The sequence below is a fragment of the Lycium barbarum genome, chromosome 3 (genome assembly GCF_019175385.1).
Source record: "Lycium barbarum isolate Lr01 chromosome 3, ASM1917538v2, whole genome shotgun sequence".
Classification (NCBI taxonomy): domain Eukaryota; kingdom Viridiplantae; phylum Streptophyta; class Magnoliopsida; order Solanales; family Solanaceae; genus Lycium; species Lycium barbarum.
The window spans coordinates 7,522,902-7,594,990 of record NC_083339.1 but is presented as its reverse complement, the minus strand read 5'-3'; the positions used below and the strand labels follow the sequence as shown (position 1 = coordinate 7,594,990).

The 72,089-nt window shown below is 36.8% G+C and overlaps 4 protein-coding genes, 1 long non-coding RNA gene and 1 pseudogene across 6 annotated transcripts in view; 5 read left to right on the top strand and 1 right to left on the bottom strand.

Annotated features, from left to right (window-relative positions):
* LOC132630105 (uncharacterized) overlaps positions 1-1,167 on the top strand; it is a 3,044-nt gene extending 1,877 nt beyond the window's left edge. Inside the window, exon 2 of the long non-coding RNA XR_009578479.1 lies at positions 1-1,167. This exon is cut by the window's left edge and continues 1,280 nt beyond it. This is a non-coding gene — a long non-coding RNA (uncharacterized LOC132630105).
* An 8,545-nt stretch (positions 1,168-9,712) lies between these two features.
* Positions 9,713-10,473, top strand: LOC132633695 (uncharacterized; annotated as a pseudogene).
* Positions 10,474-34,380: 23,907 nt separating this feature from the next.
* Positions 34,381-45,338, top strand: LOC132630104 (E3 ubiquitin-protein ligase UPL4). Of its 2 annotated transcripts, none has more exons than XM_060345646.1 (18): positions 34,381-34,638; positions 36,003-36,637; positions 37,138-37,248; positions 37,349-37,465; positions 37,560-37,718; positions 37,814-37,975; positions 38,297-38,449; positions 38,538-38,656; positions 38,745-39,861; positions 39,976-40,071; positions 40,254-41,462; positions 42,706-42,936; positions 43,017-43,121; positions 43,642-43,722; positions 43,832-43,900; positions 44,301-44,429; positions 44,711-44,794; positions 44,887-45,338. In XM_060345646.1, exons 2-18 carry the CDS (start codon positions 36,035-36,037, stop codon positions 44,950-44,952), a joined length of 4,611 nt encoding a protein of 1,536 aa, XP_060201629.1. In that variant the 5' UTR covers positions 34,381-34,638; positions 36,003-36,034; the 3' UTR covers positions 44,953-45,338. The 2 variants fall into 2 exon arrangements, with proteins under 2 accessions (XP_060201629.1, XP_060201630.1); XM_060345647.1 differs by lacking the exon at positions 34,381-34,638 and adding an exon at positions 34,792-34,810.
* Positions 45,339-48,253: 2,915 nt separating this feature from the next.
* LOC132630102 (pentatricopeptide repeat-containing protein At3g09650, chloroplastic) lies at positions 48,254-51,915 on the top strand. Its single transcript, XM_060345643.1, has 2 exons — positions 48,254-48,901; positions 49,888-51,915. Exons 1-2 carry the CDS (start codon positions 48,454-48,456, stop codon positions 51,651-51,653), a joined length of 2,214 nt encoding a protein of 737 aa, XP_060201626.1. The 5' UTR covers positions 48,254-48,453; the 3' UTR covers positions 51,654-51,915.
* A 223-nt stretch (positions 51,916-52,138) lies between these two features.
* On the bottom strand, positions 52,139-64,864 carry LOC132630103 (probable DNA helicase MCM8). The gene is made up of 17 exons (XM_060345644.1): positions 64,609-64,864; positions 63,433-63,573; positions 63,225-63,342; positions 62,911-63,133; positions 62,564-62,727; positions 60,873-61,133; positions 60,598-60,693; positions 60,263-60,415; positions 59,597-59,667; positions 59,395-59,513; positions 57,746-57,875; positions 54,501-54,552; positions 54,272-54,428; positions 54,013-54,187; positions 53,550-53,720; positions 53,346-53,459; positions 52,139-52,483 (listed from the first exon to the last, which is right to left on the bottom strand). The coding sequence occupies exons 1-17, from the start codon at positions 64,801-64,803 to the stop codon at positions 52,439-52,441; spliced, it is 2,385 nt and encodes a 794-aa protein (XP_060201627.1). The 5' UTR covers positions 64,804-64,864; the 3' UTR covers positions 52,139-52,438.
* A 1,240-nt stretch (positions 64,865-66,104) lies between these two features.
* On the top strand, positions 66,105-70,179 carry LOC132630101 (PWWP domain-containing protein 5-like). The gene is made up of 2 exons (XM_060345642.1): positions 66,105-66,204; positions 67,544-70,179. The coding sequence occupies exon 2, from the start codon at positions 67,553-67,555 to the stop codon at positions 69,899-69,901; it is 2,349 nt and encodes a 782-aa protein (XP_060201625.1). The 5' UTR covers positions 66,105-66,204; positions 67,544-67,552; the 3' UTR covers positions 69,902-70,179.
* The last annotated feature ends 1,910 nt before the right edge of the window (positions 70,180-72,089 follow it).

The following is a 72,089-nucleotide window of genomic DNA, read 5'->3' as shown; positions in this document are numbered from 1 at the left end:
GATAAATACTCATGTAGCACACATTTAGGAGAATTAAATGGGTTGTTAACTTTGAGTAAGCGAAAGTCTGTCATTTGCCTTATGATTGGTTCTTAGAAGAGAACATTTTTGTCCCTGTGGATTGGCTGGAATTGAGCTTCTTGTCTGGTTGTCATGAACCGAGCCTCTTGCCTGGTTGTTTTGAATCCTACATATCATCTTCAGTTGACTCAAATATTTAACTTCCATGCTATGTAATATAGATTTCCGCATGATAATTAGTGAACTCAATCCACGTCCCTTGTTAGTTAATTGTAAGAAGTATTACATGTATGAGAGTCCTAAGGTAATGGGTCAAGTCTAGTATAGGTATCTTAAGTTTCTATGTTGATGGCTTAAGGCTAAGATGTCTAGCTGCATATTGATACTCCTCTGCTTCCCTGTATCTGAGCTTGTTTCTCTTGTCTGCATTTTACATGTTTGTCTCATAAATATCGCATGAATTGACAATGCATATTCTTCCTTAGAAGTACAGTTTGAACCTGAGAAACGTGGGTAGTTGTTAGTCTCTTATGAAAACACTCTTGCTTTATTTTCTTGCGATCCTATAAGACTGTCGTTAAGGGTAAAATCATCTGATATACATAGTCTATACACAATCCGCTGGTCTATTTTTGAGTTTGCAATTTATATGTTTGACCTTATTCATTGATCATATACTAATCTTTTTCCTTTCATTTTATGCATGACCATCGCATACGAGTCCGAGGGACTCGTTCTTCTTCCGCATTCGATGTTGGGCTAAAAGCCCAACGTAATCTCTCTCGTGTCCAGCCCACCCGCAGCAATCTATATCCATATAAAAAAAGATTTTTGGGCCAAAGCCCAACAGCAGCACTGATCGCAGCAGTCTAAAAAATGGTCTGAGCCATTTCCCAACAGCAGCACCGATCGCAGTGGTCTTAAAAAATGGGCTGAGCTCATTTAATTTTATTTACGCCTCTACTTGTTTTTGTGCATTTAATTTGTATTATTCGACTAACCCTTTGCTTTGTTTTTGTTTTCTTAACTTAGATGAATGCTAGTAAAATTAGTGGGTTAGTCTTAGTATAATGGGTAGTTAATGTAAAGGGGAAACTAATAGTTAATTCCATAGGTTTCATTTTTATATTAACATCATTTACATTATCTATAATTTTTATCTTAAAATTATTTACGTATCTATAATATTTATCTTAAAATTATTGACGTTATCTATAATATTTATCTTAAAATTATTTACGTTATTTATAATATTTATCTTTACTAGAATCATTGATTTTCAATAACGAGAACACGTGCTTTGAATTAGAGAATTACTTTTTCGTTTCTTTATCATCTTAAAGATTTGAAATACCGTGGATATGCAAAATATATATTTAAGTATTGCAAATTTGATTTAATCACACAATTTTTTAATTAAGAATAGTCAATAAAAGATAATAAAAGGGAGAAAGAAAATTCACATTCGGTCTATATCCCTCAACTGCAAAAAATCAATTAGTATCTCACCTTTGGAGTTATTTCAAACATTTATAAAAAACGTTGCACAAACCTGCATTTGTTATAAAATAAAGCTATGAAGTAAACACACAGAAGAAATATGTAGAGAGAATATGTAGAGAGATATCAGTTTATATTACTTCTGCTCTTTCAACATTGCATTTGTGCATCCTATTTATAGAGAAACAGGACATGAGATATTTTGAGATATTTTGGGATATTTTGGGATATTTTGGATATCAACTATTTGGGATATTTTTGACACTCCCCCTTGGATATCCATTAATAGATGATGTGTCTCGTTAAAACCTTATTAGAAAAAAACCCTGTGGGAAAAAGTCCTAATGAAGGAAAAAGAGTGCGCATATCTAATAATACGCTTTGAGAGTTGCCTCATTAAAAACCTTACCAAGAAAACCCAATGGGACAAAACTTGGTTAAGGGAAAAAGAGTACAACACGTATTTCACTCCCCCTGACGAATACCAAGATTCAGATGTCGGAGTCTTCGCATTCCAATCTTGAATATCATCTTCTCAAGAGTTGAAGTTGGCAAAGATTTAGTGAACAAATCTGCAGGATTGTCACTTGAACGGATTTGTTGCACATCAATATCACCATTCTTCTGGAGATCATGTGTGAAAAATAACTTTGGTGAAATGTGCTTTGTTCTATCTCCTTTTATGAAACCTCCTTTTAATTGAGCTATGCATGCAGCATTATCTTCATATAATACTGTGGGTATTTTTGTATCACACTTCAAGCCACATCTTTCTCTGATGAAATGTATTACTGATCTCAACCACACACATTCTCTACTTGCTTCATGAATAGCGATTATCTCAGCATGATTTGAAGAAGTAGCAACAATGGACTGCTTGGTCGATCGCCATGATATAGCAGTACCTCCGCATGTAAACAGATAGCCCGTTTGAGATCGAGCTTTATGTGGATCAGATAAATAACCTGCATCTGCATAACCAACAAGATCTGTACTACCTTTGTTAGTATAAAACAGACCCATATCGCTAGTTCCCTTCAGATATCGCAATATATGCTTAATCCCGTTCCAATGCCTCCGTGTAGGAGAAGAGCTATATCTTGCTAGCAAATTAACAGAAAATGCTATGTCAGGTCTTGTAGCATTAGCAAGATACATAAGTGCACCTATTGCACTAAGATATGGTACTTCAGGACCAAGTAGCTCTTCGTTTTCTTCCTGAGGTCGGAACGGATCTTTGCTCACTTCAAGTGAGCGAACAACCATAGGAGTACTTAAAGGATGCGAATTGTCCATGTAAAACCGATTTAAAACTTTCTCAGTATAGGCAGATTGATGGATAAAGATCCCTTTTGCGAAATGTTCAATTTGCAGACCAAGACAGAGTTTTGTCTTTCCGAGATCTTTCATCTCAAATTCTTTCTTCAAATATTCAATCGCCTTTTGGAGCTCTTCTGGAGTTCCAATGAGGTTTATGTCATCAACATAAACAGCAAGTATAATGAACCCTGATTTTGTTTTCTTAATAAAAACACATGGACAAATGGCATCATTTATATATCCTTCATTTATCAAGTATTCACTTAGGCGATTATACCACATACGCCCTGATTGTTTTAAACCATATAATGATCTTTGTAATCTGATTGAATACATTTCCCGAGACTTTAAACCAAATGCTTCAGGCATTTTATATCCTTCAGGAATTTTCATATAAATTTCATTATCAAGTGAACCATAAAGATAAGCTGTAACCACATCCATAAGATGTATTTCAAGGGTTTCATAGACAGCTAAACCCATGAGGTATCGAAATGTTATAGCATCCATAACTGGTGAATATGTTTCTTCATAGTCGACGCCGGGTCTTTGAGAGAATCCTTGTGCAACAAGGCGTGCTTTGTATCGCACAATTTCATTTCTCTCATTTCTTTTCCGTACAAAGACCCATTTGTGACCAACTGGTTTTACACCATTAGGCGTTTGGACTACAGGTCCAAAAACCTCACGTTTAGCAAGTGAATTCAATTCTGATTGAATTGCTTCTTGCCATTTTGGCCAATCATATCTTCGTCGACATTCTCCGACAGATTGAGGTTCCTGATCCTCACTGCCCTTTATAATATTTAGTGCAACATTATATGCAAAAACACTATTCACCACAATTTTCGAACGATATAGTTCTTCACTTACTGAAGTCTCGGGTTTGCTGATTTCTTCAGGAATATCAGAATTAATCAGATCTTGAATCTCTTCATGAGATCCTTTCATAGTGTCATTCTGATCATTGTTTGTATTTCTTTTTCTTGGATTTTTATCCTTGGAGCCCAATGGCCTACCACGCTTCAGGCGTGGATGAGATTCAGAGGCTATGACACTAGTAGATTGTCCCTTTGGAACATCAATTCGAATAGGCACATTCTCTGCAGGGATATGCGACTTAGTTATTCTTTTCAAATCAGTAAATCCGTCTGGCATTTGATTTGCTATTTTCTGTAAGTGGATGATCTTCTGGATCTCCTGCTCACATATAGGGGTACGTGGATCAAAATGAGATAGTGATGGAACTCTCCACGCAATTTCTCTTTTGATTTCTTTTCTCTCTCCCCCTAATTGTGGAAAATTTGTTTCATCAAATCGACAATCTGCAAATCGGGCAGTGAATAAATCTCCCGTCAATGGCTCAAGATAGCGAATAATGGAGGGTGATTCAAACCCAACATATATTCCTAACCTTCTTTGGGGGCCCATCTTAGTGCGTTGTGGTGGTGCTACAGGCACATATACAGCACAGCCAAAGATTCGGAGATGAGCAATATTTGGTTCATGACCAAACACTAATTGTGACGGGGAGTATTTATTATAATGAGTCGGTCTAAGACGAACAAGAGATGCTGCATGTAAAATAGCATGACCCCAGACGGTTGTAGGCAACCGTGTTTTCATAAGTAATGGTCTTGCTATCAATTGCACACGCTTAATAAATGACTCAGCAAGGCCATTTTGGGTATGAACATGTGCTACAGGATGTTCAACCTTTATCCCAACTGATAAACAATAATCATCAAAAGCTTGGGATGTAAATTCTCCAGCATTATCAAGACGTATAGCCTTTATAGGATAATCTGGAAAGTGTGCCCTTAAGCGTATTATTTGTGCCAATAATTTCGCAAACGCCAGGTTGCGAGACGATATGAGGCACACATGAGACCATCTCGAAGACGCATCTATTATAACCATAAAATATCTGAATGACCCACAAGATGGGTGAATAGGTCCACATATATCCCCATGTATACGATCTAGAAAAGCAGGGGATTCAATGTCAACTTTCATTGGTGATGGCCTGGTTATCAATTTGCCCTGATGACAAGCGACACATGAAAACTCACTACTTTCAAGAATCTTCAGGTTCTTAAGTGGATGCCCTTTTGAATTTTCAATAATTCGTCTCATCATTATTGATCCAGGATGACCCATTCGGTCATGCCAAAGCACAAAAGTTCCTGAATCGTTAAACTTCTGGTTTACGATTGAGTGTGCTTCCATTGTACTAATTTCTGCATAGTACAGGCCAGAAGACAAAGTTGGTAATTTCTCCAAAACACATTTCTGGCCGGAGACATTCTTTGTAATGATAAGATATTCATCATTTGTTTCATTTAATGTCTCAACGTGATACCCATTACGGCGGATATCTTTGAAACTCAACAAGTTTCTTGGGGATCTAGAAGAGAATAGTGCATCTTCTATAACAAGTTTCGTCCCCTTAGGTAGAAATATAGTAGCTCTTCCGGAGCCTTCAATTAATTTCGAATTGCCAGAAATTGTATTAATATTTCCCCTTTTTCTACGCAATTGAGAAAAGTATTTCTCATCTTTGAATATAGCATGCGTTGTTCCACTATCAATCACACAAATATCTTCATGATTTGTCATTGATCCAAATAATATTTGAGGATTTTCCATATATTCTTCAAAACGAAAAAATAGGCAAAGTAAACATCGAAGTAGATATTTTGATTAGACAAAGTATTACACACACTTTATTACTTATATATGGAAACATAACCACATTAGCTAATACAAATGACATGTATGAAATATCTAAGTTAATACAGATCCATCACCGATCAGATGATCTATTTTTCCTTCAGGGATTTCAAAGAAATCTGCCACATCTAAATGCATAGGCTCAACATTATCTTCAGAAATAAAATTTGCTTCGGCATCATTTTCTGCCCTTTTGAGGGAGGCTTGATATAGATCAACAAGGTGCTTTGGCGTACGACAGGTACGTGCCCAGTGCCCTTTTCCTCCACATCGAAAGCAATTATTTTCTGAATTTTTCTTTTGCACAACATCATGCTTTTCATCCTTCCTTTTACACTGCTGGTGGTGAAGGGTATTATATGGTGCATAACGAGAATCATGATTAAAATTCCTTCCTCGACCACGACCATGACCACGACTGGGGCCACGACCTCTTCCACGCCTAGAATGACGAAAATTTGCCTCATTCACTTCAGGGAATGGGGCAGTACCAGTGGGTCGGCTTTCATGGTTTTTCATCAGTAATTCATTATGTTGTTCAGCCACTAAAAGATGTGAGATTAGTTCAGCATATTTCTTGAACTTCATCTCTCGGTATTGCTGCTGCAGGAGCATACTCGAGGCAGGAAAAGTGGAGAATGTTTTCTCCAGCATATCATCATCAGTAATATTTTCACCACATAATTTCAATTGAGAAATAATTTTAAACATTGCAGAATTATATGCCTTAACAGATTTAAAGTCTTGGAACCTTAAATGGAGCCAATCAAAACGTGCTTGTGGAAGTATGACCATCTTCAGGTGATCATATCTATCTTTCAGATCATTCCACAGCGTAAGAGGATCTTTAACCGTGAGATATTCCATTTTCAAATTCTCATCAAGATGACGGCGGAGGAATATCATTGCCTTAGCACGGTTTTGGTTTGATGCCTCATTTTTATCTTTGATGGTGTCTTCCAGACCCATCGCATTAAGGTGAATCTCGGCATCAAGAATCCAAGACATATATCTATTACCGGATATATCTAAGGCTACAAATTCACATTTAGTAAGATTTGCCATTAGTAAAGGAAAACGAAGAAATCAATACCTTCGAGGTTTTGAAGTATTTGCTCGAGATAACAGAGTCTCGTGCTGATAACGTTGTTATAAAATAAAGCTATGAAGTAAACACACATAAGAAATATGTAGAGAGAATATGTAGAGAGATATCAGTTTATATTACTTCTGCTCTTTCAACATTGCATTTGTGCATCCTATTTATAGAGAAACAGGACATGAGATATTTTGAGATATTTTGGGATATTTTGGGATATTTTGGATATCCACTATTTGGGATATTTTTGACAGCATTCTCTTTCACTCATATGCAAAATTATTATATTTTCTGTAAGTCTTATTTTAAATAACATTGTTGTATTTTCATGTAAAGCCTTAACAACATTCATAAGTCTTATTTTAGAATAGCATTTAAAGTCTCTTTTTATGTAAATTATTATATTTTCTGTAAGTCTTATTTTAAATGGCATTATTATATTTTCCTTTAAAACCTTAGCAACATTTACAAATTGTATTCTTAAAATTTAAATGCCATATTTGCATCTTCCACCTTAATTAATTAACCTATGTTTGACCGGATAACCGTAGTTAACGGATTCTAAAGGATGCCTAACCCCTTCCCTTTAGGATAATCTAGAACCCTTACCTAGAATCACGCTGATTAAGCAGACCATTAATAGAGGTTTAGTTTGACTTTGCCTTAGTTAATGTTTAGGTGTCCTAATTCACAATTAAACTAATTAGGTGGCGACTCCTTAAAATAAATAAAAAATAGAAATCACCAATATGTTGTACTCCTACTTTAACCCGTTTAAATGGGGTACAACACATATAATTCCATAGCATATGATTTCATGTTCAGTATAATTAGTGGTCCATGAACTATTTTCTAATATCCGGTGAACTCTTTTATTTTCATTCATAGGATCAGCGTTCTTTCTTTCCTTCAAAAATTTCCAAACTACCAATCGTTGTTCCTTTTATTACAATTGTCATTGTCATCCCAAGTGTCCTCTGGGTTCGTCATCCTCTCTAACACCCTTTGTAAATTTAGCTTGGAGACCTTTCTTGTTCTTTTCATTACCCTTTGGGGCATGTCACTGCATACTTAAGTACGACGCATTTTTTGCCCTATACGAGGGATTCAAATCATGGTCTAAAAATATCGTAGTTCATCTTGGCGTAAAGTGCTCTCTTGAGTTATCTTCCATACTTTCTCTCTATGTCTGCCTCATGGTACATTTATTGTCAATTCGTTTCTACTTCTTTCCGTTACCTTCCCGATATGCCAATACGCCTCGAACTCTAGCCCCGAGCTAATAAATCTCCTTTTTTGGAGCTTGAAACGTCATAGTTCCTTTCAAGTCTAGTATGTTCTTCCCTCCTTATTAAGGAGGTCCTTATACGCCCATAGCTTTCGAGTAACCGTCGTCTTCGATAATTATCTGTCGCCCTTCACGATCTTCTTAGGGCCGGGGTTCCGTCATCGTATGGTCTGACTTGTCTATCTTCTTGCTAGTTACAGTCTTGTATCCAATGGGAATACTTATAAGAGTTAAATCCAATTCAGATGCCTTCTTTTCCATCTTTTCACAACTCTGTCTTTTATGACTAACGGTTTTCCAAACCCGCAAGTTAATGGGGACATCAAGATTCACCACGTCTATGAAGTCTTCGATTATACCTTACTCCTCGTTTTTCTCCCCGACTTTGCTTATAACATATCTAAAACTCTTTCCCTGAGTTCTTCTTCCATTTATGTCTATATCATCATTTTTTTTCAACATTTCCATACCCTTCCATCCACTACTAGTCCTTTCGCCCGCTTAGCTCACTTACTCATATTCCCTCTTAAATACACGTTTGTGTTGCAGCTGTGCGTCTAAGTTTTCTGAGTGTCCTGCTACTTTTGCTCTTAGCACAGAATTCTTACAGTTTACACTCTCTCTATCCTCGTTCATCGAACCTTTATATATCTTTCTAATTCTACGGCCGGGTGGTCTTTCATGCACGTTCCTTACATTTCATTCCATTTCCTCTATGATCGAATTTCTCAATCTTCACATGAATTCTTATTCCATGTCATTAATTTTCTAATCAATTGTGTCGACTCATCATCCTCGCTCTTTCCTCGATGAGTAATCGGTTTCCTACCGCCAACTCGTTAAAGTATCCTTCTTACTCCCATGGTTAAAGATTTCCAGTTACTTTACTCCTAAATGCTCTTCTCTTCCTTCGACCAACCCATTAGTATACCTTTCCTACTTTCATCCTTAACCTTCCTTGGGTTTCTTCCTCCTCGAGCACTAGGGCTGGGCATAAAATACCGAAAACTGAAGTACCGAACCGAACTGGCTATTTCGGTATTTCGATATTCGGTAATTCGGTTCGGTATTCGGTACTAAAATATAGAATTCGGTATTTCGGTTTCGGTATTCGGTATTTACAATTATACCATTCGGTATTCGGTAAATACCGAATACCAAAATTAAATTACCAATACTATACGTCTGTAGGGCCTAAAGGAGTAAAGGGCTAAAGGCCCATTGTAAAAATATTTTAACTCCAGCCCAAATCCGTAAAAATCAAGAGTTAAGAGCCCAAATCCGTTAAATTACCAATACCAATATTTTAGGCTAAGAGGCTTAAGAGTTAAGACCTAACACTTCACTACTTCAGTACTTCACCAATCACCACCTTCATCTCATTTCCCTTTCTATTCATCCCTGTCGTCTTCATCCAAATTTCTCATCCAAAGCCTGTGATTTCTCCATCTTAATTTCTGATTCTGCTCCATCTTCGTACCTCCTCCTTCTTCTTCTTCTTCTTCCGTGAGGTAACTGTTGAATATTTTTATCTGCTGTTCTCTGTCTACTTACTTGGGTCCTTTCTTGATTTTTTTTTTTTGAATCTTGTGGTTCATGTTGGGAGCTTGGCTATTTATTGTAATTTTATTAGAAAAATTCAATAAAAATATCATCTTTTTACAGTTTTTGGAAGTTTTTTGCTGCTAAAGAAGAAGAAGAATAATAAGAAAAAGAAGAAGAAGAAGAAGAAGAAGAAGAAGAAGAAGAAGAAGAAGAAGAAGAAGAAAAGCTTATCTCTTTAGTTTTTTGACATAATCTGGTGGAGTATTTAAGCATAGATCTTGAGTGTTTTTTTTTTTTTGACATAATCTGGTGGAGTATCTAAGCATAGATCTGAGATAAAAAAAGATATGGATAAGTTACAGTGGGGAAACAGAAAAAGACTAAGGTGTTGCAAGGTTAAAGATTCGATTTCAAATGGGAAATCTGATGGAGTTGTGAAGAAGAAAATAACATCTAGAGTTGTTGATAATAACAAGGAATCTAGTCTTCTTCCTCCTATGTCTTCTCCTCATCGTCTTAACAGGGATTTGGGTGTGAATAGATCTAACACAAACAAGCATCGTAAGACATCAACTTCGTCCCCCGAAAAGGAGGACAGATATTATACGACAAGAGGGTCGGTAGGCGTCGACGATAGTAGCAAGTTATTCATTGATTCAAAGGAGGAAAAGAAAAGATGGTTTGGCCAAAATTGCTTGTTACATTGTCCAGTAAAGAGAAAGAAGAAGATTTTATGGCCATGAAAGGTTGCAAGCTTCCTCAAAGGCCCAAGAAAAGGGCTAAGTTGATACAAAGAACCATACTTACTGCTGTGGTGGGGAACCAAGCCATCATCACTGGAACCTTTTCAATTATTAAACAATGCTCCTCTTTGGGTTGCTTTCCTAAAGTTAAAATAGTGAATATGTCATCAAAAATACATGGACAGATTTATATTCCAGAGATCAATTAGACCTTAATGTTACTGTGCTTGGCTGTTACTATTGGCTTCAGAGATACCAAAAGGATGGGCAATGCTTCACGTATGGATGTAATCATATGAATAAGGGAGAGTAAAAGTTTGATTTGTCGAAATCATTTAACCTTCTTAGATCAACTGTTAAAGTTTATAGTCTCTGTCACAACTCTCTTTAGTCTTTACACTTCTGTCCTAAAACAAAATTACTTATTGGATCTATTCGGTTATATATACTAACAAATATTTCCCTTCCAAACGTTTCAAATATGGTATTACCGAATACCGTACCGAACCGAAATTTGATTTACCGATTCCCGAATTACCGAACCGAAGTTTGAAAGTTCGGTATTTGGTATATACTTTGAATTACCGATTACCGAATTACCGAACCCGAACTTTGAAAATACCGAACCGAATACCGAACGCCCAGCCCTATCGAGCACCTTTCTTCTCTTGTTATTTGTAGTATCATCTCTGAAGTTCGTGAAATATTCCTTTAAACTCGCAAATCCGTTCTATTCTTAAGTCATCTTTTTGGAAAGCTTCTCCATGTTCGAGGCAACCGTGTTAATTTGAATACACACTTATCCCTTAATATACCTTTCAAGGGCTGGAAATCTCTTAACATCGTCGCAAGGCGTAACCATTCTTTCTCTTACTTCCCATTCCTCGTCGTGGTCACTATCCTTTTAGCCCCACTTTTCGAAGCCTATTCTCTGACCCCACACATTCCTCGTTTGTTCCATATGCCACACTTTATCCAATTCGCATTCCTACCTTCAAATTTTTACCCAAATAGTCCCGTGCTTGCCCGTCGTCCCTCTTGGAGGCTTCACTCACTTATGTTTCTTACTTTTCACTTTTTCCGACATTCTGATCTCCTTATCTTCCATCTACTCACTTTCTTTCCTTTCCAGATATTATTACATTAAAACTCTCCAAGCCTAACCTGTAGTGAAAATAGCATCAGCTTACCTTGTAACATTTGTACCATTTATTTTTTGTCACTTGAACTTTGTTACCCTGTTCGATTAATGCCTTCCATATACCGCAACGTTGGTTGCCGGGATACACATACCCGCTGATATAACTACGTATGGGATATCATATGCATACGTATATATATAATTACTACCATCTCGCTTACAAAATATTTCCAAACGCTATTCAAACTCACCCTAATTCTAGAGCTGTGATGCACCTTCTTTCTCTTCACCGGTCTAGTCCGCCTCGTCCTACGCGACCTCTTAAGGTGTCCAACCACTCCGCATACTCCAATCTCCCTTAGGCTGCTCTAGCTTCTCATTTGCCTCTTATATCTAAATATATAGGACTTTTTGTACACTTCCCAGGGGGTCACCCATCCTAGAATTTCTCTCACCCCAGCACGCTTAACCTCGAAACTCTGATGAAATTCGGTGCGTTAATGCTGTTATAATCGTATCCACCTCACCGCATGACCTTCACCACATAATCGAAAGTAAGTTGAAGTCTTGATAGATTCCAAAACGTTCTCGTAACGCATCTCCCTCCGAATTAGAAAGGGTCTCTCACTCTTCCGACTACACAATTACTATTTTGGCCTTTTTAATTCTTAATATTCACCTTCATCTGTATATATATAACTACTTTCCGTCCTAGATTTCCAGATTCCCAATGGTAGCGAATACCTTGGTCGCCGTTACTTATAAATACTCGGTGATCGGCCTCTTTGCGTTTCCGCTCGCCACTATTAAATAATAATCTACAGCAAATCCACATACATAGAAAATTCCAAGAAGGACTCATATACCTGTAGCCGATCGGTCTCTAGTCTAATCTGGTGGACTATAAGGTGAAGTGTACCCCTCGTCATCGTCTACCCACCATCCGCTCGTCTGGCCTTCATCATCTCTCTCATCTGAGTCCGAGGGATATAAATAACCGGGCAACTCCTGGTTCACCGACGGCCAGGATAGAGGGCTAGAGTAATCCGTAACACTCACCGGGGAGACTGGTCTGATGTAGTGCTCTACCATAGGAGCAGCTGGTACGGCCTCGGGACTCTCCTCCTCCGGTGTCCCAGACGAATACTCAGACGGATCTGTGTCATAACTGTTCTCTGGGGGTCCTCCTCCCTGGGAGTCAAGAACTCTGGAGGAATCATCACTGGGTCCTCTGAGGGATCAGTCTCCATGGAATAACTAAGGCTCGTCCTACTCGATCCTGGAGCTTGGGGTCCTGGATCTACTCTCGGGGCCTTCTTAGCACCCCCACTGTCTGAAGCTGATCTCTTCATCTAAGTCTGCACTTACCTGCAGGAAAAATGATCAAAAGTGGTCTTTCCTAGACTCTGGCTCTATCGCACGATCTAAGACAGAAGGAAGCTCAATGATTCCTAAATGCCCTGCAGCTTCCTGTTTATAAGTGTGGCCGGCTTCACACCCATAAACAGGACTCTACCGGACACGGTCTGTAGACAATCCCTAGGACGAACTGCTCTGATACCAATTTTGTTACGGCCCATCAGTTTGGGTCGTGACAATTGGATTCGGATTGACTTATTCAGACTTGGCATATTGGGATGAGATACTTTACATAGGTAATGATGAACACTTGGCTGTGATCTTATTATCTTGTACTTGTTGGATTCCTTGCGATCTACTTATTTTCTGAATTTTGTTATCTATGCTTGGTCGGCCGATGATGCCTACCAGTACTGTTGTTTGAACTGACCTGCACTTGCTGCATTCTTTTATGAATGTAGATTACCAGGTCGGATCTACTTCTTTGACTTATGGTTGATCGACTCTTCAGCTTCCACTTGAGTTTTTCAGGGTGAGCATGGCGTCCGCTGATCTCGAAGACTCTTCTATTACTTATATCTTCGTTTCATCCAAAAACATGATTGAGACTATTTATGTACTATTATTCAGACCTTAGTATTCGGATTAGATGCTCTTGTATGACCAGACTAGATACTAGGTTGGATTTCATTTACTTCCACACTTGTTAGCATTATATCACAATGTGAGACTTACGTTATGTTACTTTCTTCCGCTATCTTATATTATCGGGAATGTTGAGCATAAAGGTTCGCCTAACGAGGTCGAAAGGTAGGTGCCCGCATGACTCAGACTAAAATGGGTTGTGAAAAGTTGGTATCAGAGCCCTAGGTTACCCGGTCTAAATTACAAGAGCATGTCTAGTAGAGTCTTGTGGATCGGTATGATGAACTTCGTACTTATCCGCGAGAGGCTATATGATATTTAGGAAACTTCAAATTTTTTCTTTCCATCATGCTACTTTATTCAAATTAGTATCTAGAAAGACCAAATTAGTATCTGACTCTTACCTCTTCTCTCACAGATGGTAAGGACTCGAGCTACTATGGACCGAGGTCAGGTGCCAGAGCCCACTGCTACGGCTGACACCTGAGGGCGAGTGACAGCCAGAGGGCGCGGTAGAGCGAGAGGCTGCGGAACTTCCCCAGCCAGGGGTAGAGCTATGACAGTAGGCCAGCAATGAAAGAGGTCTCCATCTCCCGAGCCCGAGTATCAGCCGGGTAGAGACCAGACCGTAGAGGATGGTGTGGCCCAAGCACGGACACAGCCTGAGGTTACTTCTAATCAGGCCATGCATGATATTATGGCCAGAGTATTACTTCATCTCGAGGCCCAACAGGCGGCAGCCGGTGTTACTACACCCGGCGGTGGTTCCCAGACTAGAGATAGGGTACAGACCCGTGAGCATAAACCTACGAGGATAGTATATCCCGCTACAGCTATGGCTCCTCGTATGGATGCGATACCTACTTCCGGTGATGAGATTAGGCCCATGGAGGGCGCTATGATGACTGCTGCTGACCAGGATCTGGTGGGGAGGTTCTGAAAGTTAGATCCGCCGATGTTTGCTGGTATCTCGTCTGAGTATGCCTATGATTTCATTCTTGATATTCACGAGCTGCTACAACGTATGGGGATAGTAGAGACCCATGGCATGGATTATGTGTCCTACCAGTTTCGCGGCAACGCGAAGATGTGGTGGAGGTATTTTGTGGCGTGCAAACCTGAGGGTTCTCCTCCTTTGACTTGGACTCAGTTCTACCAGGCCTTCCTTGAGAAGTATGTGCCCCGGCCATTAAGAGAGACTTGTAGGGAGCAGTTTTTACACCTTGAGCAGGGGGGCATGTCCTTGAAGTCATATGTGACCCGTTTCCTCTACTTCGCCCGATAATCTACTCCGTTGATTCCTACTAAGGCCGATAGGATCAGACGCTTTGTGGGAGGATTAGTAGGCTCTCTACAGATTCCTTGCCTTCAGATGAAGTCTATGGGGGCTTTCTTCCAGTCCATTATTGACCATGCTTCTATGGTTGAGGGCGGTAAGGCCCGTGCTTTTAGTAGTGGTGACAAGAGGCCACGTCAGACTGGCAGTTTTGGGGGTTCTGGTACGAGGGGTGTCGGTCAGTTTTCGAGGCCACCTCAGCCTTATTCTGGTCGTCCCGTACATTCAGCATTACCGGCTTCCCCTAGTGAGCCACCTAGGCAGAGAACTCTTGAGAGTTCGTTTTCTAGACCAGGGGACAGGACTGCTTCATCAGGGTCTTCAGCTTCCGTGTTTCAGCACTCGACTCTTCTTACCTGTTTCTCTTATGAAGAGGTTGGCCATGTTTCTCTTATGAAGAGGTTGACCATGTTTCCAGGAGATGTCCTCGACCTAGGCGGGATTATCAGCCGCCGAGGACTCCCGTATCATCCGGTGGTCGAGGAGGGGTTTCTTAGAGAGGCGGTGCTCAGTCAGGTCGCGGTACTTTACATTGTTCTAGAGGTGGGTCCCAAACAGCTAGAGGTGGTACTCGGGGTGTGAGAGGAGGATCCTAGACTGGGCATAGTGGAGCCTATTGTTACTCATTCCCTAGTAGGCCCGAGGCTGAGGCCTCAATGCTGTGATCTCAGGTACCATTTCTGTCCGTCATAGAGCAACATCTGTGTTATTTGATCCTGGATCCACTTATTCGTGTGTATCTTCATTTCATGTTGTTGGTTGGGATTTACCCTGTGATAGCATAGATATACCTATTCATGTGTCTACTCCAGTAGGAGATTCTGTGGTTGTTGATCGAGTATACCGTCTTGCTAGTTACTTTCATGGGGAATGACACTTGGGTAGATTTAATGATTCTTGATATGGTGGACTTCGATATTATATTGGGTATGTCCTGGCTTTCTCCTTATCATGCGATCTTAGACTGTCACGCCAAGATAGTCACTTTAGCCATACTGGGCATTCCTAGGCTAGAGTGGAAAGACACTCCTAGTTCCGCTCTAAGAAGATCATTTCCTTCATTCGGGCGGAGAAGTTAGTATGAAATGGGTGTTGGCATATTTGGCATACGTTCGTGATACGACCGTTGCATCTCCACCCCTTGAGTCTATCCATGTTGTGATCGAGTTAGCAAAGTTTTTCCCGACATACTTACCGGGTATGCCACCCGATCGCGATATTGATTTTTGCATCGACATGAAACCGGGCACTCGTCCCATTTCCATCCCACCATTTCGGATGGAACCTGCCTTAGTTATGAGAGCTTAAGGAACAATTGCAGGATATATTGGGCAAGGGGTTCATTAGACCGAGTGTCTCCCCTTGGGGTGCTCCAGTGTTATTTGTGAAGAAGAAAGATGGGACTATGAGGATGTGCATTGATTACCGCCAGTTGAATAAGGTCACTATTCAGAACAATTTCCCTATGCCTCGTATTGATGATCTGTTTAACCATCTTCAGGGTGCTTCGATGTTTTCAAAGATAGATTTGCATTCTGGCTATCACCAGTTGAAGATCAGGGCAGAGGATATTCTGAAGATAGCATTTCGGACAATATATGGCCACTATGAGTTTCTAGTGATGTCTTTTAGGCTAACCAATGCCCCGACTGCATTTATGACTTTGATGAATGGTATACTTAGGCCGTTCCTTAATTCTTTTGTGATTGTGTTTATTGATGACATCTTGGTGTATTCCAAGAGTAGAATGGAGCATGAGAGTCATCTTCGTACCGTCCTTGGGTTGTTGAAAAAACATAACCTATTTGCAAAAAATTTGAAGTGTGAGTTCTGGTTAGAGTTTGTGGCATTCTTGAGTCATGTGGTGTCCAAGGAGGGGATTATGGTTGATCCAGAGAAGATTGAGGCTGTGAGAGGTTGGGCGAGGCCCACTACTGTTATCGAGATCCGTAGTTTTATGGGTTGGCCAGTTACTACCGTTGCTTTATGAAGGGTTTTGTTGTCATTGCTTCATCCTTGGCCAGATTAACTCAAAAGGATGTTCCCTTCCAGTGGACGAATGATTGTGAAGAGAGCTTCCAAAAGCTCGAGCTTTTTTTGACTACAGCCTCGATCCTAGCCCTGCCTGTAGAAGGCAAGGACTTCGTCGTCTATTGTGATGCTTCCCATATGGGTTTAGGTGCGGCGTTGATGCAGGAGGGTAGAGTGATAGTTTATGCTTCCCATCAGTTAAAGGTTCACGAGAAGAATTACCCTACCCATAACTTGGAGTTGTTGGCCATAGTCTTCGCCTTAAAGCTTTGGAGGCATTACTTGTACGGTGTCCATTGCGAGGTTTTTACCGATCATCGTAGCCTTCAACATGTGTTTAACTAGAGATATCTAAAATCCAGGCAGCGCCGATGGATGGAACTCCTAAAGAACTATGACATCTCTATTCTGTATCACCCGGTAAAGCCAATGTGGTGGCTAATTCCTTGAGTCGCAATACAGTGAGTATGGAGATTTTAGCTCGATTGATTGTTTCCGAGCGTCCGTTGGCCATGGGGGTTCACACTCTGGCCAATAGCTTCGTCCGTCTCGACATCTCGGCCCCGGGCAGGATTTTGGCTTATATAGAGGCGAGGTCATCGTTATTGGATCAGATCAAGGCTCATCAGTTTGATGATCCTCAGTTAAGCAAGATCCGAGATAGGGTGTCGAGAGGGGAGGCCAAGGAGGCCGTGATTGATTCTGAGGGCATCCTGAGGATTAGAGGACGCGTATGTATTCCTCATGTTGGTGATCTGATACAGTTGATCTTACCTGAGGCCCATAACTCTCACTATTTAATTTATCCGGGAGCAACTAAGATGTACTGTGACTTGAGGCAGCACTATTGGTGGCGCCATATGAAGAGGGATATAGTTGATTTTGTGGCAAAGTGTGTTAATTATCAACAGGTAAAGTATGAGGACCAGCAATCCGGTGGAGTGTTTAAGAGGATGCCCATTCCCGAGTGGAAATGGGAGAGGATTACCATGGATTTTGTCACGGGCCTTCCGAAAACCCTTGGCAAGTTTAATTCTATTTGGGTGATAGTGGATCGATTGACTAAGTCCATTCACTTTGTTCATGTTTAGGTTTCTTATACCGCGAAAAAGATAGATAAGATGTATATTCGGAATATTGTGAGATTACATGGGATCCCTATTTCTGTTGTATCTGATCGGATTACTATCTTCATTTCCCGATTCTGGAGAATATTTCATGACGAGTTGGGTACCTGATTGGACTTTGGTATAACTTTACATCCCCAGACCGATGGCCAGTCCGAGCGGACCATACAGGTGCTCGAGAACATGTTGAGAGTGTGTGTTATTGATTTTAGTGGTCATTGGGATCAGCACTTTCCCTTGGTGGAGTTTGCATATAACAACAGTTATCATTCGAGTATTGGTATGACGCCTTTTGAGGCCTTATATGGTAGGAGGTGTAGATCTCCGATTGGTTGGTTCGATGGTTTCGAGGCTCGACATGGGAGCACGAATCTATTGAGAGAGTCCCTTGATAGAGTGAGAGTTATTCATGCCAGGCTTGTGGCAGCTCAGAGTCGGAAAAAGATGTATACGGACCGGAAGGTCCGGAATTTGAAGTTTGCTATTGCTGATCAGGTTCTATTGAAGGTTTCACCCATGAAGGGTGTTAAGAGGTTTGGTAAGAGGGGCAAGTTGAGCCCTAGATACATTGGGTCATTTGAGATCGTGGATTGTATCAGTGATGTAGCTTATGAGTTAGCATTGCCGCCATGTTTGGCGAGAGTTTACCCAGTTTTTCATGTTTCGATGCTGAAAAGATACCATGCCGATGGTAGCTACATTGTCCGTTGGGATTCTATATTACTTGATGAGAATTTGACTTATAAGGAGAAGCCTATCGTGATCTTGGATAGGCAAGTTCGGAAATTGAGGTCCAAGGAGATTGCGTCTGTGAAAGTGTAATGAAAGCACCATTCGATGGAGGAGACTACTTGGGAGACTGAGTCTGATATGCGTAGCCGATATCCCCAGTTGTTCTCTGATTCAGGTATTTTCCTACTTCCCTTCTTTCTTGCTCGAGGACAAGCAACGGTTCAATTGGAATCTGATGTAACGACCTGTTTGGTCATTATAGTTCTTTTGGCACTTTCGCCTGTTCCTGAGCATTGATTGGCTCACTTTTGACCCAAGGGGACCGTTGACACACTTCCTGAGGTGTCCAGGCCGGATTCAGGCAACTTTGGGAAAATATAGGCTTAAGGTGAAAAAGAGTCGACCCGAGGTTGGCTTTTGGGCAGACGGACCTTTTTCGGAGTCTCTTAAATTTCGAGAGGCCTGGATGGTTGTTTAGAACCTGTATGTATAATTGGTTCGGTTCCCAGTGCATTGTGGTGCATTTCGAGACTTTGGGTGGGAAATGGGAAGTAGGCATCGGTGGTTGACTCGGTCAATGAGACCTTCGTTGGAAATTTTGAGACCACGACTGCGTTCGGAGCAAATTTTTGTATGGGTTTAGATGGTCGGGTTGTGAGCAGATGGCCTCAGGAATAATTCAAAATTTCGATTGAAGAGTTAGAAAATTATAGGAATTCTGGTGTCTGGTGTCCGCAACGGCGGCACCAGAGCCGCCCTAACGGCATCGCCATGGTGGTGTGATGACCGCTGGGGCGATCATATGTGATATAAGTTGTACCGCTGCGATGGTGTCCTAGCCGCTGTAGTGGCACCCCATTCGTCGTGGCGGTCACGGGCAGAGGTTTAATTAAATATGTCTTAAATAAGCCTTATACCCTCATTATTTCATAACTCGATATTGGAGCTTGGGAAAGCTATTCTTAGAGACAATTTGAGGGAATTCTTGGAGGTAAAACTTTGTCTAATCCTTTACTCCTCTCTAATCACTATCATCCTAGATTTCCCCTTCCCTTTTCAATCTCTTAGAAATGGAAATTGAAGAAGGGTTTTGGGAGACTTCTCCCTAAGGTTATACTTGGTAAATTGATGATGTTGGTATTAAAATGTGATGAATCTAAGCTTAGTAATCCCATATGTTCTACTTTAACGTTGAATTTCGGATTTTGAGAATTGCGGTTCATACTCAATTTGGGGGTTTTTACTTGAAATCATATTTAGACCAATTCTTGAGTCAAATCAACAATTAGTGATTAGGTTATGATCATCTAGTACTTAATTTGGTATTTTGCCCCCGAATTTCCTGTTTTGCCCTTGTGGGCCCGTTTCCCCAAATTCTAGGGTTAAAATGGACCTAATTGATATCATAGCAATATTAGTATCATTCTTCATAATTTCTAATATAGAGTTCTATTATGCTTAGACTACATTGGTTCTGAGCTTCAGATGAAGGGCAAGGCAAAAGAGTGACTTGTTGGTGTTGCGGTTCGGCAGTCCAGGTAGGTTATGATTTACCTCTAGTAAAACTATGCATAGTGAATCACATATTTAGAATATTGTCGGATACCGCATGCGAACCTTCGGATATGAAGTTGGGTTGGATATTGCCTTAGGTTGGGCCCTGTTGTGTGTTTGGACTAGCCACCCCGTTATGTGTATTTATTACTTTATTTTGATGATTTGACTCTACAGGTAGCGGTAGATATCTGAATCTGTGTTACTGTCATGATTGAGATATGATTGGTATATCGTGTTGGTATTTGCATTATGACTCATTATTGGCGTACCCGTTGCTGGGACTAGTGATATTGATAGTTTGTTGGCATACCATTATTGGTATTGTGATATGATACATTATTGACATAACCCCCCGTGGTACTTGTGAACTAATGTACGCATTGCACGCATTCTCACACATTCATCATGCATGGCCGATACCTGGTGGTGATCCGATATCGTTGATTGAGTAAACTAATATTGATAAACTCCTTACTCGAGTGATTCAAAAAGGCCGATGTACGAAGATCCATTCCGAAATCGTTGATTGTATGAAATTGATGTTTGATAAATCCTTTTACTTGAGTGATTGTGAGAAGGCCGATGTCCGAGGTTCAGTTCCGGAATTATTGATATGTGCATTGCATACGTTCCCTTATACTCATGATGCATGGCCGATACCCTGTAATTATTCGATATTGTTGATTGAGCGACTCTTTACTTGAGTGATTGTGAGATGCCGATGACCGATAATCTATGTCGGCATCATTGTTGCATGGCCGATAGCCGGTAGTTATCTAATATCGTTGACTGAGTGACTCTTTACTTGAGTGATTGTGAGAGGCCGATGACCGATGATCTATGTCGGCATCATTGTTACATGGCCGATTTCAATGTTATCCCAGAATCGTTATTAGTGCATCGATTTCGCGGGTCCCCCAGGGTGGTGCCGGTGAGACTCCCCCTGTGAGGAATTAGCCAGGGTTCTGTCTATATGTTGGGCAAAGATCCGGGACGGGTGGCACTTAGACTTCGCGAGTCACGCTGGGTTGTGCTACCGAGACGTCGATATTTCCGTCCGGAGTACATGTGTACACCTCATTCGCATGGCATGGCATTGTATTCATACATCTTGCATTGCATTGCATTGATACATCTTGCATCGCATTGCATTATGTCTTGTTAAGATGATTTGGTGTTTATTTATGATGATTGGATTCGGATTGACTTATTCAGACTTGGCACATTGGGATGAGACACTTTACGTAGGCGATGATGAACACTTGGTTGTGATTTTATTATGTTATACTTGTTGGATTCCTTGCTATCTGCTTATTTTCTAAATTGTGTTATCTATGCTTAGTCGGCCGATGATGCCTACCAGTACTGTTGTTTGTACTGACCTGCACTTGCTGCATTCTTTTATGAATGCAGAGTACCAGGTCGAATCTACTTCTCTGACTCATGACTGATCGACTCTTCAGCTTCCACTTGAGTTTTTCAGGGTGAGCATGGCGTCCGCTGACCTCAAAGACTCTTATAATACTTATGTCTTTCTTTCATCCAGAAACATGATTGAGACTATTTATGTCACACCCCCAACGAGGAGTATGACGGGCTCCGACCTGTAGGCCGAAAATCACCTGACTTAACAGTTACTTTGAACATCACATACCATAACTCAAAGAAACCTGCACGCAGAAAAGGCCCAACATAGAAATATCCGATAATTCAACACATAAATATGTGCATATGCGATCCGACAAGGTCGCCACAACATAAAGTATATCATAAAGCCGGCATGGCTATCAGAAAATATCAAGAACCCAAAAAAAGGCCGACAAGGCCATACATAATATTTACATATCCCACTATGTCCATGAGCCTCTAAGAGTATACATATGAACATATATTATACTAACCGAAAAGTACCAAAAGATAGCAAGCCCGGAGTAGTGGCATTTGCTAACACCACTGAAGCTGGAAAATCCTACTGCGGTTGCTCCTCAATAACTCTGTCAGAGCCTGCAGTACGAAATGCAGCGTCCCGTGCAATGGGACGTCAGTATGGATAAAAGTACTGAGTATGTAAGGCAGGAGAGTAACAACATAATTAAGATATAATGTAACATTAATAAGGACAAAAGAAAACTGAACATCTGGAAGAAGCACGAGATACAATGCATGATAAAATCATTTGTATGCTTATATATATATATATATATACACACACGTAACAGATAGTATCCATGCCCAGCCGTAAGGCTCGGTGTTATATGTGTAAAATCATGCCCGACCATTAAGGCTCGGTGTTATCATCATTAGCCCGCGTCCGGGGCAATATCATAACATGCCCACTGCAGTGGTGTGCGCATCTACGCGCCATGCCCGACCGACTATAGCGCGGCACGGTGTAGTAAAATAGTGCAATACATACATACATACATACATACATATATATATATATATATATATATATATATATATATATATATATATATATATATATATACAATGCATGAGAAATCAATGATCTGACCTTGGCCTTTCGGAGTGACATAAGGTCGGTAGCCTCCGAATAACTTATGGAATTCGTATCAAGCCCAAAGAAGTAATCGATGATGAAAAGTAAAATAATATTTTAAGAATCAATAAAATAACAAGACATTAAAATTTGAAATACAAAGCATGGGAATGGAGTGGATTTATTATGGAACGCTCGTGTTTATGTTCTAGTTGGATTCGTGCCAAAGAAAGAGGGAAACGAACACCTTACATACGTTATATGTCAAGCCACCACTTAAAGAATTCCTTACATCGATGCTTGCCCTTCACCCGAACCTTATCTTTACTAAAGGACCAAGATCTTGAATATTTACTTTGTTTCCAAGCCAACTCCAACACAAAACGAAATTATAATCGCGACTACACGTTGTTCGGACCTCGATTAATACTCCGTAACTTGAAATTTACTCAAAATCCTCACTTTTATGTGATATAAGAGCTCTCATTCTTGCTGAATTTTGTGGAATATTCTAGGAAATTATGATGGAGAAAAATGGGGTTTTTAACCCTTTTATAGTGGCTAAGAGTCGGCAGCACTGTAGCAGTGTTGTTTCTGCTCTGTCAGCCTAACTTGTAACGTCCATAATTGGTCCTATCGATGAGAGGGTTATTGCGTTGAAACTAGACTCGACGAACTTCATTTTAGGATTTTGAAACACCTTAAAACTCCTAATATACATAGAGATATACCCCTCCAAAGTTGACCCAAAATTCTATCCTTGATTCTGTCAACTTTTTTTTTTCTTCAAATTTTCGACAAACTTATTTTCTTTGATTTGCTTGGTCTCAGAGTCTTCCATAGTTTATTATATGAACTTAAACCCTCGTAACCATGAGATAGGTGCATACAATCTCACATATCCAAGGAAGTCCTCCAGGTCTACACTTAAACAACTAATGCCTAATATATTTCACGTACAATTATTCAGACCTTAGTATTCGGATTAGATGTTCTTGTATAACCAGACCAGATATTGGGTTGGATTTCATTTACTTCCGCACTTGTTAGCATTATATCATATTGTGAGACTTACGTTATGTTACTTTCTTCCGCTATCTTATATTATCGGGAATGTTGAGTATAAGGGTTCGCCTATCGAGATGGGATGATAGGTGCCCTATGACCCAGACTAAAATGGGTCGTGACACATCGTTATACCACCTAAATGAGATAAGGGTTTTGCATCTTAAATTCTGAAGCATAGTCCTAATGGTTTCATTATTATCCGACCATCTTCCTGAAAAATGCTCTATAATAGTAATAACCAATGAATAATGAAACCATATCTAATAACCACTAAACCATATCAAAAATGCTCAGGTCCAGATGGATTTTCAGCCAAATTTTATCAAAGTTGTTGGTCTATTATATCTCATGAAGTGGTTCAAGCTATGGAGGCTTTCTTTTGTGGAGCAAATTTACCAAAATGGCTCACACACACTTGCATTGTGATGTTGCCTAAAGTCTCATCTCAACAACAATTTTCAGATATCAGACCAATTAGTCTATGCAATGTCATTAGTAAGATCTTTGCAAAAGTTCTAAGCACCAGACTCAACAGTATATTGCCTAGTATAATAAGCACTAATCAAAGTGGTTTTATCAAGGGAAGATCTATTACAGAAAAATTCTTCTAGCCCAAGAGATTATTCAAGATATTGAGAAAGCTGATGAAAAAGGAAATGTGGCGATGAAATTGGACATGGCCAAAGCATATGACAGAGTGTCTTGGCCATATTTATGCATTCTAATGAGAAAGATGGGTTTCTGTGAGCTGTGGATTGATCTGATTTACAGGCATATATCAAGCAACTGGTATTCTTTGATTATCAATGGCACCAGACAAGGTTTCTTCAAATCATAAAGAGGATTAAGACAGGGAGACCCTATTTCCCTATCTCTTTTTGTTATTTGTGCATAATTCCTTTTAAAAAACAAGTAAACAAACTAAATGGCAATGCTGATTTTAAAGGTTTTTATATGAACAAAAAAGGTCCTAAAATTAATCATTTAGCCTTTGCTGATGACATTATTCTGTTTTCCAGGGGGTGCAGGAAATCTCTGATGTTGTTGATGGAAATACTTCAAACTTATGAAAAAGTGTCTGGTCAGCTAATAAACAGGCATAAATCTTCAGTTTCTCTAGCAAGTAGTGAAGAGAAAGGAGCAATCAACGGGGTGGAATTGATCACTGGAATGGTTCACAAGAACTTTCCAATAAAATACTTGGGATGCCCATTATTCAATGGAAGGAAGAATGCAACAATTTTTTCTGAGATGATGAGCAGAGTTTTAAGCAAAATCAATGAATGGCACACTAGATTCTTGTCAAGTGGTGGAAAAGCGGTGTTAATAAGACATGTTTTATTAGCACTACCAATTCACATGTTAGCAGCAGTGCATAAACCAAAGAGTGTTATGAACCAAATGGAGAAGATGCTCAACAAATTCTTTTGGAGAGGATCAAAGGAGAAGAACAATTATCACTGGTCATCATGGGATGACATGTGGTATCCTTATGAAGAAAGAGGAGCTAAATTCAGAAAAATTCAAGACACTTGTAATGCTTTTACCGCCAAACAGTGGTGGAATCTGAGAACAGGTCAATCCCTATGGAAAGATTTCATGTTGAACAAGTATTACCAAAGGACCCATCCTGTAGTGAAAAGATGGTATTCAGGGAATTCTCATTCATGGAATGCTATGTGTAAGATCAAGAGGAAGATGGATAATTATATCCTATGGAAGGTAGGGAAAGGTGACATTGCAATCTGGTTTGACAACTGGACAAGCCTTGGATCCTTAGTGAATTACCTTCCTGAAGATAGAAAATCAAGGAATCAAAAACTTTCTGAAGTTCTGATTAATGGTCAACGGAGATGGGGAGGATGGGATTTCTTACTGCCTAATGAGGTACTACAAACTATCCAAGATATGCATATCATCATGGATAATAGAAAAATGGATAGACCAATATGGACAGCTGAAGAAAATGGCAAATTCTCAGTCTCCTCAGCATGGCAAATCCTAAGAATTAGGAGAGAAAGAAACTGGATGGATACCATGACTGGGCAAAAAGGGTTCTTTTTAAAATTAACTTCATGGTTTGGAGGATTTTAAGAGATAGGGTTCCAGTTGATGCAAGAATAGCAAGGATGGGAATTAATATCCCATCAAAATGCACATGCTGCAGAATTCCTCAAAATGAAGAGCTGGATCATCTTTTCTATGGAGGACAATTTGCTACTGAATTATGGAGTATTATATGTGGTCCAGCGGGGATTCCTTTTACTAACAAATCTTATAAGCAATTAATCACCACCTGGTGGCAATGGAAGTTCAAGAATCCTATTCAAACTCCAATAGGGAGAATCATGCCTTCTATCATTTCTTGGGAAATCTGGAGAACTAGATGTGGAGCAAAGTGTGGCAAAGAAAGGCCTAATATTAGAATTTCTTTGGAAAAGATAGCATTTATCATTGCTCAATTTGTATAGGGACAGTTCAAAAACATTCATCCAGAACCAGACTGGTACAAGATAATTCAAGTCATGGAGTTCAATTTCAGCTGCAGGACCACAACTATGGTTAAATGGATCAAGCCTCCTAGTAGCTTTGTAAAGCTTAACTCTGATGGGAGTTGTAAAGATGGGCAATGTGGAGGTGGATGTTTTATCAGAGGCTATGAGGGTCATCTTATATGTGCTTATACCCTCAAGTTGGGACAAGGAACTAGTAATTGGGCAGAATCTGTAGCTTTACTTTTTGGAGTAAAATGGTGTATTCAAAATGATTATGAATACATCATTGCAGAAAGTGACTCAAAAATCTTGGTGGACAGTGTCAATGAAGCAATTTCTATCCCATGGAGGATGATCAAGGAAGTGGAAGAGCTGAGGCAGTATATAGAAAAAACTGGTTTTATCATGCAGCATTGCTACCGTCAAGGGAACAAAGTTGCAGATAAATTAGTTGTTCTAAGCCATGGCAACACTAACAATCAAGCATACTATGTATATGAAGATCTTCCAAACCAAGTTAAGGGGCTAATGACTCTAGACATATGGAGCATACTAGCTTTTCGTACAGTCAAGAAAGCAAGAAGCAGCATCAAATATGATCCTCCATGAAGACTCTGATGATAGTCATTAGTTCACTACTTTTGTATAGAAAAGTAGAAATAGGCTATGCATTTACTTCATCTCAAAGGGACCAGGGAACATTGTTACAATTCCCTCAAATATCAAAGATCAAAGTGTAACTTTTTGCGAGAAGATGAATAAAAATGCATAAATTTGACTTAAAAAAAAAACCACAACAACAACAACATTTAGAACTATAACTGATCCTTGAGTTCCTGGATCTCCTTGCTCCCTTTTTACAGCATTTAACGCTTATCCTAATTTGCAGGTATCTTTGCAAGATGATAATTCTTTAGATGCTTTGATACACTTAATATTATTTCCTTCATCATATTATTAATTATATTATTAATGGTAGGTAGGGAAAGAGAATTTGTAGGGACAAAAAAGGGAAAAAATATAACCTATATAAAGTGGTTACCATATTTATACTAAATTGACCATATCTAAATATTTATGTATATTATTTATGTCAATTATACTTAATTTTATTGCCTTCGTCATATTATTAATTCTATTATTAATGATAGGTAGGAAAGGAGATTTTGTAGGGACAAATAAAGGAAAAAATATAATCTGTATAAATTGGTTACCATATCTATACTAAATTGATCATATCTAAAAATTTATGTATATTATTTATGTCACTTATACTTAATACTAGTTTTAGTGTATGTGTGTTGCACGTGTAGATAAATTAAAATTCTTTTAAAAATACAAAATTATGTAACATAGCAATGGATGTCAAAGTAGATTCAAACTCGTCTAATAATATATAATATCGAGCTATTCAAATACATTATTTTATTAATTGTGATTAATGAACTATTATGGCCATTCAGGAAATCTAACTTTTATCTATATTTGATTTAGTCACTCTTCTCTCAACCGATAATATGTTCTTTTTTCTTTCAAAAAACATAGATTCTCTTTGGTGTTTTTGGTTATTAAGTAATTACAACGAAATTTAAAATATTAGCGCTAATGATAGTAACATTTAAAACCAAATTTAAACAATGTAGATATTTTCAAAGAAAAAGGCATAAGATATGAGAATCTAAATAACTTCGAATATAAAATAAGCTTATCAACGGGTAGAGGATTTCATCTATAATATGATTACACATTTCATGTAGCAATCAAATGTAATGACTGATCGATGCCTTCTTTGCCCCAGTTAGTAGAAGCCCATACCAATAGTTCAAACAATTTTTTGATTTCCCCTTGCTGAAAGTTTTCTAGTTATCCTACGTCCCTAAGTTGATACAAAAACAAAAACAATAGATAGTTGGAGAAAGTACGTTCCAATTTTGAACTACTTCTTTACCGCCGAAAGATAATTATTTGAATTGATAAAAAAAATTAACCATCCATAACTACCTTTTTCATATTTACAATCCGTAGCTACATTAGGCATTTTTGTTGTATTTCGGTGTATTTGAATACACTATTCAGTTTTATTCAACCTTATCTGACGTCACATGTATTTGAATGTATTCAAGTTGCCGTGAAGCTGAATGTATTCACTGTATTTGAATGCATCTCATATGCATTTGACTCATAATGGGGTTGGCTGGGTTCGAAGCAGAGCGAGTGGGGGCAGAGCGCACACCCAATAACCACTCCAGTTATGGTCGCTTGATGTATTTTGGTATAGCTATGAATGATAATTTACAAAATCACTGTATCTACTAAATATAAATAAATTAAAAGATAGTTATTATCAATAATTACCTCTTAAAAGTAGCTATGACAAGTAATAATTCCAAAGAAATATGGCTAACTTTTTAGTACATGCCAAAAAAGTAGTTATACCGTGTAAAATTGTGTGATCTACAAGAATGACTATGGAGGTGAGTAATCTTGGACTTTTGACACAAGTTTTGACTTTTGATCGGAGGTTTTCCCATAGAGTAAACGGGGGGTCAAAAATTCAAGACTACCAATTCTCTGGGCGGGTGTAATTTCAAGCCATCTTTTTGCGCGGTTTGCCCTTCTTTTGGGGTGGTCTTTAAATTTTGCCCCTCATATTTGTGGTCTTTGAATTATGCCCCTCATATTGCTAGTCTTTAATTTTTGCCCTTCGCATTGCAACTCTGAGCGTTCACGCAGAAATCATGAAGTTCTGAGTTTGAACCCCTGCTCAAGCATAAATTAAAAAAAAAATTGCAAGGCAAGGTTTGGGTCACGTGTATGCCGGACCCGGCATATACTTGTTAAGGAATTACCAAATTTATGTCGGACTCGGCATACTCATGCCTTATAGGCAGACTTGGCATAAGTATGTCGGGTCCGGCATAACTTTGGTAATTCCTTAACAAGTTTATGCCGGTAAGGGCATACTTTTAATGGGCAAACTTTTATGCCGGACCCGGCATACTTATGCCAAGTCTGCCCATAAGGCATAAGTATGTCGGGTCCGGCACAACTTTGGTAATTCCTTCACAAGTGTATGTCGGTGGGGGCATAGCGAAATTTAAACTCAGTCTTGCGAATTTTTTAAAAAAATTTGACTGTGTGGAGGTTCGAACCTGGAACCCATGGGGTTTAGCCAAAGAAAAAAATTTAAAAATTTCAAATATGAGGGGCAAAATTTAAAGATCACCCCAAAAGAAGGGCAATTCACAAGCAACACTAGCAGAAGCCCAAAGAGGCAGCCTGTAAGACATTCTGTAGCCCAAGACAATGCAATTATGACCATAAGTAGAGGCCCAATGGAATGATCCATTATACTATTTACATTGAGTGCCGTTAAAGTGACACCATTATGTGAACAAAAAGGAGTGTACAAATGTAGCAGTTTCTGTTGAGATTATTGATTATTGTGATTAAGATAAAAGAAAGTTGATGTGAACTCAGAACAAATTTCTCTAAGATTATGGAAGATAATAAACTCCATTTGATTATAGAAGAGAAAATATTTCAACAACAATTATGTTGTAAGAAAGAGTTTTTTTTTTGTTTTTTTTTAAGGTTTTTCATCTGGCGTTCGGTATCCGTATTGAGACCTCGATTAATCTGAATTCGCTTCGCGTAAGACCCATTTAAGGGGGAAGTTCCCTCTAACAAGATTTTTTCCATACTCAGGGCTCGAACTCGAGACCTCTGGGTAAGAGTGGAGGGATCCTACCCCACCAGAACCCATGTTATTTATGTAGATTTCTTTAAGAAGGCAACTTTCACTTTTTGTTTTGTTGCGTACCGCATTTGGTAAGCTCCCTCAAAAGATCAAAAAATGTTTTTGTAATAAAATAAATCGCGAAATCAAAAACTGAATCAGCATAATTCAATAAAATCTAGTAGATGATAAAAAAATAGGCATATAATTAATTGCTTAGTTCACAAAACTTCTTATATATACGGCCTTGAAGTTACAAGGCCAGTCACATATGATTTCTCTCCTTCGGTACATCAAACTCGCTCTCACTCTCTTTCGTCGGTAAGTACATCTGTTATAGTACTATAATCATGCTATTTCAATAATATTTTTGAATTTATAGTTTTGAGCATGGAATTTTTACTAACATTTTGATCCGTGGTTGATTTACCTAGAGGCCAGAGAAATCTTTTCACCCTACTGTTTGAATTATGTAAGGATAATTAATTATATATGTTTTGAACAAGGCTTAATTGATCCTAATTTATAAAACCTTTACTTTACGATGATTTATTATTTTTCCAATAAGCTCTCTAAATTTGTCACGCTCTTCTATTAGATGTCAAATGAGAATCCCAACATCAGTCTAATCAGCGGCACATCCAGAAATTGAAGTGCCTAAGGAGAACTAAACCATCGTTGGGGCGGAGTCTCACTGCCTCCATTTTGCCACTTAACCAATAGATCCTTTATTTCTAGGTTCTCAACTAAAAATTTATTATGTTATTGATGGATTCTCAATATAAATATAGGATTTTAGTAACATCTATTGGGTTTCTAGAACCCAATCCCAACACCCTAGATCCACCTATGAGTCTAACCCAAAAAAAAAAAAAAAAAAAAAACAGTGTGACAAAGAATTCTTCAATTACAAAACTGAGTTTCAATATTATATGCACACTTGTTGGGAGCGTTGCCCCAGAAATGAGCCTTGCAACGCACGATCCGAATTTAGTCGGACTTAATGAGTTATCAAACACCTGATGAGAAATCAAAAAAAGAAAAGAGCGCACTTGATTTACCATACTCAAAAAGTCACGAGATGTTAATATCTTCCTTCGAAAAATATTAAGTACAGTATATTCTTTAGTTTATTTATTCTCTCAAAATATAGTCTAGATACAGAACTCATCCCCACAATTGTTTCATAAATATTCACACTTAATTTTAATAACTAAACCAAGATCGAATATAAAATAGATAAATAAGTTTAAATTAATTAAAATTGGACGAGGAGGTTGCCTACGTGAAATAATTTATTTCTAATATTGAATATACAATAAAAATAACTGCCCGACAGGTATTTTTATATTAATTTTATTACTTAATTATGATTAGAGTTAATAATACCCTTGGGCCTTCAATTATTAATAAAATTTAAATTTGATCCCTGTAAATTCTGACTAAAGCATATTCAACCTTCAATTAGTCGAACTGTGCACTTTTAATCCCTTTTCTCTGTGATGTGAATATAGATAAATTTATCGTAATTATTCATCGTTCTACGTACTACTTAACTTTCTGTATGTTATGCTAAGTGTTGTCTTTTTTGCTTCGATTTTCCTTCTATCTTACAATTGTTATTGCTTATGTTTTCATATATGTTGTTATTACTGCTTTTGTTTCCTTATCTGTTGTATTATGCTTTTTTTGAACTATAGGTTTATTGGAAACAATCTCTCTACCTGCACAAGATAAGAATAAGGTCTGCATATACACTACTCTCTCGAACCCCTTGTGAAAGTAAGTTGAGTATGTTGTTGTTGTTGTTATATGTTACGCTAAGTTTGTATTATCACTACATGTTTGACAATAATACAGTTCTTAAAATAAACCAAATATATTGTATGTCTTACATAAAAAGACTATAATACACTATTTAATTAATTAAAAGTTATATATACAAAACCAAAATTCACCAATAACCCAATGATCAAATTACTATTGCCCCTTGTGATAAATTAACACAATGTATTATGTTATCACTTCAATTTATCATCTAACAATGGAAAATTAACTCTTTCCATTGAATGCACTCATGTAAATTTTTCTTTACTAAGAAAAATGGCCATCTTTTACTTTTCGAAATTTAGTAATTTTATCCTTCATTACTTTTTTAGTTACTTTGCCATTAAAAATAGTCTCCTTTTATCATTGTCTCTCTAATTGAGCTTCAACCTGTGCACACATAATTTTTTATCATAATAAAAAATTAAGAGATAAAATATGATAAAATACATGAGTCCACCAAATAATATAGAACGAGGCTCTCGATCTGTTCCCTCAAGTAAAAGACAGAAAGTAAATAACACAAGATATTTACGTGGAAAACTCCTTGCTTAAGGGATTAAAAAACACAACCGACCCTACTGGAATTTCCAATTTCGCTAAACTGAGCAACTTCAGATTATAACCTATTGCAACCTAGGAATTAAACTCTTAATCCCTCCCCCTTACAATAACTCTATTGCTAACTCTATTGCAAGACCTTTACAATAACTCTATTGTAAAGAACACACCTTGATTAATGCTAGCCAAGTGAATAAACTCGAAATGGCTGTAGATCTGTCCTACTAATACACTTCTTGAAAGCTGTGTAGGAATACAAGTAAAGAACAAAATGACAAAGACTCAACAAACCTAAGAACTTAAGGATTCTTCAGTGGTAGTGAATTGGTCCTTTTGTTTGCTGGAGCTTCGTTCTTGTGAGAACTTTGAGAACAACAGCAGCTACTTTTTGTGAGAGAATAACTTTTACTAAATTTCAAAGTGTCAGGGTTACCCTCGTAAAATGTTGTATATATATGAGAGAGCATGTGAGATGTGAGAAGGACATTTCATTGTTTGCTTGGTCTCCTACCAAAATACAGCTGTGCTGCTGCACCACTAGTCAGTACAGTGCAACAGTTTTTACAACTTTAGAGTTGACTGTAAGACGGCTAAGGGATTAGTTCCCCATCTGGTTATTCATTTGGTCCCTACCTGGTTTCTCGACTTGGTTTGTGAGTCCTTCCTGCGCCTGTGTGATATTGCTGTGAAGGACCAGACGAACCCGATCGCTTTTGGTTTCTCTAAAGAGTATGTCAATTCAACAGTGCATGAGATATCATGGGGTTGACCAAGTTCATCAAGTGAACCTGATCGCATCTGGTTCCTTGAGTGAGGCTTGTCAAATTATCATAGCACCAAATATCATAACTTATCAATTTCCCTTAAGAACCAGATCCCACATGTTCCCCTCAAGGAGTAGACCCATCTTTAAGTATAGCATACACTTCCCTCTATGATCATATCTGATTTCTCAATAAGGTTTGCCAAATCATCAAAACACAAAATAGCATAGCTTATCAAAAATATAAATTTTGTTTTAGTGTTTCGAAGACATGACATTAATGTAAAACAACATCATTTTAGATAGTATTTTTTTCGGGAAAATAACACGTTATGTATATATATTTGGAGAAAGTATCAATCCGAAATGACCCCTATTTCTAATATTATCGGAAATGATCCTTTTAGACATTATTATACATTTTTATATAAGGTTGATACATTGTCTACAATAAGAATATATTGTCGTATAATGATGTATATAGTGTGTATAAACACTGTTGCCAACAAAAAAAAACATTGGCTATGCGGATGTAAATTAAAAATATGACTACGTGGATGTAATATTTTATGTTGGATTATATATTATTAAATTATCCTTCTTTTTTTGTTTGGGAAATTTGCACGATTCCTTTCGTTGGGGTGGTCTTTAATTTTTCTCCGTCAAATTACCCGTCTTTAATTTTTTTTCCCTTCGCCTAAAATACCCTGAGGTTCTGGATTCGAACCCCAGCTTAATCATAAAAATAAAAATAAAAATAAAATTCACAAGGTAAGGCTTTGCAAAAAGTCTGCCTTATGCGGCAGGCTTTGCCTTAAGGCATAACTAAAAGTATGCCGGATATGACAGACTTTGCCTTATAAGGCAGACTTTTTGCAAAACCTTGCCTTGCAATTTTTTTTTTTTTTGACTGAATGGGGATTCAAACCTAGAAACTCAGGGTATTTTCGGCCACCTTTGTAAGCAAAGACCAAAAATTAAAGACCAGCAATTTGAGGGCCAAATTTAAAGACCACCCCAAAAGAAGGACAATCCGCGCAAAAAAATGTTTTTTTTTCCAATCCTATGTCCAACATGACTTTTCCAGATTCGTGTCGTGTAGGGTCCACTCGAGGATAGCTTTGCAAGCATTTTTCCATAACTAGGACTCCAAAATTGGATAGTTCCTAGTGGTAGAGACCTTATTGTTATAGAATTTGTTTCCTCTTAGAATTTCATTATTCTTATAATAAAATTAAAACACTCAACACCCCTCCCCCACTCCACCCCCACGCCCCTGCTTCCTTCCCTTCTCTGTTTTCATCATTATCTATCATCATCATACTTTATTTTTCATGTTTTATTATATCTAAACACACACACACACACACTGAACTTTGTGTGTATTGTGGTAAATATATTCAACGCATAATTTGCCAAGAAGGAAGAAGAAGAAATAATTTAAATAAAGAAAGCAGATAAAGGACTTTGTCAGTCAAGATCAGATTAAACTCCACCGCCTTTAGGTACCCAAGAATTGATTTTTCTATTTTTTTGAGTAAAAAACTGATTTGGGCCTTCATATTTCACTTTTTAATCGTCTGGGGTAAAGGCTAAATATCTTAAATAAATTGTAAACTTTGTGCTTTTTCCAATTGTTTCAAGCTGATCGCCTCTTCTTGAAATTGCATAAAATATGTATGTACATACTCTTAAATCACTCAAGAGTTTTTATGGGGTTCTTTTGGTTTTCATTCTTTATATTGCTATAAGCATATATTATCTGTTTGTTTTACTAAGTGATCAAACATATAACACTATGATAATTTTGAGGTTGTCCTTGTTACTGGTTAATTTATTGTGCATAAACTATGTATTTATATATTTGCTTAAATGACTTGGAATTTTTCTGGGGTTCTTGTTTTTGGTTGAATCAATACATTTGTTTGCTAATTATAGTGTTTTTATATTGCTATAAGCATATATTATCTGTTTGTTTTACTAAAAGATCAATATATAACACTATGATGACTTTTCTTTGGAGGTTCATAAGCATGTATTATACTGTTTGTTTTATTAAATGATCAATATATAGCACTATGATGACTTTGCTTTGTGCGTTTGTCAATTGCTTCAAGCTGATCGCTTCATCTGAATTGCAGAAAATATGTATGTACTGTATATATGCTTAAATCACTTGGAGTTTTTGTGGGGTTCTTTTGTTTTTCAGTTAAAACAATGCATTTGTTTGCTAATTTTAGTGTTTTTATATTGCTATAACCATGAATTATACTGTTTGTTTTACTAAATGATCAATATATACCACTATGATGACTTTGCTTTGGAGGTTCATAAACATGTATTATCTGTTTGTTTTTACTAAATGATCCAACATAGAACACTATGATGAAACTTTGCTTTGGAGGTTTTCCTTGTTACTGGTTAATTTACTGGATCCATTTCGCTTGTTTGATTGAGAACTTATAGCCTGTTTGTCCAAGCTTCTCCAAGGCCCAACGTTTTTTTTTTTTTTTTTTAAGTGCTTTGTTTTTAAAGTTGAGGTGTTTGGCCAATCTTTTAGGAGAAGCAAAAGTGCTTTTGAGTAGAAGCATAAGCTAAAAAAAGTAGCTTCTTCGCAAAAGTACTTTTTTGAAAAGTATTCTTGAGAAAATACACTTAGAAACACTTTTTAAAAGCTTGGCCAAACACTAATTGCTGCTCAAAAGTGCTTTTCAACTTAATTAGCCAAACACAAATAACTTCTCACCGAAAGTGCTAAAATAAGTATATTTTAGAAGCTTGGCCAGACGGGCTATTAATCTTATTGATGTTTGGTGTATTTGAGATTGATAATGGGTTGTTAAGAGATAAGTGCTTCTAATATTGACAGGACTGCATATAGAACTGGCTTGGTGTTGTTTAATGGGTAACCGGGGGCAGAAAAGAACTGAAGCTGCCGATGAACTGCCTGCGGATAAACGAGCCTGTAGCAGCTCAACTGAATTCAGGCCGAGCACTTCCAACTCGGTAGTTCATACTACAATGAGTTCAATACAAGAAAGCCACCACGATACTGATGTCGACACGTCTTCATCATCAACGTCAGGGTCGAGTGAAGGTGAAAAGGACTCTGCTTACGGCTCTTGTGAGTCTGATAATAGTTATAGAGACTATTACAGGAGGCAATCGCTGGGAAATCAAGGCAAATTCAAAGGAGTTTTGTCAAGTTTGAGCAAGGAATCGGACGAATCAGTACTGTTGATTGCTCTTACGGAGCTATGTGAATTGTTATCCTTTTCTCCTGATAGTTCGATGTCAAACTCAATGGCGGATTCGTACTCTCCCATTCTTGTAAGATTGGCTAGACATGAGAGCAATCCTGATATAATGCTATTTGCTATCAGGGCGATGACTTATTTATGTGAAGTTCATCCTCGTTCTTCGGCCTACCTTGTCAATCATGATGCAGTTCCTGCCCTTTGTCAAAGACTAATGGCAATTCAGTACTTGGATGTTGCTGAACAGGTATCCTGAAATTGTTTTAATCAATAATTCATCCTTTTTGTGCTAAATTAGAGAGTGCTCCTTCTGTCTCAAATTATTTGTCGTGATTTCTAAAAATAGATGTCTCAAATTATTTGTCATTTTAGAAGTTCAAGACAAAATTAATTATTTTTCCCCATTTACTCTTGGTAGTAATTGTTCTTGAAGACTACAAATACCTCAATTATGGGGTGATGTCACATAAATAGAGTAAATATTCAATTAAGAGAGACTATATCTTAAGACATAAATACGGGTAAAATAGTCAAAAGACCCCTCCTAATTAATGTTTTCTTAAGGCCATCTCAAAAAAAAAAAAAAACCATCTCAAAAAATTTAATGTTTCTTAAGGGGTGTGTAAAAGTGAAACACGGCAAATAATTTGAGATGGAGGGAGTAGAAAGCTTTTTAGGTGGATTCCTGTGATTGATTTTTTTTTTTTTATAACTCTTGTGATTAATGTTTTTGCCTCTTCAACTCAGTGTTTGCAAGCACTAGAGAAAATCTCGCGTGAGCAACCAATTGTTTGTTTGCAAGCTGGGGCTATCATGGCCGTTTTAAGTTATATTGATTTCTTTTCGACAAGTGTGCAGGTAAAGCAATAACTATTAATAATCTGCTTTTGATAAACCGATGAAATTGAAGGTTGGAAAGTTGATCTTCTTCTCTTTGTTTCTTTTTTATCTGTCGCAGAGGAAGGCGCTCTCAACCGTCCTAAATATTTGTAAAAAGCTTCCGTCTGGATGTCCTTCACCTTTAATGGAGGCGGTTCCGGTTTTGTGCAATCTTCTTGTATATGAGGATAGACAGGTATAATTTGTCGAAAGTTAGTCATGTATTGATTCCTCTTAATTACTCAGTGTTCCAATTTCATAACATTGAAAATGGTTTCTTCATCTTTCAGCTTGTTGAGAGCGTGGCCACTTGCTTGATTAAAATAGTCGAGCGGGTATGCCAGTCTTCTGATATGCTGGATCAACTTTGTAGACACGGGCTGGTTCAGCGAGCCACACATCTCATAGAGTTGAATGGTCGAACAACAGTTAGCCAATCAGTTTATGTTGTAAGCTATTGAAGTCTGTTATATGAATATCCCTTGTCTACATTCTTCTTTGTCTTGGTTTATAAGTAATTTTTTATTTTATTTTTTCATGTTAGGGTTTTATTGGAATACTTGTCAAACTGGCTGCTGGATCTATTGTGGCTGTCAGGGCTCTCTTTGAACTTAACATCAGCCACATATTAAAGGACATTTTATCCACTTATGACTTCTCACACGGGGTGCCTTCTACTCTGATGGTTGACGGGCATTATAATCAGGTGCTTAGCTTTAAAAAAATTCCTTATTCTTTTAATTCTTGATTGTAATGTCACTTTAGATGAAATTCTAATTTCACAGCTATATATGAAAAGGGAATTGTGGCATAGAATTGATCCCCCGAAAGGGAATTGTGATGTTACTTTAGATAAAATGGTGCTGAACTTTGTTTGTAAATTAAGTCATTTCCTTTAGTTTAGCTTTGTATAATATGTTCCATTTATTTTTTCTGTTATGGGGTTGCAACGATTCCATCTATTGGAAAAAATGCCTTCAATTACATATGCATTTGAAGCCTTTCTTGTTTTGTCTTTTTTCTTCAGGTAGACGAAGTTCTCAAGTTGTTAAATGAACTTCTTCCCCCCATATCCAGAGAGCAGAATATCCAACTAGCTGCAGACAAAGAACACTTCTTCAATAATCACCCTGTTCTTCTGCATAAATTTGGCTTTGATTTATTACCTGTGCTAATCCAGGTGGTTATTCTTATTTGTGGTGTCAAAATTACTCTAGTTTCTATCATTCTTGCATCCCCTGACTTTTTTTTTATTAATCATCAAACAGGTGGTCAATTCTGGTGTAAATTTATATGCTTGTTATGGCTGTCTATCTGTCATCAATAAGTTAGTTTATTTCAGCAAATCTGACATGCTTGGATTTCTTCAAAATACCAACATTTCAAGGTGAGATGCTTTCGTCTACTCCATGTTTTAAGCAAATGCTTAATATCTTCTTTCTGTTAATCTAAACTGACTTCTCTGTTTCTTACAGCTTCTTAGCAGGAGTTTTTACTCGCAAAGATCCTCATGTTCTGATACTAGCCCTTCAGATTGTTGATAAGCTGCTAGAGAAGCTGCCTCATGTTTTCTTGAACTCATTTGTTAAGGAAGGTGTTCTATTTGCTGTCAATGCACTTCTTTCCCGGGAAAAATGTTCGCAGTCTCTGTTTTCAGTTTCATCAGATGAAAGCTGCCAAGGATCAGTACCGCGTGCTGCAGTAAGATGTCTTTGTTTTGCTTCTGATGCTGTTCAGTCCCCAACAGGACCGGAAGCAAGGACTTGCAAGATAGAGAAAGAGACTGTTCAAAGTCTTGCTAGACATATCAGAACCAGTTACTTTGCAACAGACTCAACGAACCCCAACTTTGGAATAACCGATGTCCTTCAGAAGCTGAAGACTCTTTCTTCTACGTTAACTGATCTGGTTCACAGATTTAGTAGCTGCATGGCTCCTCTTCAAGAGAAAGAAGACTTTTACCCTGTATTGCATCAAATTGTGTCAGAGTTAAGTGGAAATCATCCCATTTCCACGTTCGAGTTCATTGAGAGTGGAGTTGTAAAGTCTCTAGTGAATTACCTCTCCAATGGCCAATACTTGGGACAAAAAAAGGTCAATGGTGATGGTTCAGTAAATCAGCTGTATATTGTAGAAAAGAGATTTGAGCTGTTTGGTAGATTACTTTTGTATAACTTCGACCCGCCTCTGGAGAACTCCACTTTTCTAGCTTTGATAAGGAGATTGCACAGTGCACTTTGCTCTGCCGAAAACTTCCCTGTTATCTTGAGTCATGCATCTAAGCTACGAAACTCATATGCCACTATCCCATATGGGCGTTGTACTTCATATCCTTGTCTGAAGGTCCAGTTTGTGAGGGGAGAAGGGGAGTCGTCACTTGGTGATTATACAGAGAGTGTTGTGAATGTAGATCCTTTTTTGCCTTTGGAAACAATTGAGGGATACTTGTGGCCAAAAGTGAGTAGAAAGAAAAGTGAAAAGTTGAAAGAAGAGTCACCATCTCATGCATCACAAGATGTAAGCACGTCTCAAGGTAAAAATCCAGGACCCATGGAATCGGACACGACTTCCACCAATGCCCATGAAACACAGGTTTGTTTTTTCAAAATTTGATTTGTACAAGTTGGTTCTCAATCTGTTATGTTTAAACCTTCTATTTAATGGCAATGAGCTTCCTCATTCAAAGCTCATGTGGTTCTCTCTCAGGAGGTGAAGAATAACTTACAATTATCTGTTGAAGTGGAAACTGTGGATGTAGAACAAACAAAAAGTGATTCAATGGATATTGCAGATGTTAATGCAGTAAGACGTTTCCTTCGTCCCAACATTTTTAAAAAGTTATTTCTTATGGATTTTTGAGTATGTCCATGATTCTTGCTTTGCAACGGCTGACATTGTTATATCGTTTCCTATATTATGCTTTGAATAGCCACATAATCTTATTGCCTATGCCCTAATGTTATGTTTGCGCTGTTGCCTTGTAGGAGTCTTTGGAGAAAGGAAGACTAAATTCGTCCGAAGATGATAGTGGCACAAGTTTAGAGTGTACTGCATGTTGTGATGATGAAGATGTTGCACCTAAATTGATATTCTACCTGGAGGGACAGCAGTTGAACCACAAGTTGTCCCTATATCAAACTGTACTTCGGCAGCAGATTGAAGCAGAGAATGACATCATTACTAATTCTAACATGTGGAGTCAAGTACACAGGGTGACCTACAGAAGAATTGTGAGACATAAACCAGGTTGTCCCAAGAGTTGCAAACATGCCGTACATTCTACTCCGTCTGAGAAACCTACAACATGGTGGCAGCATACCCCATCTTTCTCTAGCATGTTTGGTTCTGAAATGGTTGATCTTGAGAAACCAAGTCCAACTTATGACATCTTATTTCTTCTTCGAAGTTTGGAAGGCTTGAACAGGTTCAGTTTTCATCTTGGGTCTCGTACAAAAATATATGCTTTTGCAGAAGGAAATACCGTCGATTTTGGTGATATAAAGGTCAACACACATTCGGATCTACCTCAGAATGAATTTGCCAACACTAAATTAACAGAGAAACTAGAACTGCAAATGAGGAATCCTTTTTCTGTTTCCGTAGGTGGCATGCCATCTTGGTGTGGACAGTTGGTTAATTCATGCCCCTTTTTGTTTAGTTTCGAAGCAAGATGCAAGTATTTCCGCGCTGCAGCATTTGGTCGACCGCCAATTCAGCCTGAATCACCGTCTCATAATACAACAGCTGGCATGAGTGGTCGCCGGAAAAAAATCCTAGTTCATCGAAGTAGAATTTTGGATTCTGCAAGGCACATGATGGACCTCCATGCGGATCAGAAGGCTGTTATTGAGGTGGAATATAGTGATGAGGTCGGTACTGGTCTTGGTCCGACATTGGAATTTTTTACCTTGGTGAGTCATGAGTTCCAGAAGATTGGGCTAGGGATGTGGAGAGGTGATCGCATGGCTAATGGAAGCGTGAGTGTAGAGGACGAATCTGGAATTATTTTCTCTTCTCTTGGTCTGTTCCCTCGCCCATGGTCACCTTCATCCCATTCATTAAGTGGCCTAGAGTTCTCTGAAGTGCTGAAAAAGTTTGTGCTTCTGGGTCAGATAGTTGCGAAGGCTCTCCAAGATGGCAGGGTTCTGGATCTTCGGTTATCCAAAGCATTTTACAAGCTTGTTCTTGGGAAGGTATGCTCCATGTTTTAGTAGGCATCCTTGTTAGTAGGGGTGTCAAAAGGGTCGGTTGAGCTTGCTTTGGGTGGGTAAAGTTACTAGGCCTGAAATGGGTTGAGCCAAAATGGGCTAAAAAGCGGGTCCTAACCCAACCCACCCAATTCTTACTAAGTTTTAATTTCTTTGTTTGTTCATTTATAAATTTCTTAGGTATCAAATAAAACTACTTTTTAAATTTATTATTGCTATATATGAGGTCTGGCTAAAACTTATTATCAACGAAAAAGCAAGAGAACACATTTAACTTACGAAAGCAGAAAAATAAGAGACCGTTGTTTTTCTCAATCTTAGAATGGTTCCTTATTTTCAAGTTTCGCTCAACTCCTTTGAGCTGTGTCAAAACAACCCGATGCAGAGCGATGCCTCCAGTCAGTTCACCCAGCCCAAACTAAACTGATTAGTTGAGCTGAGTTAACACGGACTGCACGAATTCTCTAGCTAGAACAGCTGACAGTTCTTCCCCGCTGATGTACTATATGCTTGGATGAGTATTTCAACAGGGAATAACTTGCAAAAATTGATTGTAGCCATTTAAACCATGTTGGTTGCATCAAAGAGTGGATCAAGCTCGAGAACACTTGCCCTGTGTGCAAGAGGAGAATGTGGGCTATGCTACCTTGAGAATTCGTGCATTCCATGTTCACTTGGCTTCAAATAATTTAGTTTGGGCTGGGTGAACTGACTGGCGGCATCGTTCTGCATCTGGTTGTTTTGACACAGCTCAAGAGAGTTGAGCAAAACTTGAAAATAAGGAACCGTTCTAAGATTGAGAAAAACAATGGTCTTTTATATTTTCTGCTTTCATAAGTTTGATGTTTTCTTGCTTTTTCACTGATAACAAGTTTTAGCCGAACCTCGAAGTTAAACATAACTTAGAGCTCATGTTGCATGTTTTGAGTGGCTGATGTCCGACAGATTTGGTTATTATGGATATGCTCTGCAGATTTTGTATACTCTTTCCTGGTGGTTCTTCATTTGGATCTTGATATAATTACGGATCTATATTGTCCAGTTTCTAGGTTATGTACACTGGATTGTTTGCCCAGCATATTAATATTGATATGCATAGATGTGTATGTACTAACTACATACCAAATTTGAACGGGTTGGGCGGGTCATGTTTTCATGGGCTAATTTTGGCACGCCTACTTGTTAGTTCTAGTTCTTGAGTTTTCCTTATGTTCTCTTCTTTTTGTAGGAACTCACTGTGTATGACATCCAGTCATTTGACCCTGAACTTGGTGGGGCCCTCCTAGAATTTCAGGCTCTTGTTGAAAGAAAAAGACATCTGGAATCACGTCGTGAGGGAAAATCATCCTTAGACCTTGAACTTGATTTCCGGAATACGAAAATTAGTGATCTTTGTCTTGACTATACTCTTCCTGGCTATCCAGATTATGTCCTTAATTCTGCATCTGATGCAAAAACGGTTAGCATTCTACAAGTTGATGCCTGATATTTTGTGAGATGCTAACAGGCTAATCATTGAAGTTGATGACTTTTTTCTAGGTTGACTTGTCCAACTTAGAGAAATATGTTTTACTCATTGTGGATGCTACTTTAAATTCTGGAATTTCAAGGCAAATTGAAGCATTCAAGTCGGGCTTTGATCAGGTCCGTCTCCATCAAACTACCTTTTAGTATAAACTATTGAAGTTATAGTTCATGATAAACTTCTCTTTCTGTCTGATTGACTTTCTATTCAAATGACAATTGCGGGCATGGAACTAAATTATTCCCTGGAAGTAGTAACTACAGAAATTTTTAAGAAAGTTAATGTAGTTTTCATCATGTTTTAAGATTTGCTGGTTTTTTGAGATATTTTCCTCCGGTACATGAACTCTAACAAGTAACAACCCAGTTAAATTCTTGGAAGTTTTATGCATTTTCATCACCAGAAACTATCCAGTAAAGTATGTTTCTTAAAGAATATGTAACTTCATCTGTTTTTGAAATACTATGCCACTGTTATTTCTTCTTATAAAAATGGCAGCATTTTGGAGCTACTTCATCAAGTTAAGTTACCAGTTATTCCACCTATCTTGTATTGCTATAACATTTTATTGGTATTCTAAAAGCAGTTTGCAGGTTACTCCTTTTTCCTTTGTCATCTTAAATGTTGTTGGTTCCTCAGGTTTTCCCCATCAGACATCTTCAGGTTTTCACTGAAGATGAATTAGAGCGACTATTGTGCGGAGAGTGTGGATTTTGGAATGTAAGTTTTGTTATCTGAGAAGCTGATGGATATAACTAAGATCCATCTCCTCCTCTTTTTTTTTTTTTTTTTTTTTTTGAAAAAGACCGATTATCATTATTTTGGGCAGGCCAATGAGCTTCTGGATCACATCAAGTTTGACCATGGTTACACTGCCAACAGTCCTCCAGTTATAAATGTTCGTACATCCCTATCTTCTTATAGCCCGTTTGGTTAAGCCTTTCAAATTGCTTATTTGTAGAAGTGCTTTAAGAAAAAAATACTTTTGAAAAGCAGCAGTTTGTGTTTGACTTATCAATTTGGAAAGTACTTTTGCCGATATCATAGCAGTAATTTGTGCTTGGCAAAAGTTTCAAAAAAATGCTTTTGGGAAAAGCTACTTTTTTTAGCTTATGGGAAACAACTCCTGCTACTACTCAAAAACACTTATTTTTTCCCTAAAAGCTTGATCAAACGCCTCAACTTTTAAAATAAGCACTTTTGGCTTCCCAAAAAGCTTGGCCGAACAGACTATTAGATTTGATTGTTTAATGGAACCAATTGCTACTAATGACAATTAACTTCCTGCAAATTTGTAGTTACTCGAAATTATGCAGGAGTTTGACAGCAAGCAACAGAGAGCGTTTCTGCAGTTTGTAACTGGTGCACCTAGCCTACCTCCTGGGGGTCTGGCATCTCTTAGCCCGAAGTTAACAATTGTTCGGAAGGTACTTACAGTAGATTGCCTGAGTGCATAATAAGCCAAACAATGTCCGTATTAACTATGGGATAATTACATTTTTGGATCGCTCTAAAACATAATAAAATGTATATGTTTTGTATATCAAGTATATACGTGTAATATACAGATAATATACATAATCAGTGTATAGGTTTTGTATATTTTGGCTAGCGTCCGTAATTAATTTTGGATGACGGGACAAAAATGAAAAAACCCAATTATTATGTTACATCCTGCTCTAATTCGAGCTCTTTTGGTTTGTCGCAGACTTGCAGTGGTTGGGTTGATGCTGACTTACCTAGTGTGATGACATGTGCCAATTATCTCAAGCTACCACCTTACTCTTCAAAAGTCAACTCCTTTCGCTTTCACTCCCTTGTGTGAAGTCTCTTCTTTATTATTTGACAAAAGAAATAACATTTCTTTGCCGTTAAATTTTGCAGGATAAAATGAAGGAGAAGTTGCTATATGCCATAACGGAAGGACAAGGCTCATTCCATCTTTCATAAGGTTCCCAGGGTTGGTCAATCAGGTACATAGCTTGTGAATAATATAGTTCAGAGTAGGTGGTGGTGATGTACATTCGTGACTTAGAAGATCGTGGCAGCGGGTGGTTTGTGGAATTGAAGGAGAGCTGATGATTACTGCTGCTGCACTGACTAAACTTGGTGGTTGTGTAAACATCAATAGTTTAGTAGTATAATAATATAATAATTAGATAGTCCAGTTCTTAAAGGTGAATTGTATAGTGAAAAGTTCTTTGGGGGTTCTAAAGCTTGGTTTAGTTAGTTTTTGGTACATATAAACTATGCACAAAACAGTTGCTGACATATAATATATTTAAAGGTCAGCTTGATGGAAAGATGAAAGTGAAATAAGGTTAATTTACTTGTTATGTTTGGTCGTCTTTTGTTTCGTTTCGCGTCTCTTCTTGAGCTTATAAATTCCTAAACTCAAAATTGGTTGGGAATGCCCATTTGAGCTTTGCTGAGGTGGGTGTTTTTGCTGATCTTGACGTTACAAATTGTCAGCTTCTGGCTTTCCATATGGAGTCTGGCTTTCCATATGGAGTCTGGTACTTTCCTTGTTTGCTTTGTCCTTTTGTGGCCGGTCTTTTTTCCTTTTTTGGATCGAAAGATCTAGGCATTCAAGAGGAAGGTTATCACATAAAAAAACTACATAAGTGATTTAAGTGATGCCCCCTTGCTTTGGAAAGAGTTAAGATTTCTTCCTTGGATTTGTGGATCATACCTGAAATTGCAAGATAGTTGTTGCAATTGGTTGGACTACAAGAAAATGAACTTTGGTCTAAGGCCAAATCTAGAATCATTAAATGTTTTCCTTAACACTCGTTTATGAATAAAACTGTTGCTTTTTTCCAGGTCTTATAGTTGCAGTCTACTGTTGAGATGCAAGGTCCTTATTCTCTCAAAAATGTTCTTCTACTTCTCCACTAACCTTGAAACGGAACCAATAACACGTTTGATTTTAAGGAAGCAAATCACAAAAAATAAAGTATTTAATTATTACTTATCTCTTACTTTTTTTGTCACACTTTTTTTTTTCGGTATGTTCCAAAATGACTTACATATTTTCTTCGAAACTGTTTGTTCTTCCTATTCTCATTTTATCTTTAATGACATAACTTGTTGGGACACTCATCACTCATTTAAAATGAAAAGACATATAGAGTTTCATCAAAGAATACTTTTGATACTTTGCATATATTTTGATTTATATGTCAAAAGCTTTTAATCTTTTAAACTTACTCAGTCAAATATTTTCACATAAAATAGAATGAAGGTCGTGTACTTTATATCACATCTCTACTCAATCCTTTGGAAGTGTAATTTATTAGCTCTCAAAATGTGTAAAACAGGAAAGAGACATTAAAATCTAATTTCACTGTAATTTCATTTTAGAAGAATGTGCAATGTTCTTTCTTTTATCATGTCAAACACACCCTCATTTGCTCAATAATCCGAAAAGTGTGGCGTACTCCAACTTGATAGCACCATCCATCCACACTCCCAAAAGTACAAAAAAGGAAGAGAAAATATCCCCTTTTTCTAGTTTTTTTTTTCTTTTTAAAAAGAGGACAATACAAGGGTGACCAAATAAATGTTTACAGAACAAGAGAAGGGAATATCCCTTACGTACTTCATGTCTTCTCCACCCAAAAACCCCAAAAAATAACAATATCTTCCATCACCTTAGCACCATTCCCTATTTTAACTATTTCAGTACTTAAAATATTTTCTGTACTTAAAATATATCAGCTATATATAATCAATTAATCGAACAAGTTCTGATGTCAAACACACTCTCAATTAGTCCATTTCGATAATCGGAAATATGTCTCAATCTAGATATACTCCAAGTATATAGCACCTTCCATCCACACTCCAGGAGTGGGCATGCTACGGTATTTAAAATTTCGGTATGGTAATTTCGGTTTCTAAAAATACTATACCATTACCATATCAAATTAATTTGGTATGGTTCGATATTTTAAAGTTCGGTTTCGATAGTTTACAGTAGGGTAAATCGGTACCATAGTTTGTCCGACTTCGACTTACATATACTCATATCATGGAGAATTATGATTTTCACTACTTAAGAAACGTCTCAATTATCATGTACTAAACACCTTACACATGTAAAAATATTCAAAAGAAAGTACAAGCAATCCCCTTCGTAAATCAATTACACAAAAAAGACATTTAAAACAAGATACAGTAGTCAAAGTTTCAACATTTAAACAATTAGTTTTCTAATAATACTAGTTTATATATTGTTAGTATTATAATACTAAGATATATGAATTATATATGTAACTATATACTTCAGTATTTTCTTTATGAATATCGAATACCGTACCGAATATCTAACTTTTTAAAAATGCATATCAAACAACATAATACCGAAAACGCAGTATAAAAAGTTTCAGTTTCGATATAATAATCGGTATCTACCATACCATGTCCACCCCTACCCAAAGGTACAAAAAAAGAAAGAGAAAATATCCCCTTCTTCTAAAAATTCAACAACAAAAATAAAAAATAAAAAAATATATATATATATATATATATATCAAGAAAAAAAGGAAAAGTACAAGAACCACTCAATAAATATTTGCCAAACAAGGGGAAGCTGGGAATATCCATTGAAGTGGTTCATTCCTTCTCCACCCAAAAACCCCCCACAACTTAAAACTAACAATATCTCATTCTACACTACCTTTCAACGGCACTAGTAACAAGATTGATATAGGCAAGCAAGCAAGCCATAAAAGAGACTTGATCTAAACATGTCTCGTGGGTTATATGTAATGTGACTGTGAGGATTTATAGTGAAATTGCCTAGTTTTACCTTGTATGCAACCTATTACAATCCTTCTACTTTATCCTTAATTTGAGATCGACACTGTGAACAAACTCACACCGATAAATTGAAAAATAGAGATAAGTTCAAATAAAATAACATGATTAGAGGGCATTCATACAACTGGCGCCAATTTTTTTTAAAAATACTAAAGTATAGCTACATATCACATGATTATTCAATCCTATACATAGAAGCTTATTTTGCTATTATTATTTTCAAGCGGTGTAGAACCTACTTTTAAAAAACGAACCGCAAAAGTGTGACTGCCTCATGTTCTATCATAACCACACTCTCATTTAGTCGATCTTAATTGTCCAGAAATGTCATAATCTAGAGATGCTCCAAGAGTCCAAGTTGAAAGTGAAAAATATCTTCTTTTATACTTTTTAAATTTTATAAAAATTTCTATAAAACAGAAATCAAGAAAAGAAGGAAAAGTGCAAGAGCCACCCAATAAAATGATTGCCAAAGAAGAGGAAGAGAATATCCCATACGTAGTTCATCCCTTCTCCACCCAAAAAACCCTTTTAACACCCCAAAAATAACACTATCTCATTCTCCACCACCTTATCACCATAGCCCAAATTTGAAACATTTCTTCTCCAAATGTACCAGAGTTATTCATGACAACTTTACTACCCCCCACCCCTACTCCACCCTCCCACTCCACTTCACCATTTCCCTTCTCCCAAAATCTCCTTTTCAACCCCTTCTCCTCTTCCACCATCACATGTAAAGCCACTAATAACTCATTTCAACCACAACCCACTTCAAATTCTTCCTTAATAAACTCAAAGAACACATTTTTAGCCTCACCTGACAATACCCTTTTAACCCTTTTGCAGCAAAGAAAAACTGATGAAGCTTGGTTGTATTACACCAAGAATCTTGAAAATCAAGAACTACCTAACCCCACTTGCCTTAGCCGTTTAGTTTCACAATTATCTTATCAAAATTCAACAGTTGGACTACGCCGTGCTCAGTCTATAATACAGCGGCTCCGCCATGAAAAGCAGCTCCACCGCCTCGATGCTAACTCCCTTGGCCTTCTTGCTAGTGCTGCAGCTAAAGGTAAGCATGTTTTTTAACTCTCGGTTTTAATTTGTTTGTCTGGTGACTTGACACGTAATTTAAGAAAGTAAAATAGACCTTTGAATTTTAAAGTTTTAAATTAAAGGTATATTGAATGTACCAAAATGCCCTTTAATCTCGTGGTTATGCAAAGTTAGAATTAAAAAGTTGTCAAGAAATAAAGAGACATTTAAATAGATTAAAAAGGAAAGTAAGACAAATATATTGAAACTGAGGGAGGGAGTAGCATGCTCTGCTTTGGTCCTTGTGATATACTATTCAACATATTTAACCTTTAATGAATTGAAATGTGTGTTTTTGGTCCCTTTATGTAGGAACTATGTTATTATTGAACTATTTGTAGAACTATATTACTGTCAAATATAGAGTAACAATACAAATTTAATATAACACAGAGGTAATTAATGGTGGAACAATTGAAAATCATGGCAAATTAGAATATTCGCAAGCAAAAGAATCAAACGTGCACGTTTCAATTAATTGAAGGTCAGATGTACTTAGTCATATATCATAAGGACTAGAATCAGAATATATCGATAAAGGGACCAAAAGTGCTATCAACCCTTGTGATTTTGGTGCTTGTAATATTTGACTAAACACATTTAACTTTCACTCAACTTAAATGTGTGTTTTTGGTTCCTCTATATAAGAAACATGTGATTTTTTTACTATTACTCAAACCATATTACTCTCAAATATGGTGTAACATTACAAATTTAACATAATACTTTGACAATTGAATGGTTTAACACTTAATAATTCATTAAAATTTTGAAGATTTGCAGTCACAGGGATCAAAACTGCACATATTACTTCATTGAAGGTTAAATATGCTTAACTAGAAATCACAAGGACCAAAATCAGAATTTTTCATTATTTGAGGGACTAAAAGAGCTAATATCTCTTTTATTTATTTATTTATTTTATCTTAGTTTTTAATCTTTTTTACTTCTCTATTCTTTTAGGGGGGCATGTTCTCTATGCATCTTCTATTATTAAGTCCATGTTGAAATCTGGCTATCTTCCTCATGTTAAAGCTTGGAGTTCTGTTATTAGCCGTCTTGCTTCATCCGGTGATGATGGTCCAATGGAGGCTTTGAGTCTTTTTAGTGCTGTTACTAAAAGGGTTCGTAGGTTTTCTGATCTTGATTTGGTTAAACATTCGCGACCGGATACGGCCGCGTATAATGCTGTATTGAATGCTTGTGCTAATATTGGTGATAAAAATAGGTTCTTGGAGTTGTTTGATGAAATGAGTGAGTTTGATTGTGAGCCAGATGTTCTGACTTATAATGTTATGATTAAGCTCTGTGCAAGAGGTGATAGGAAGGATTTGCTTGTTTTTGTATTGGAAAGGATACTTGAAAAAGGAATTCCATTGTGTATGTCTACATTTCAGTCTCTTGTTGCTGCTTATGTTGGTTTTGGTGATTTGGTAACTGCTGAAAAAGTGGTTCAAGCAATGAGGGAAGGAAGGAAGGATCTTTGCAAGATTCTAAGAGAGGCGAATGTTGAAGAATTGTGTTTGAATGATAGTGATGTGTTTGAAAAGTTGCTTCCGAATTCAGTTAATTTTAGAGATAATGAGCCACCGGAGTTATCTAGAGTGTTTGAACCGAATTCTAGGATGTATACAACTTTAATGAAAGGTTATATGAATGCAGGCCGTGTTACGGATATGGTGAGAATGTTAGAGGCAATGAGACATTTAGCGGATAGTGAGAGCCACCCAGACCATGTCACTTACACGACGGTTATTTCAGCGTTTGTGAAGCAAGGTTTAATGGATAGGGCACGAGAGGTGTTGGCCGAGATGGTCAGGATTGGTGTGCCTGCTAATAGAGTTACGTATAATATTTTAATCAAAGGGTATTGCCAGCAGCTGCATATTGACAGGGCGGAAGAGCTGATTAAGGAGATGATTGATACTGGAATAGAGCCCGATGTGGTTTCGTATAACACGATTATTGACGGGTGTATATTGGTAGATGACAGTGCAGGAGCTCTTTCTTACTTCAATGAGATGCGAGCGACAGGTATTGCTCCGACCAAAGTAAGTTACACTACTTTGATGAAAGCTTTTGCCTCGTCTGGTCAGGCTAAGCTAGCTAACAAGGTGTTTGACGAGATGCTTAAAGACCCTCGAGTGAAGGTTGATTTGGTCGCTTGGAACATGTTGGTAGATACATACTCTAAGCTAGGAAAGGTTGAGGAAGCAAAGAGTGTGATAGAGAGGATGAAAGAAAACGGATTTTACCCGAATGTGGCTACTTATGGCAGTCTTGCAAATGCAATTGCTTTGGCTAGGAAGCCGGGAGAAGCGCTTTTGCTATGGAACGAGATAAAACAGAGGTGTGGGATGGGAACCGGAATGGGAGATGAGTCTATTCCTTCTTCGGGGGGCCCACCATTGGAACCGGATGAAGGACTGTTGGATACTTTGGCAGATATATGTGTCCGGGCAGCTTTCTTCAGGAAAGCTTTGGAGATTGTTGCTTGTATGGAGCAACATGGGATACCACCAAATAAGACCAAATTTACTAGGATCTACGTCGAGATGCATTCGAGGATGTTTACCAGCAAGCATGCATCACAAGCTAGACAGGACAGGAGAAAGGAGCGGAAACGAGCAGCTGAGGCATTCAAGTTCTGGTTGGGATTGCCCAACTCCTATTATGGAAGTGAGTGGCGCCTTGATTCAGTAATTGAAGATGACTACAGAACTGAGTAACTGAAGATGAAATGGATCAGGTTATAAACATAGATATTATACTTGAATATAGATCTGAAAGTTTGTTTTGTTATATACATTTGAACAATCTAATAGAGCTTTCTACTCGGTTCTAGTGTAGTTGGACGGCTGGACTTCAATGTAATGAAGCCCTGATTTAACCATACTGTGTATTCCATCTATGATCAACAGCAATTATACTTTTATGTGCCATTAAACTTCATGAGGTGTATACAATTACAAGAGTTCAAGTTACAGTACCTATTCATGTTCAGTACTTCCATTTCAAACTTGCATGATATGATTCATGTTTAACTTGGCATGATATGATTCTTGTTCTAGCTTCTGGCGCAGGTAGAAACTCAAGTCAATAAGAGGTTAGATTTCCTTTTGGTTATTCGATTTCAAGCTTTCGTTGGAGAACAGTTAAAGAACCACCCTGGTGTTCTTTCCATCTTATTCATGAATGTCTAGGAGCAGACAAAATCTTCGTCAATTTTGTTCGCTAAACTCATGCTGAATATAAAGAACTGGAACTGTAACATAGCAATGATGTCAACATAGATTGATATCAAAGCCACCTGCTACTATATCCGTGTTAATTTCTTCAGAATAACCTATAACATAGTTAGAACCATTTACACGAAAAGAACATATTAATACATCAAGAAGCCGAAATGGCAAGACTCTCTCTCCACAAAATAGTGTATAATCACATACAAGTTCTGGAAAACAAACAAAATCATACATGATTTAATTATGGCCTTGGTGTTAGTACTATTCGACTATCCTCTTGACCTTGATGTTTGTGAATAAGATGATGATAGCACCTGCATGAAGATGATTCAAGATGTCACTTGAAGAGTATTTTTGCACGATGGTGGGAACCCCAAAAAATTTGATACAAACAGTTATAATTTATAAAGAGCAAATTGTGCTTTGGTACCTAGTTTATAGGTGCAGTTTTCTTTGTACATTTTAAACTGTGTACATGATGACTTTAAAATAACATGCAAAATGACACCTCCTAACGTGTTATTTTTTTCAATGGAAAAATCGTGTACTATCTTGTACGTGACTCGTTTATCATTTGTAGATCATTTACATCAATTGACTGAAATGAAGCCTTACCTCTATCGTGCATACAAATTTAAGTCCTCTGCCTATAGTGATAAAGCCTAGTTGACTTTTTATTTTAACAGTTTTTAAGATAAATTTTCTTTCTTATAATTTTGTATATAAAACCAAATAAAATAGCTATGCTTATTATTATAACAAAACAAAGTCAAACTGGCTCTTTAGCAACCTCCAGTGAACTAATATATGGTCCTTATTTCATTTTATACAAAATAAATAAGTATTGCTATGACAATTTTCAAAAGAAAGGACAACAAACAATAATACATATTTAGAGGACTTAAATTTATAAGCGTATTAGAGGTAAGATAGATTTTGGATAGAGAAAATTGTTTTATTCCCTTCAAATATGATTTATAAATCAGAAACTGATCATGCACGAGTCATATAATCTTTTCCAATAAAATTTATACTACCTTTAATACGATATTCCACTTGCAAACGTAATTTTAAAGTTAAATTATTATGTGCACATTTCAGAAAAGTATCAGCCCTATGAACTAGGTTCTCAATGCACAGTTTGGTTATCTGGTAACATATAAAGCATCAGAATACCTGATATGTCTTGGGACCCTTCTTTAGTAAATAACCAACACTATTAAGATTATCCACGAATGTGTCAATATCTGGAACCCTTAACCCAATCCGATCTGCCAGACTATATATTTCCTGAAAAATAAATACTCTTATCAGGTTTTTTCCCATTCTTGGCTTTGTATTTTTGCCATAAAATATACAATGACGAGAAAGATAGCTTACGGAAATTGAAAAACAATCCTTTTGCTGCAATTCTGACTGATTATGCAAGGCACTCAAAAACCGCTTTGCTTCTTTCTGCTGACTCATTCCCCCACTCCGTCCAAAATCCACAAATCCATGCTCATCAACGTACTTATCATATAATGATTCTTTCATTATTTCCACAACATCCTGAAAATTGAGAATACATGATTTGAGCACATCCCAATACAGCAATTCGATGATCAAGATTATAGTAAGTCTCGAATGATTTTGGGAGAATGAAAAGCGTTTTTCTTGAGCCGAGGGTCTATCAGAAACGGCCTCGCTACCCCACAAAGGTGGGGTAAGGTCTGCGTACACCCCACCCTCCCTAGACCCCACTTGTGGGAACACATTGGATATGTTGTTGTTGAATGTAAATAGCAAAAGATTGTCTACAAACTGTATTAGAAATAAGCAACTACAGAGACAATCAATTTACCAGAGCATCTTGCTCAGTTATCTCTTCTCTTAGATCCACTCTAGCTCGAGCTTCTGCCAACCTTACCAAGCTCTCTAATTGCCTTGCTGTTATCGGTGTACCATCACCGGACGTATTATGATCCCTCAACTTCAAGTAAAATTTCTGCAAGATTTCTGCCGCTGGTTTTGTCATCCTTGCACCAAATGACAAGAAGATAAATAAACATTTGGAAGCAGTAGCTAAAACTTTTAAACATTAAGAGAGCACATTTAACAACCTGGGAGATATATAAGTTCTTGCATAAGCAATGTATTTGCGCAGAAGAGGGCCAGGCAATGGAACAAAACCACTGTCTTTCTTAGGGTCAAGTCTCAGCCTTGCAATTAAAGAACCCTGCTTTGTATTCATGTCAATTTCTCTAACATCCAGCGAGGCTGCAAAGAAAAATTAAGAGCAATTTGTATAAAAATATTTCCCGCTGAGATAGTGGTTAGTAAAGGGCAAACCTGTACATAACCGTTTCGCGACTGGTGGCTGCTCTACACTTTTTGCATGAAGCTGACAAGGAAAAGCTTTAATCACGCAAGTTTTTTTTTAATAATATGAAATCAGGCAATCTTTCACATGAATCAATTATAAATGATAACCACATAACTGCATCAACTGATAAATTTCAATCAAGTTGTATTGCATGTCAACATGCATGAAAGGAAAAGGACCTTTTAGAAAATGATCCTAAAAGCAGCAGGTCAAGTGACAGGATCGTTTTTCGTGGTCAATGATCACCTAAAATCTTCTCCTTCTGTTTTTCCGATGACCACCTAATCTATATAAATGTATAATTGCAGGACAAAGGCCCGGTGATGTGGTGGCCTCTAAGGCCTTAAATCCTATTTATCTTTTTTGTTGTTTTTTTTAGCCTTTTTCCTAAATTTTTACCGTGCTACTACTTAATACGCAAAAGGTCGAAAAGTCACAACTAATCAAACCTAACCATTGTCCCTCTTAAAAAAACAGTCGTTCTCTAATCCCTCACTTGGAAGAACCAAAAACCTCATTCACTTGTCCCCGGTTTAACTTCAGAAGTTTGGTCATTAAGCAACAAATTTCTGTTGCCTTGTATTTAAAGGTTTCAGAGTATATATCTTTTTGGTTGAAGGCCACTATGAATTTGTTAATTTTGTTCGTTGCACTTGGTTGAACATGGCAAATCTATATAAATATATAATTGCAGGATAAATGTCCGGTGACGTGGTTTGTTAATTTTGTTCGTTGCACTTGGTTGAACATGGCAAATGTATGTCAGGGTTTGGTTCTTGCGTTGTCGTCCTTATGCTTTTGGTCTGTGAAGACATATTGGGATTATAAAGATTTACCTAATAGTAGCAGGGAGGTTAAAATTGCTCATGTCAGGAAGGGACTGACAATTAAATGGATCTTAGCTTTGTTATGGAAACAGCCCTGGGACTGTTTGTTTCTGAAAGCCAATTTGGTTTCTACACTGTAAGTATGGGTTTGGAACCAACCAACAACAGATTGCTTGCAGACAAAAACCATTTTGTCTTGAACTTTTCATGGCAAAATATTAGAACGAAATGGGTCTTGTGACGAAATAAGAGTCTGAGAATGTCGTTAAGAGCATGAAAGGCTTGTGACGATTGTTCTTCTTCAAAACAATAACTTCCTTTTTTAAATATAGGGAAAAAGGACTATGGTTAGAAGTTGTTAGCCATAGCAGGGGCCTGTGCCCAACTACTGGTCGGATGGTTGTCTTTTTGCATTGTAAATATTACTTTGGTAAATAAAATTCTTTATTTTTCAAAACAAGGGGACTTTGAAAGTTGAATTCTCAAAATAAAAAAAATAAAAATAATAAAGAAAGAAAGAAAATTGATTTAGTCCAAGAGCATTTGTGAATACATCTCCAAATATTATGGTTCTTTTCTCCCTTCCCTGTTTAATAAAGTCTTTACACATTTTAAATCAAGTTTGAACATCAAAATTTAGTTAGTTCTGATATCTTATAACTTGGTGCTTCTGTTGTCGTGCATATGATATTTACTGATTTGCTTTCTTCTCCATAAAGGGGCTCTATGTGAAGTTTTTGTAGCCTAGACGTTTTCTACTTTTTTTATGTTTTGTATACATTTTGCTCGATGTCAACTTGTGATTTGAAAATATTGATAGTTAACTATATTAGTTGGCTTCTTGGATGCAGAAGAAACTACAAATTGAAGAGATCTAAAGTAATATGTACTGATTGGCAGAGTTTTGAGGCAAGTCGTGACGGCATAAAAACATGTTGATATCCAAACTGTGAGTTCTCATGGAATTTTGATTTGGCCATAAAAAAAATAAAAAAAAACTACTTTTTGTTCTTTCACTTTCATTCCTTCATTATGTTAAAAGCCAACCAAGTTTCTGTATTAACTAACTGTTAAAGTTGCCCGTTCGCTTTCTCTGAGCAAGCCTAAATAGCAACAGTTTCGCCAAATATATTGTAACTTATTTTACCGCATTTAAAATCTATAATTTGTCAAATAACCGTTGAATATAGAAGATAAAAGGGTTATGGCTATAATGCTTAATTGAGGGGATGCATGTTTTTTCTTATAGCTATATAGGGAAGCCAAGAAAGTCTTACCCCTGTGGCTGTGATTCAGAGCATTAGATGAAGCATTTAGAAAAATGGAAAGGGAGGTAATTTGCTGTTAGAAGAAAAGGGAGACAGAATCAAAGAATGAATAGACTCATATATAGTGATAAGAGAATTTTCTAATGCTATAATTGTTGTTCCTTCTCCACTCAGAAGAGAATCTCAAGATTGTAGGCTAATTTTTTGTGAGCTTTTGTTTTAGTTCAGCTTATGTGTTTGCGAAGTGATATTTTCAAGTTCAAATTGTAAGAAACATTTTTTTTGTTTTTTTGTTTATGGATTGTGTAAAAGAAAGGTCTGATTTTTTACTTTCTTTCTATTTTTCCACAATTCTGTGTGTGAAAGTACTTGCTTGAAATAATATTTTACTGCCAAGGTCTATCATTTTGTTATTTTTTATAATATTCAAATATTGGAAAAGGATCTTTTATAAGTTTGATGAAATCGGTCATTCATGACCGCGCGAAGCGCGGGCAAATTTCCTAGTCTTACCATAAAGCAAGGATAGCATCAACGAGCTATCTCCATTGAATCAAACATACCAAGCCCCTCCTATTCTTTAGCTTGCTTGCCCTCAATTGAACTATTAACATGCTAAATAGCTCATATGGAACTCCACTGTTGTTATCTCAGTGATTCCAGAAAGAGTTTGAACTAGTTAGACTACACATATTAACACCCCACCTCGTTGCCCTTGATGACTAACAAAATGGAGAGTGCTCCTGTCCCTCTTAATCTCAGGATCACTTTTAACGAGTGAATCTCAAATATTAATAGGTCGTATGTATTCAAAATTCCACTATCAAGTTTAAGATAATGTAAAGATAATTTTTCATGACATCAGAAGCCCCAACCCATAATGCAGTATGAGTGAATTTAGATAGTGTTCCATGTTGGTCAAGCAGAAAAAGTAAAAGAAATTGATCAGCAGTCTCTGATGGTGTCAAAAAAGAATTATTTACTGCAACTGCAACAAGAATCGTCTCCATATAGGAAACAAGGACTCGAGGAGTGATGTTGACAGTTGGATATTTCTTACTAAGTGTATCTTTCCAATTTGAACGAACTTTTGCAGAAAGGAGTGAGGACACTTACTGACATAATGTGCTCAGAGAGTCGCTTGTCCAGCACTTCATCAGGTTTATCAAGTAATATGAAAACCAAATCAAATCGTGAAAGCAAAGCCCCACTCATCTTCAAGTTCTCATTCACAGTTTTTGCACGGCTGCAAGAAATATTTTCACACATTACCAACACAAATTAATAGGTTTTAATAGACCAATATGATAATGCAAGTATTCCCATGATCTAAGTTTACATAATTATATGAGATCGATTCTTCTCCTTTATTCTTTCTCCTCTTTTTCGTATCTTTCTTCTTTCTTCTCTTTCTTCTGTGTGTTACAATTCTAAATTTCTAACCACCAGTCCATCCCACAGCTCTTTGTTTCCCTTTATTTTCTTCTTCTAGTCTCTTAGTCACCTAACGCCCACCTCAAGTTCTATACTATCAGTCTAGTTCAACTTATCCTCAATAATTGCTCTCCCACCTAGTTGAATCTTCCCAACCTTCTTTCTTCTCTTCTTTTCCTTATTCCCCCTCCTATTACCATGCCATCTGGCAGCCACCTTCCCCGTTTTCTCCCCCTTTTCTCCTTGCCTAGATTCCATTCTTCTTCATTACCCCATATTTTTTCTCTCTTCATCTCCCCCATCCATTCCATAAGCCTAGTCTTGCTCGTGCTCAATTCTATTGTTTTGTTTTCTATTCTCAGTTGTCGTACATCAAGCTGCTAATCATGCCACTACTCTCTTTTGGTTTGTGTTCTATCTCCCATGGTGTGCATCAAGCTATCAATTATGTCACTTCAGTTTTATGCTTTTGTATTCTTTTCTCCGGTATTGTACATTAAACTGCTATCCACATCCTTACCGATAAGCACATCTTGATCACAGGGGACTTGAAAAGGAAATAGATATAATAGGTTGAACAGGCCAAAAATAAGAGTTAAACTAGTAATTAACCAAATATGGAAAATTGTGAAGAGCTTGGTGCACACTTCAGCCCAATAATGACTTTGCAATCTAAAGACAACAGTTGTTGAGTGCACATAGCAGGGGAAACTTTTTTGAAGTTGCGTTACAGGAAACTAATCACTGGCTCTAGAAAAGATATGGAGATCAAAGTCCCCTAAAACATAGCTTGTTTTATTGGGTGCTAGACTCGGATATATTTGCAGAAAAGAGTAGATGCTTTGTTTGGTGAGAAAGTGGAGGACCATAGTCATCTGTTTATGCATTGTTCTTTAGCTAGATAACTTTGGAAATTCTTTTCTTAACATTTTTGGGATAAAATGGGTGATATCACTGTCTGTTAAGGAGCTCTCTAGCAGCTGAATGGGCTGCAAATGATAAAGAACTGAGGAAGATGTGGACAACAATTCCAGCACGTGTCTATGGAAAGAAAGGAACAGGATATGCAAATTGCTTTACATATGTTTAAAAATGTAGTGTTTGTGTTTAGTAGCTCTCTAGTGTAAGCTTAGAAATGTATATAAGGAGGATAGCATGACTTGTATGTGGGGATACCCCCTCTTCTGTAATGTCCAGCATTGTCTAGTGCTTGGCTGCTTTGTCAATAACTCTTTGCTTACATAACCAAAAAAGTGATATAAAGGCATTATTATCGTTCAACTAATCATCCATAACATTCGAATAATTAACATGCAAGTTTTTCACAATACTTGTAGTGGCCACCAACAGGGTTTGCTGCTGCTAAAACAGTTGTTCGCGCTGACAAACTTGCAACAAGTCCTGCCTTTGCAACAGAGACGCACTGTTGTTCCATAGCCTCCAATAGGGCCTAAAGTCATGACAAAATAATTATGTCCTGAACCTATGTGTGAAGTACCAGTTGACAGTAATAGTTCAATTAACTAAAAAGACCTGACGTTCGGCAGACATTTTGTCAAACTCATCAATGCAACATAATCCACGATCTGCAAGAACCATAGCACCTAACCATGCCAAAAAGCAACAAATACAGTATAATTAAGCATCTTTGGACTCAGATGATTACGATAAGCAATGACTAAAGGTGCAATATCTCTTCCATCATAAGGCAAAAAATCAGTGTGCTCTTCAAAGAATCTTACACAAGTGCTAACTGTCAAAATACATTAATGGAAGTAAACATTATAAGGATATTTGCTTAGTGGTCCTTAACTATACAATAATACATATCATTAATTTCTAAAAAGCATAGCTAGACAAATTTACAGGTACTTCCTGATTTTTCCTCTATCTGGAAGGTGAGAAATGACACCATCAACTATACAAACTACGAACCAGTACAATAGCACCCGTTTGATTACACGGAACTATAATAAGTTCAAGTTCTGTTTACTAGACACACCTCCCGCTGTAAATAATAACTAAATAAGAATATTCATAAAACTGTGAAACACCAAATGTTCATTTTAATTTAGTTTCTCTATGTGTTCTCTTTAAAACGACATTACTTTAAATATAACCTTCTACAAAAAGATGCAATTGATTGGTGAGATTTCCCAATTGTAATATTCTCGTACTAAAAGAAAAAGAGACCATTACCTGCTTCAAACGCATAGTCACCGGTCAAAGGATCCTTGACAACAGCAACAGTAAGGCCAGCATTGGTTGTTGCATTACCACAAATATATATGCCACGAGGAGAAATGGAAGCTGCCGCTTGAAGTAGCTGACTTTTACCCAATCCCGGATCACCTAATAACGTAGAAACCCGCTCTAATCAAGTTAGCTTGTACAGGACATGTTCACATAAACGGATAAACCTGACTTCTGAATAGATATTTTAGCATGACAAAAATGCTAATTTATAAACTAACCTGCTTTTCCGAGTTAATTACCAGCAGGACCAAAAGAAGGGAAGACAATTAGTCACATACCGACAATTATTACGTGGATATCTCCTCTCACAGGAACCTTATTCTGATCCATGGAATGCTTCCGCACACCACCAAATAAAGCTAATGTAATTCCCGCTACACAAAAGAAAGGAACAAGAAAAAGAGGAAAAAGGATCAAGCTATCTATATACCCGTCGCATGACCACTTCAAACAGTTCATGGAAACAAAAGAAATCCCACCAAGCACAATGTAAGTAAAACAAAGGAAGAAATGTGATAGTGTTTCATTGTATGTGCCCAGTGATTATGTATACCTTTAACAAGCTCGTGACCATAGATCGAGGGGCAAATAGATTGAAGTATTTGTCGGTAAACATCAGAACCGTGCTCTTCAGAAAACTTAACGATAAACTCCAAATCCTTTGGAGAGAATGAGTATAAATCAAATAGCTCTGTAGCTCTAGCATTAGAATTATCTTGTGAACCCTCAGATGTTGACTGAGACTTTGAGTTTGTAATAGAAACTACTTCTAGATATAAATAGTAAAGTCCTTGATTCTTGCCTTTTGACTTTCCTGCATTTACCAAGGTTCACAAACAGTTAACATCTGACATATATAACTAAAACTGAAGTACATAGCAGCAAATCAATAGCATAATTTTTGACCCAGTCATCAACAGCATCTGCAACATTGTTCAACGTCACTGGCCCATAATTTTCCCCAGTGCAGCAGAAAGATTGGTATAATGATTTTCTCTCTCCCAGATATCAGTTCAAGCAAAGGCAAAATAGTTGTGATTTCTGACTCAAAGTAGGGTCTAACATAACTAATTCAAATATCAATTTATTACAAGGCACTTTATCAATATATCATTTTGAATGAACGAAAGTTCCATTTTGTTATGGAGAACTCATAAGTTACTTGATCTAATTAATATGCATTTTGAATGGACAAGTATTTTATGGCATTAAACTTTCTTTTCCTAAATAATAGCTCATTTCACAAGAAGGATATCTGGAGACTTTGTATGGTCACTGGATCAACATTTGTTTTAAAGGTTTAGATGTCATCCATCCCAGACTTGGAGCAAACACAGACAAGAAGCATTCATACTTAATGCATTATTACAAATTTTAGAGAAGCATTGTCATTTGTTGCCAACCACTCTGTGCAGAAAGCAGTGGTACTTAATAACATACATCCAAAATAAAAGATAAGAACATATAAGAAGGTACTGCCTTTAGACTTAACTCAAGACTGTTCAAATTTCTAAAAGAGACTTCAAAGCAATAGCAAGAACAAGATTCACAAGTGTTGATGATATTACTAGTCTACATGGTAATTCCAAAATCGAAAGAATCTAAATAAAGGCGCGCTTTCCAAAGAAATAGCTTAGTAGCAACTTTAAGGGCTATAATAGAATATGATGCTTATTTCATATCAGTCAGGAGCATGAGTTTAAAGAACACTTCATCAACTTTCTCCTAAATCTCTCCTTTATATACCTAATTCAAGCTGGGAATGTTACAGGCCAATAAAAGAAGGCTATCGTTGATATTCACATATATAATCTAACTTAATGGAGAAAATCAGACGTATCACACTTTTTGCTGCGCTAAGATAGAAACAAACTTACATTTAAGGCTCTTAAACGAAGTCTGCTTTCATTTCTCAAGAGCTAGATTATGGATGCACTCACTTCTAAATATATATATGCACACACAGACGACATATATATATATATATATGTATCCTCATCTTTCCCAAGAGATGGGATGGAAGGAAAACTTTTAGGTGGATCGAAAAAATTTGCTTGTTAGGTGAAGCAATCTACACTCATTAGTGTGAAACTTTTGTTTGGGGAAAACATTCAGATTTTTCTTCGAAAGGGGAAAAAGGCTCACAAGAAGCAGGATAAGTATATTAATTTGTTTTATAGGTGGACGAAAGACATTCATTCTATCCAAACACATCTATATCGCGTCCTCTATGAAATCATTTACCTCCTCCAATATCCATGTAATTGTTAATCACCCTAATAATACCAGTGACAGTCACAATATCTCCAGGGATGCATGCATCTACAAGATCTTCAGTTAGTTCACATTCAACAGTTCGAGGTACCCGCCCTTCTTCATGATGTTCAGATTTCAGCAACTCTTGAATTCTAGGAGAACATAGATAATTTATTAGGTAAGAAATGAACCATAAAACAGAGAGGTGAGAACAAGAATAATATGGAGTAGAGAAATAGAAACTAAACATTCGGTTATATTTTCAACTCAAATAGTATGATCTATAAAAATGTTGAAGTACAGACATCAAAAGACAGCAAAGAAGAGGAATTTACCTTATTTTCTGAAAGTCTATAATTCGAGCTGTAGACCTTATGGGATTAAAAGTCCTGCATTTGCAACCATGCAATTCACATACTGGTGGAGGTGAAAATTTTCCATCTGGGAAGTCACGAGTAATACTGGTTCCGCACTTAGTACAGGCAAAACTCATTTGCATTACCAGTGGCTTCACTGTGCTGACTTTTACCACTGTACCGCGTACAGAGACAAGCCTATCTATCATGTGAAAATATCATATTAAGAATCTAAGCAGCATTAAACTAATTGATCGATAAAGAGTAAATGTAAAGTTGAACATCGTTTTTACCAATGTAAGCAGCTTTTAGGTTCTTCAATGCAATCATTGATTGAGGATAGTTGTGGAGACGGATATTTATCTTCGAAAAATCATCAAAACTCTCATCCCCCAATTTCATAAAGAAAACCTGCTAGCATCAGGAACAAAATCATATAATTAAGATAAAACAATATAAATATCTGGAAAAAATTGAATTTCATAAATATAAATGTACTACCTTGTGTAATGCAGCACTCATACACAATAGAGCATCTTTAGATTTACTCTCCAAAATTGCATAAAACTCTTGGAGCTCACAAATTTTCCGGAATTGCTGAAAGTCCAGTGGCAATATGAACGTGCCATCAACTTCCTTCACCTAGACTTAATAATTTAGTGTCATACTTCAACCTTTAGCTTTATTCTAATAATCATAATTATTCAATATTACAATAATATAAGCAAATCAGCCATTTCCTTTACTACTAGTACTGTACTATGCCATCTCTGACAGATATATACTCCAGTGGATAAAGTTTTTCCTTCAAATACTTCAGACGAAAACATCAAACCGTGTAAGCAAAACCTCCATGAAAAGAAATAATACATTAGATGTGGACCAAACTTTCTGAAATAGCAAAAGAATCCCGGCAATCACAAACTTTCTGGACTTTAAAAGTATATGGCATCATCCTCATTCACCTACATTGGCGGATATAGAGTACAATGTACGGGGTCACAGAACCAGTAGCTTTTGCATAGGCCTTATTATATGTATTAAGAAATCAACTAAATATCTATAAATACTTGATTGTGAACCCAGTTATTATTATAATTTCCTTTTTAACTTGAGATCATTGTAGGAACCATAAACTTCAAACCGTGGATCCGTCTCTCTTCACCTAGACTTAATACTTCAATATCAGTCTTTGACCTTCATTTTCAGTTACTACTACTAGATATGTTTATCCAGCGATCAAAAATAACTTAGAAGAAGAAATAATAAATGAAAAAACATTAAATCTACAATTTTCCTTTTACTACAAGTATCAATTTCACCATACAAAAACATCAAATGCAGTAACAGTTTAGCAGAGTCAAAATAAGCAAATACTCGCAGTATGATGTATTAAAGTCAACCTCAACTGATTGATTTTCCGAGCTCAGCTGTTCCAAATAAAACATCAATTTGTACTACACTACAATTTTATTTTAAACTAAAAATATTTGAAAATTTTGAACAAAATTGTTCGACTCTCCAAATTCATTATAGAGCATCATCCAGAGCTAACCTAATTTGTAGAGTCAAAAACTCGTAACTGTTTGAAATAAAAACTACAATTTGTACAACACATTACAATTTCTAAGTGTTCGATTTCTCCAATGTCATTTTAGAGTGCTTTTGAGAGATAACCTGAGAAACGAAATATTGACCGGAAGGAGAAGAGAAGAAGCGAACAAGTTCAGAAGAGAGACGAAATTGGGGATCACCAACATGGAAATCGATACCAGGGAAATATATAGACAATGTTTTAGCGAGACATATAGTAGGGTTTGCTAATCGCTGTTGAAGAATCTTCCCATTGTTCATCACCATTTCTCCACTCATGGCAATGGCGATTGTTTCGACGCGCTCTCAGAAGGGGGAAAAAAAAGTGAACGGCTGTTTTGGCGGGAGAAGAAATTCTCAATGTGTAGAGTAAGGGCACGTTTGGTTATCGTTTTTGGGTTGTAAAGTGCCCGAAGTAAGTTTTGTGTGGAAACTTGTTATCGTTATATTTACGTGTTTTATTTTATAAGGTATTGATTTAAGTGAATATGTCGAGATTTTTTTCATAATTAATTTAGGACGTCGCACGAATTATTAATAAATAATAATAAAGACTAAGATAACTAATTATCATTAAGAAAATAATATCAAAAAAAATATAATATTAACATAAGATAATGACTAATTAATGCATTTTATGAGGGTCGACTTATTTGGGAAGTCCGGCAACTCTTTCTTTGACTACAATTTCAAACATAAATTCACTACCTATTAAACAATTCCGACTCAAAAATTCCAAAAGTCTTAAGGCGTGTTTCCAAGCGTCCATTATGTGTATAGATTAACAAGCTAAAAAGTGTTACACTTCAAACTCCAAGCCAGTTTTAATTAAGGCTGATATGAAATTAATACATAAAAATCATATTTGTTCATTTTAGTTTATGTGACATTGATAATACAATAATAGTCAAAAGTATAACCAACACCATATCAAGTTAAAGTGTGAATGATTTAATGAATTTAACAATTTAAAAACTTATAAAAAAAGTAAAATAATGTCGAGTATTTTAAAACGGTACAAAGTAAAACAAAAATGTCACATAACTTATTAGAATGTATAGAATATAACCGATTTGATATATAATATATTAACAAGCTGCGTGTATTAATTCGACTACATGAAGGTCGGTAAGAGAAATGTAAAACCAATTAATTCTATATGTTGAAACTTTTTACTTCTCTATTTCAATTTATACGAACTTATTACCATTTCGAGAGTCTATGAGATGTTTTTCATCTATTTTTATTAAAATATTTAAATTATAAATTATTATGACTTATAATACTTTTATATAGTTTTTAAATATATAAATTTTATTTTTATAAATTAAAAAATTTATATCAAAATTATAATATTTAACCCTCGTACGATCAAAAAATTCACATAAATTAAAACGGCGGGACATGTTTTTGCGCCAAACAGGCGACGATAAAAGGATATTCAAAGCTTTTTGCATGTTCGATGCAAAACGACGCCGTAATGACACGTGTCACTTCAAAGATCCATCAACTCAAACAGCAGTCCTTTATACATTCACGCAAATTGCAAAAAAAAAAAAAAAAAAAAAAGAAGTAAAAAAAGGACTCACTGAAATACAAACACAACATTTTCACATTCATATTTTTCTGGAAGTCTCTCTCTTTATTCATTTATCTGCATCTCAAAGAGAAATCAATATTGTAAGGTAAACAATACTATCATCTATCTCTCTGCATGTGCTTACAACATATTTTTCATTTTTTTTTTTTTTTGATGTATGTATGTGACTATGTGTAAAATTATGTGTTTTGTAAAATATGAAAGTCCGATCATATTGACTTGAAATCTGGAGTTGTTTAATGTTGAGGCGATAAAGGAAACAAATGTAGTTAGTATTTGATCAATCAGGAAATCAAAATGAAACCCTAATTAATCGAAGTGATCAGGGTTTAGTTGTTGAATCTGTTATTGATGTGGTTAGGGTTTTTGGAGAAGATAATGAGGTTAGTGAGGGTTTAACAGTGCAATTAGAACGGTTAGATTTGCAATTAGAGAAATGTTCAGATTTATATATCTGCATGTGTTCAATTTGAATTGAAATAGCTCTGATTTATCTGCTTACAGCATTTTCTTTTTTCATTTTCATTTTTATTAAAAGAAAATAAAAAAAAATCTGATGTGTGTGTATGTATATGTATAATTATGTGTTCTGTATTGGTTAGGATTTCTTCGTGTCAGTAAAATCTGATCATACTGATTCAAAATCAGGAGTTGTTAATGATGTTGAGGCGATAAACGAAGCAAATGTTGTTCAATAATACCCGTTTTAAAAAAAAAAAAAAAAAATGTTGTTAGTATTGGTCAATTAGGAAATGAAACCCTAATGGAGAACCAAAGTGATCAGGGTTTTAATAGGGTTAGGGTTTTTGGAGAAGGTGATGAGGTTAGTGAGGGTTTAACAGCGCAATTAGAAGGTTTAGATGTGCAATTAGAGAAATATTCAGAGGTAAATACTACTTGTCTATCTATCTGCATGTGATCAATTTTAATTTGAATGGCTCTGACTCATCTGCTTACAGCATTTTTTTAAAATTATTTTCAGAGGTAAATAATAGTATTTTCTATCTGCATGTGTTCAAGTTGAATTGAAATAGCTCTGATTCATGTTGTTGCAGCGTTTCTTTTTTAATTTTTTTTTCTTCTGATGTATAATTATGTGTTCTGTATTGGTTAGGGTTTCTTCATGTCGATAAAATCCGATCATATTGACCTAAAATCCAGAAACGAAGCAAATGTTGTTAGTACTGGTCAATTAGGAAATGAAACCCTAATGGAGAATCGAAGTGATCATGGTTTTGATGGGGTTAGGGTTTTTGGGGAAGCGAGTGAGGTTAGTGAGGGTTTAAGAGTGCAATTAGAAGGTTTAGATTTGCAATTAGAGAAATGTTCAGATGTAAATACTATTGTTGGATTTCACTGGGTATGTTGTTGTTGTATGTATGTGTATGTATAATTAATTATGTGTTTTGTATTGGTTAGGGTTTCTTCATGTCGGCAAAATCCAATCATATTGACTTAAAACCCGGAGTTGTTAATGTTGAGGTGAGAGACAAGGCAAATGTTGTTAGTGTTGGTCAATCAGGAAATAAAATTGAGACCCTAATGGAAAATCGAAATAAGCAGGGTTTAGTTGGTGAATCTATCGTTGATGGGGTCAGGGTTTCTGGAGAAGATAATGAGGTTAGTGAGGGTTTAAGAGCGCAAATGGAAGGTTTAGATGAGGAAATTGATTTGGATTCAGGGGATCTCGAAGATGGAATGGGGTTTAAAGGATATGGTGGGCTTGACGGTGAACTCGTGGTTGATCTTAGGGGATATAATGGGAAAAATGTATCTGTTCTTGATGGTATAACAGTCAACAATGATTTCAATGTGGTGGATGTCAGCAATGAAGAACGGATGATAGAAGTTGAGTTGAAAAATGCAGATGGTACAGGTGATCGGAATGATGCTGCCGTTCCAGAAAGACGAGGGGTTAAGCACAGAATGGAAGAGGAAGGTAAATTTTACGTGTCCGATTTAGTATGGGGTAAGGTGAGGAGTCATCCTTGGTGGCCTGGGCAGATATTTGAGCCATCTGCTGCATCAAACAGAGCGATGAAGTACTTTAAAAAGGACAGCTATTTGATAGCTTATTTTGGTGATCAGACATTTGCATGGAACGAAGCATCTAGTATTAAGCCATTTAGGATGTACTTCTCTCAAATGGAGAAACAGAGCAATTCAGAACGCTTTTGTCATGCCGTGGATTGTGCTCTAGATGAGGTCTCTAGACGGGTTGAGTTTGGGCTGGCCTGCCCGTGTTTGCTGGAGGAGACCCGAGCAAAAATGAAATCTCAGATTGTTATGGATGTTGGTATCCAGGAAGAATCAAGCATGGGAATTGGAGGTGATAACTTTTCAGATGAATCCTCGTTTAACCCTACCAAACTTGTTAGAACTCTGAAGTCAGTAGCTGCAGCCCCACATTCTCGGATTGACAGATTGTCATTTGTGTTGGCAAAAGCACAATTGGTAGCCTATAATCGCTGGAAGGGTTATTATCAGCTCCCAGTAATAGAAGAATTTAGCGATTTGTCGGAGAATGATAATGATGTTGAACCACTGCTTGGGAAGAAAGATTCTAGTGATGTGGCTTCAGAGGAAAATTCTAATGTCCAAGGTACTTCCTCAACAAAGCATCCTCGACGCTTAGGTGTTGGTGAACACCCTAGTAAAAAGGAAAAATCAATGTCCATTTTGATGTATGGAAGCAGTACAAGCGTACCGAACGGTCAGAAGAAATCTATAGGGAGAGCTGAGCAGAAGAGGAATTCTGTGTCTTCAGAGAAGAGAAATTTAGAATTTGATTCTATGCCTGGTGATTCAAAGTCAAAAAGAAGGAAAAAGGTGTGGTCACAAAGCAGTGGTAACAAGATGTCTTTACCATCTCATAAAGCTGCAAACCGAAGTCTCAAGTCCATTAACAGAACCAGAAGAACTATTGAGCATAGTGAAAAGTCGAGAAATGTTGGATTTCGAGATTTAGTACTTGGTCTCGCGAGACCAGAAGGGGAACAGTTGATTCCAAAAGAGTTCCCTTCTCCTACAGAAATGCTCTCAATGCTCTATTCGGCTGCCAGGGATCCCATGAATGGGTATAGTATTTTGATGTCACTAGCTGGTTTGTTCTGTGATTATAGGAAATTAGCTTGCTCGGAAACTATTGAGTCAGGAGACCACACAAAGACGACAGAAGAGCATATAGGAAAAAATTCATCCAACTCGGTGTCTGCTGAAACTTTGTCACTAGAAGGTATTGAGGACTCGTATTGGACTGATAGGATTATCCAATGCAACCCCGAAGATCAGGTGTTATTTGAACCGGAGATCCAAATTCAAGAGGATTCTCCTAATGGTACGTGGGAGAATTCTCCTGCGCGGAGTCCAAGCTTGGACGATAAACAAGAACTAGGCGGCTTGGTTGAGAATTCAGAAAGGGAAAATCTATTTGGGCTTGTGAATGGAAATTCTGAATACTCTCCAACTGCGCTGATTCTAAACTTTTCAGATTTAGATTCAGTTCCTCCAATAGCAGATCTAAACATAATATTTAGTCAGTATGGTCCGCTTTTTGAATCTGAGACTGAACTTATTCACAAGAGCAAACGAGCAAAACTTGTTTTCAAGAGGCGCGATGATGCTGAAACTGCTTTTAGCAAGTCAGGGAAATTTAGTATTTTTGGTCCATCACTCATCAGTTACCGCCTAGAGTATTCGCCATCACCACGCAAAGCATCTAGTACCCCAAAACGTAAAAGGAAGTATGCAGCATCTATCAGAGTGAATGGAGTTTAAAACTGAAGTAAGATGAATTCCTCATTAGGTATTTCGCTGGATTTCCCCAGTACGGATTTAATAGTGAACTTTTGGGGGCTATGTTAATATGAAAATTTATTGCATATAGTTGAAATTAGCTGCGGACTGTTTTGTCCAGTTAGAACGTTTTAGATAGTAGAAAAGTAGTCTGGGAATATTTCATTTATTTGTGGTTGACTACGAATTTTGTATCTATGTATTCCTTTGCCCAGAAATATAATATATGTTGGCAGCTAGTCATCTTACATTATACTTGATGAATTGGTGTTGACACTTTGAATTTCTTCGTATTTATGAATGTTGATGCACTCGATGATCATGCTGATATTGATTGCTTTCACTGCATCGATTGCTCAAGTAACCGGCAAGCATAAGGAGAAACCATGTTTGGCCTTAAGAATGTAAGAAGATGCTATTGAAGTAGTAATTGATTGACCTCGGTTAGCTGTTACTTATGTCTGTAGTAATTAGCAAAAGGGTGTCAATGGAAATACTTTGTCATTGCCGCTGAAAATTGCAGAGTAATTGACAGAGACTTGTTCCAAGCAGAGTGCATTTCAGGGTAATACTGATTCTTTGTGTCTGGCCAAGTATCTGAACCCTAGTTTGATGTTTTTCCTTTGGTTCATTCTGGTCTAGTACTATTATGTAGATTTTAGTTCGACTAGGTTTTTATTATCATATATAAATATGGATATGGTATCCAGGGGCGGAGCTAGCATAGAGATTACATGTTCGGCTTAACTCAGTAATATTAGAATCTTGTATTTGTCTTAAGACATTCATTGGATCTGTACATATTAATTTAGAACACAATAACTTGAAAAGTACTAAAATTCTAAACCCATAAACTTCAAATTCTAACGATGTCTCTAATCGTATTGTCCCACCGCTAACTTTTTGGATACTTGTCGTGAGAGAACTCATCAAACTCATTCTTGAGGATCATAATAAATATGTTAATTAATCAGTCTTTAGTGTCGATGCTTTTTTAGTAAAATACTGGCCAAACTCTAATTTATTCCTTACCCCAAGAACTTTGGAAGATTAAGGACCCGTTTGGCCATAAGAATTATTCACTTTTTTTCGGATTTTTTTTTCACTTTTTAAAAAAATTAGTGTTTGGCCATGAAAATTTCAAATACAACTTGAAAAAACAAGAAAAACTTGAAGTTGTATTTGGAATTTGAAAAACAAGAAAAACTTGTTTTTCAAGTTTTTCACTTTTTTCACAATCAAAACAAGTACATTTCAACACAAAAATACTATGTCCGAAAACTATGGCCAAACACAACTCCAATTCCAAAATTTCAAAAAAAGTGAAAAAGCTTTTGGTTTCTATGGCCAAACGCCTACTAAATGGCCTACCTGAATGAATGCGTAAAGAAATAAAATTTTAGGAGAAAGAAAAACATTAATTTTCATGCTAAACTGTATAGACTACCTAGCATTTCAGATTTAACTGTTAATTAAGGTATTGTTCGCTTTTGCCGGATCCTCCGTGTTATAGTTGGTTACACATTATAATGATTTTTGGATTAAGTTGTTAAAAGATTGAGTTAATTACTTGTGTTTCAAGTGATTTTTTTTTTTCACTAACAAATTTTTAACTTCTTTTTTTAAAGTGAAATGTATATTCAAATACTAACTTTCAACTTCAACTTCATGTATTATCTTTTTTCAAACATCACTACTCAATTCAAGTATAAAAGCCTCCCGAAATATCTTGCTTTATCATATTTGAATCAGAGGCATACATTGTTTGCTATGGTTCAGTCGAGGTCAACATTTTCCATACAAACTATATATTTTTCTATGGAAAAATTACTAAAATTTCAATAGTTCCTAAGGTAATATTTTTAAAGATCGAATTCATTAAGTTTGAATTCTAAATTTATTTCCGAATTTTGAAAAAAATGACTTTACATGGAATGTTACTGACTTCTTAAAATTTATTGGCTTTAAACATAATGTGCCTCCCTTTATGTCCATTTTCAGACGCATGAGAGATCGAGAGTTGATGCTTTTCCTGCAGGCAAAACATATGAAAATAGTTGCGTACTATTTCCTGTTTGGTTGAAATATTGTCTTTTGTAAATATTTCAAAAAAAAAGAAAAAAAGTGTTGAAACTCTTCTTTAAAGGAAAATATTGTCCCTCAAGATCAA

Coding starts and splice junctions, on each gene's coding strand:
- LOC132630101 (XM_060345642.1), top strand. CDS start 67,553: ATGTCGGCAAAATCCAATCATATTGACTTAAAACCCGGAGTTGTTAAT.
- LOC132630103 (XM_060345644.1), bottom strand. CDS start 64,803: ATGAGTGGAGAAATGGTGATGAACAATGGGAAGATTCTTCAACAGCGA. Junction 63,574..64,608: donor GTCAATATTTCGTTTCTCAG/GTTATCTCTCAA, acceptor TATTAAGTCTAG/GTGAAGGAAGTTGATGGCAC. Junction 60,416..60,597: donor TATCCACGTAATAATTGTCG/GTATGTGACTAA, acceptor CTACGTTATTAG/GTGATCCGGGATTGGGTAAA.
- LOC132630104 (XM_060345646.1), top strand. CDS start 36,035: ATGGGTAACCGGGGGCAGAAAAGAACTGAAGCTGCCGATGAACTGCCT. Junction 36,638..37,137: donor ACTTGGATGTTGCTGAACAG/GTATCCTGAAAT, acceptor TCTTCAACTCAG/TGTTTGCAAGCACTAGAGAA. Junction 44,795..44,886: donor TACCACCTTACTCTTCAAAA/GTCAACTCCTTT, acceptor TAAATTTTGCAG/GATAAAATGAAGGAGAAGTT.
- LOC132630102 (XM_060345643.1), top strand. CDS start 48,454: ATGACAACTTTACTACCCCCCACCCCTACTCCACCCTCCCACTCCACT. Junction 48,902..49,887: donor TGCTAGTGCTGCAGCTAAAG/GTAAGCATGTTT, acceptor CTATTCTTTTAG/GGGGGCATGTTCTCTATGCA.